General features: G+C 35.2%; 3 protein-coding genes, 4 non-coding genes and 2 pseudogenes across 10 annotated transcripts; 8 read left to right on the top strand and 1 right to left on the bottom strand.

The window, feature by feature from the left end:
* Positions 1-13,357: 13,357 nt before the first annotated feature.
* LOC113330253 (class V chitinase-like) lies at positions 13,358-15,870 on the bottom strand. The gene is made up of 3 exons (XM_026577120.1): positions 14,713-15,870; positions 13,907-13,919; positions 13,358-13,639 (listed from the first exon to the last, which is right to left on the bottom strand). Exons 1-3 carry the CDS (start codon positions 15,763-15,765, stop codon positions 13,617-13,619), a joined length of 1,089 nt encoding a protein of 362 aa, XP_026432905.1. The 5' UTR covers positions 15,766-15,870; the 3' UTR covers positions 13,358-13,616.
* Positions 15,871-31,771: 15,901 nt separating this feature from the next.
* LOC113329894 (protein ACCELERATED CELL DEATH 6-like) lies at positions 31,772-40,918 on the top strand. 4 transcript variants are annotated; one of them, XM_026576717.1, is made up of 7 exons: positions 31,772-32,042; positions 32,192-32,747; positions 32,859-33,011; positions 33,251-33,340; positions 33,888-33,935; positions 39,611-40,056; positions 40,170-40,918. In XM_026576717.1, exons 2-7 carry the CDS (start codon positions 32,192-32,194, stop codon positions 40,776-40,778), a joined length of 1,902 nt encoding a protein of 633 aa, XP_026432502.1. In that variant the 5' UTR covers positions 31,772-32,042; the 3' UTR covers positions 40,779-40,918. The 4 variants fall into 4 exon arrangements, with proteins under 4 accessions (XP_026432502.1, XP_026432503.1, XP_026432501.1 ...); XM_026576718.1 differs by having other exon boundaries at positions 32,189-32,747; positions 39,734-40,056; XM_026576716.1 differs by having other exon boundaries at positions 32,189-32,747.
* Positions 40,919-41,388: 470 nt separating this feature from the next.
* LOC113330066 lies at positions 41,389-42,003 on the top strand. The gene has a single exon (XM_026576930.1). It carries the CDS (start codon positions 41,389-41,391, stop codon positions 42,001-42,003), a length of 615 nt encoding a protein of 204 aa, XP_026432715.1.
* A 3,803-nt stretch (positions 42,004-45,806) lies between these two features.
* On the top strand, positions 45,807-48,303 carry LOC113329439 (annotated as a pseudogene).
* LOC113330262 lies at positions 46,166-46,254 on the top strand. Its single transcript, XR_003350137.1, has one exon. It is a non-coding gene; the product is annotated as a small nucleolar RNA SNORD24 (small nucleolar RNA).
* Positions 46,454-46,542, top strand: LOC113330268. The gene has a single exon (XR_003350143.1). It is a non-coding gene; the product is annotated as a small nucleolar RNA SNORD24 (small nucleolar RNA).
* A 16,442-nt stretch (positions 48,304-64,745) lies between the features above and the next one.
* Positions 64,746-67,246, top strand: LOC113330051 (annotated as a pseudogene).
* Positions 65,105-65,193, top strand: LOC113330261. The gene has a single exon (XR_003350136.1). It is a non-coding gene; the product is annotated as a small nucleolar RNA SNORD24 (small nucleolar RNA).
* On the top strand, positions 65,393-65,481 carry LOC113330267. Its single transcript, XR_003350142.1, has one exon. It is a non-coding gene; the product is annotated as a small nucleolar RNA SNORD24 (small nucleolar RNA).
* Positions 67,247-72,089: the final 4,843 nt, after the last annotated feature.

Raw genomic sequence — 72,089 nt, 5'->3', positions numbered from 1 at the left:
CAAAATACTTACATATATGTATATAACTAATAAAAAAGGCATTAGAAATACAAACTCCATTGATATTTTCACGTATCTCCATCATCTCATAGATATAGCTGTAGTTGTGAGAGAATATCTCCAGTTTTGCTAAAAAAATCTATTGGAGATAACTGGAGAGCTTCTGGAGTGTCTTTATTTTTATTATTAAGGACAATACTCATTATTGAAGCTAGGAAAATATGTTTTTACTAAAGATAAAGATTTTTATACAAGTTAGAATGAAGAAAATATTTTATTTCCTAATATAAATAAGTAACTTAAGTACTTTTTAATTTTATTAAATATTTTATTTTTGTCTTGGTAATTGAGTTGTCTCGTGTGGGTCGGACACGAGTGTCCGTCGTGTCCACACGGCGTAATTTTTTGTTTTTGAGTGTCCTTTTAACACAGCTATATTGGCTATACTTGCCAATGATTCAGGTCGACCATACGCCCTACAACCTATTCCAACATGATATTAACTATCACAAAGATTTTGAATTCATAGATTGCGCCGAAAATAGGCAGGTCAATCGGACTGCAATATGAAGAAAAAAAAACTAAACTTAAGTGATAACCAAACTCGTTTCGTGTATTACCTTATAGTACCATGATTCAATCCTACTTTTTATTAGCTTATGTTGCAGTTGTAACAATAAAACACTCAAAGAAAGATGTTAGAGGTAAAAAATTTTAAGGTAAATAAACACTTAAATGGACAGCACACAGAGGACAGAATCACGTGTTCAACACGCTGTCCTTAACACAATAGTTGACCGGTACGCCTCAAGAATGAGTGATGCCTATACCATGTGGTCAAGTTGTGTCCAGGATAAAACTGCCCGTTGTAAGTATTGTTAGCACTACAATACTTGCCCACTCTTACGAACCCAACAAGAAATGCGCACAGAATGAAATAAAGGACCACACAGGGGGAGAAGACGAAAAGAAGAGGATAGTAGCTCTTCTGGACACAAAATCGACTGAAGAACTCGAGGGGGTTTTATAGCAGAGAAGAGAGAGAAGTTTTCCAAAAAGATAAGTCTTGGTTGACCGACACCCACACCCAGCCCGGCCGGACGGCGGCGTGCGTACTTCGGTGCGAAGCACCGCGCGTGTGTGAAATGTGTGATTGTACCAACTAGCCCATTTCCTAAGTCCTCTCCCTCGCACAAAAGTGCTAATGACCCAAGGGCCACTCTAATATCAAAAAATTCAATACTTATGGAGAGGTATCATATTTAGTTTTCCCTATATAGGACTAAAGGTTCATTCACAAATAGTGAAAATGAGCTAGTGTCCTTAGTGACCAATAGATCCTGAGTTCCAATCCTACCAAGACCAAAAACCAAATTATTGTATAAACTCATTTTCTCTAACAATTCCCCACATGAATGAAATATCGATAAAGCATCAGAAAACGGAAAGCGAGAAATACCGCTTAGGAAAGAGGTGTCCATGAGGTCTTGAACCTTTTCTTAGTGAGAAATTGCCGGAACTACTTGATGGACAGTAAACGCGATGTCTTGGACTACCATCGTTTGGTGTAATCCGCGATAATAACCACACGTGATATCTCTCTAGGTGTTGTCGAGTTCATGCCGTTGTGTCCTTTTTGGCCCTGGACAAATCCCGTTTCTCCAAATGCTCTAGAGAATCATCTTTCTTCTCATAGGAAGCGACCCACTTCCACATTCAGATAGGTGAGTTCCATCAAGAGTGTTTACTGCTACACCCACTTCAATCTAAAATTGAAACTATAGAACTCATTAAGACTTAATATAAAGTCATCCTCACATGCAGTCACACTATCACGTCTACACCATAGGGAAGGGGCAGAGAATGAATTCTATGATAGTGTTTACCTTGACCCGCCACAAATTAGTTTCTCATTCAAAACCTTGATCTTGGGATCTCCAGTCAGCAAGGTTGAGTATCCTTCATGGAAAGTTTATTTAATGAGCCTAAGCCCCATCCCCTTAGATGCATTACTAACTATCTCCTTGGACAAACCTTTCGTCAAAGGGTCCGCGATATTCTCCTTGGACTTAACCCAATCAATGGAAATAACGCCTTTTGAGATTAGTTGTTTTAGGGTATCGTGTCTTCTCTTTATATGTATAGACTTCCCATTATAGTAGCTGTTTTTAGATTTAGCTATGGCAGCTTGATTATCACAATGTATAGATATAGCTGGCACAGGCCTATGCCAGAGAGGAATGTCTTCGAAAAAGCATCTTAGCCAAGCGTCCTCCTCTCCTGCTTTATCTAACGCAATAAACTCAGATTCCATAGTGGATCGAGCTATGCAGGTCTGTTTGGAACTCTTCCAAGAAACAGCCCCACATGCTAGAGTGAAAACATATCCACTCGTAGACTTAGACTCCTCTGAGTCTGATATCCAGTTTGCATCACAAAATCCCTCAAGAAGGGAAGGATACCTTTCATAATTCATCCCAGTGTTCCTTCCCTGGATTACAAGTATACCTACTTAACCTACTCACAGCATAAGCAATGTCTGGCCTAGTACAGTTCATCAAATACATCACACTTCCTATAACTCGTGAGTATTCAAGTTGTGATACTTGGTTGACCCACACCCACACCTGACCCGCCCGGACGGACGGCGACGGCGGCATGCGAAGCACCTCGCGTGTGTGAAATGTGTGATTGTACCAACTATCCCATTGCCTAAGTCCTCTCCCTCGCACAAAAGTACTAATGACCCAAGGGCCACTCTAATATCAAAAAATTCAATACTTATGGAAAGGTATCATCTTTAGTTTTCCCTATGTGGGACTAAAGGTTCATTCACAAATAGTGAAAATGAGCTAGTGTCCTTAGTGACCAATAGATTCTAAGTTCCAATCCTACCAAGACCAAAAACCAAATTATTGTATAAACTCATTTTCTCTAACAGCTTACAAACCAAAACTGTATCCACCACCGTCATCAACACCATTGTAATCAACAGAACCTTCAACCATGTGAAAATATTTTCTTTCTATGATTCAATCCTACTTGTTAGAATGAAGAAAATATTTTCTTTTGTGTATTACCTTATAGTCCTGTGATTCAATCCGATTTGTTAGAATGAAGAAAATATCTTTTTCCTAATATAAATTCAACAATATCAATATTGGTCAGAAATTAATAAAATAAACCTTTTTGAAGCTTCACACTCGATATCCATAATAGGACATCATGTACTCGAAACCTTAAGTTGTATAGTGATTAACTCTCACCTGCAAATTAAAATATTACTTGTTTAATTTCGTTAACTTTCATAATAGAATTTATTGCATGATAGAAACTAAGAAAACATAAAATCAAAATAGAACAGAGAATACCCCAAATCAAAATAAGCATATAAATAGGATTACTGAAGAATTTATCTATAATTATGGTTAATAGACTAATATTAGATCAACAAAAATAGGATTACAAAAACCTAATTGAGTTTTACCTTGTTCGGAAAAAATGTTCACTTAGATTTTTCCGAGAAATTCAGGAAGATGAGCTCGATTGATTTCGCCAAATGATTATGCAGAAGTTTTTCTGATGAACAGAGAGATGTAAAAGAGAATAGAGAGAGAAGGAGGAGAGAAGAGACGAAAGAAAAGAAAAAAATTGCGGCTATATGTTTTGTTTCTCTTTGTTTCCGAGAAAACTATTTTTCAGTTTTTTCTTTCGTTTTTTCAATTGAAAAATCGGTATTCACGATTACTTTAATGGAATTTGAGGAAAACTGGGATAGAGCAATTTCAAGGGGCAGTGACATTTATCCAAAGGTGGGTATTCTTACCGAGACATGTGACTTAAATGATTTAGTTTAAAAGTTTTGCCGCAAGTACCTGTTTCTATACCCTCAAATTGAGTTTTCCTTTTATTCCTGATAAAACTATACTGTCTACTCAAGTTAATTTTTCTTCCCAACTAAAAAACGATGAAAATCAGAATAGAACTTAACTTTTTGTTATACAGATAGAGGGATGCAAATTCGAGGCATCAATTTTTTTTAATTATTTTAGATGACCCTTTTCTCTACTATTATTCTTTTTATCACAGCAGCTAATAACTCCATGGGTGAAGCTCAAAACACCTGATGCACTAATATCTCTCGATTTCTTATAAATCGCAATTTTTAGTAAGAATAAAGGAATGATTATGTTTAAATCTGATTTATCAAAGTACATCCTGCTGATTTTGAATCTAGAAAAAATAGAGAACCAAAAGAAAAAGGACCCAAGAGGAGACATTAATGGAGGAGGCACTGCCTTTGTTCTTTTTTATTTTTCACCTAGCTCTCGACAGATGAGAAGAATACAAAAAATTTATATAAAAAGAATACATAAAAGGTAAAGTAAAAAGGTGGAACTGGTTTTGGGAAGTTTTTCCAACAAATCAGCGAAGTCGGAATGTGCATCCCGATTTTCAGAGATGTAAAAATATTGACTCTTTCAACTAAACTCTTTGTTTCTTGACAAAATGATGATAAAAATTGATAAAATGCTCATTCGCATTGTTTTTGTTTTCTCCCCGAATAGATTAGTTATATTTTTATCTTATTGGGACGACCGAAGGGAGGGAGTCCCTTTTATGGACACTTTTTGTAAAACAAAGTATACCGCATATGTGAAATTTGATAAAAAAAGATTATAAATGGATTGGTGGTAGTCTTTGGGACTTAAAAATCCATGCCTTTGAATTTAAAAAAAAAAAATCGTTGGAAAGATTTTAATGAGATCTTCATAATGAATACAAACAAAAATATCAAATTTAGAATTTTTACGAAAAATTCTGAGGTGTTTAACCTTTTATGCACAATTTTCGAAAATTGAATGCAAAGCCATTATGGTAAACTACTACAAAGGATGCATAACACATTATGCAACCATATTTTAGTTTATGCATCAGCTAACTTTCCATTGCAACTAATTAAACGATGAACTCTCTTCGTATTAGGAAAAGTGATACTTTCAGTTTAGGCTCAATTTTCAAAAATTGAATGCACGACAATTTTTCAAACCACCACAAAGGATACATAACACATTATGCAGCATATTTTGATTTATGCATCAACTAATTTTTTGTTTCAAGAAAAGTGATATTTTTACTCTGTTTCAGGAAAAATGTCACTTTCAGGAAAAGTGATACTTTCACTTTTTCAATTTGGCATATTTTTTGGAAAATTTTCTTTTTGCAAACGGAGGTACATGCCTAAAAATATCATTCCAACAAAAAAAAACAATGAAACACTGCTAATTGCGAAAATCAGAAAAAGTAATATTTTCGCATAAAAGTCTACATCGTTGATGTATAATGCGTTATACAATCAGCGGTATTTCGGTCGGCCTTCCCCATCGTAGAAGAGGTGTTCTAATATAGATTATTCGTGAATCTATTTTGTAACTGTTGGATTGTTTAATATAAACTCATGACCATCAAGAAAAAATAAAGTGAATATTATAACCTCAGGTTACCTAAATATATTCCATGGAGAATATATACTTTATCTTGGATTATTTGGTTTATCCAAAATAGAATTATCACAGGACTTTTAATTTACACTAGAAGTTAGAAACAAAAAACTAGAGGTTTAAACTTTAGGGAGAAAATTTATCCTCTTTAATTTCTCTTAATCTGCGTGAAAAACTCTAAAATATCATCTAACGTGGAACAAATGGAATAAAAACTAAGAAAATTATTGGTAATAAGTGGGAAGAAAAATAAAAAATAGATTCAGAAATGACTTGAAAAATAAAAAAAAGGTGATACTCCTACTACTATTCCTCCCACGTGCACTCAACTTCCGGTCAGAACCATTACTACTATATTGTCTAGAGGAATTTTTAATCCAAAACAACTTCCTCCTGAAATTGTTGCATGTACATCTATTTTTCTCAATTTACCAATTGCTCTTGAATTTATGCTTACATCTGAAGTGGAGGCTAAATCTTATAAGGAAGCTTCAAAGAATCCAAAATGGATTGTAGCAGTGAAAAAGGAGAACTCACCTCCCAAGGACAATGGAACATGGGTTTAAAACCATTTGTAGAGGGGATGAATGTTCTAGGAAGCAAGTGGTTTATAAAAAAAAATACAACTTTGATGGCACTGTGGAAAGGTACAAAGCTAGGTTGGTTGCACAAGGATATACTCAACAAGATAGTGTTGATTACTTAGTACCTTCAATCTTGTTCCTAAGACTACAAATATTAGGTGTATGTTGACCATTGCAGTCACACATGGCTGGGATATTAGGCAGTTGGATGTATACATTTCCTTCCTTCATGGGTTTCTCAAGAGAAGATGTTTGTATGACCCAGCCTAAAGGTCTTGTTGATGAAAAAATACCTGACTATGTATACCATCTTAAGAAATCTCTCTAACGCCTCAAACAAGGTCCTAGAGCTTGGTTTGAGAGATTTAGTCTCTTTCTACACAATCATGGATTTCATAAGTCAGTCAGTGATCACTCATTGTTCTCTTATACTTTTGGTGAACGAAAGATACTTCTTATGTTATATGTAAATGATATAATTCTCACTGGTTCTTCTCCAGCATTATTGGACTCTTTTATAGTTTTTTTGAGCAAGGAATTATCTATGAAGTAACTGGGTCCTATACATTATTTTCTTGACATTGAATGTTCCAAGTCTTCTACTTATATTCTTCTCACACCGAAGAAATATTCTCTACAATTGTTGGAATAGGATGATATGCTTACTTGTAGCTCTGCAAGTACTCTTGTTGCTGCAAGACCAATACTATCTTTATATAGTGGTGATCCTCCTGATGATGCTTAATTTTACAGAAGTCTAGTTGGGGGGAAACAATATCCCGCACTCACTACACTAGACTAGTGTTTTTCAGTCAACTATGTCTCTCAGTTTATGCATGCACCCACTAGTTCTCACCTAACAACTAGTGAAGAGGATTTTAAGATATGCCAAGGGTAACATTAGCTCTGGTGTTAATCTCTCTGCTAGACATTGTGAAATTCTTACAACATACTCTGATTCTGATTGTGAAGGATACCCTGACACTAGGAAATCCACTAGTTGTTACTGTATTTACATGGGAAATTCTCTTATTTTTGGTCCTCTAAAAAGCAGCCAACTATCTCTCATTCCAGTACTGAGGCAGAGTATAAGTCCTTAGAAGTCACTAGTGCATAGCTTCTTTGGATTTCATACTTACTTAAAGAATTGGGTGCTTCTCTATCTAGACCTGACACTCTCTACTACGATAATATTGGAGAAAACAAGTTAGCTGCAAATCTTGTTTTTTATGCGTGTACTAAGCATGTGGAGATTTACTATCACCGCATTAGGGAGCTAGTTGAAGATGGCTTTCTGAAGTTAGCTTACGTTCCATCTCAACATCAATTGGCAGATATGTTTACTTAAGGACTTGGAGTAGTTATGTTTCATTGGTGTATTCGCAAACTAATGCACTTTATCGAGACATTAACTTGAGCGGAAGTGTTAGATGATATAAGTGTAAACTTAGTGTTAGTTTTCTTGAAGTTGCTTTCATTTCTAGATAGGTTGGTGCCTGTTAAATCCTTGTTGTAAAGAAATCCTATTTACAATATGTCTATGCATAAATGGCCGATATCAGTCATTGAGGTTTGTGAAAGGATCATGCCAAATTTATTTGGCCTGGAATGGAGAGGTAAGAAAGTTTATTACTCGGAAACATAATAAAGTCTGTACTCCTTACGAGAAGGGATTTGGGATTAGCGAAGTTATGGGTTCGATATTTGGCTACTAAATATATAAAAGTATTTATGGGCAATGGAGTTTTAAATGATGTTATTCTACACTTTAGTATGGTCTAGATTGAAGTGGGCTTGGGAATATTCGAAAGAAGATGTGAGATGGATAGCTATGTTGTTTAAGGCGCTAGACTAGCGAGGTGAAGGATCCAAAAATTAGAGAATTTTTTTTTGTACGCATCTACTGGTGCGTTTTATTGCCCTTACACAACATAGATAAATAGTTGGGATGGTTCTCGGTTATCAGTATGGTTTGACACTAGGGTGGGAGTAGGTCCATTGATAAATATCATAGGTAATGACTGATATTGTAAAAGTTAGTGATCTGATATTTATGGATGGGTGGCATATTCCCATCGATTTAGGTCCTTTTCTAACACCATGTTCATTACCAGTAGTGGGTGGAGGCAATGATAAAATAGTTTGGTGTGGAAGTACTAATGGTCTTTTTTCTATAGCTGCGGTAGTGGAGAAAATCAGATCCGGAGAACCAATGGTGAGTTGGTCTTCAAAAAATTAGAAGAGTTGTATGCATCCGCGGTTAGCAAGCAATATTTGGGAGTTAAGGCAAGGAGTGTATGGAAATGATGAGAGTATGAAGAAAAATGGTTCCGAATTATCTCCAGGTGCTATGTTTGTGCGAAGGACCAAGACACAATGCCTCACTTGTTGCTCTGGTTTTGTCATTTTAGTGAGCTTATGTGGATTTGGTTGGGAGGTCTCTTTGGATTTTTAAATCCAAATTCTTTTGAAGGTGTTTTTACTTTTGCAAAACAGAAGAGTGCAATATTCAGGAAGTTTGGATTACAGCTGCATATGCAACCATGAGAGAGTTATGGTTCTTACGAAACAGAATTGTTTTTGATGGCCTCAAACCAAAAGTAAGTAGGATCAAGTCAAGGGTTAGAGGACGGAGCCAAGATTTTGGAGATGGGGTGCAAAAACATACTTTGGGTTGCAAGCAAAATTTTAGGAACTATAATTTTGGGCATACCAAAATCTTTCAAGGCATACTGAATGAAGACAAAAAAGGTTGTGAAATAGTAAAATCAGATAACCCCTTAACCCAAAAATTTTTTAATGGCAAATCTGCCCGTTACGTAGTAGTGTTAATAATCTTGATTAGTGATTAAATATTTAGTTTAGTGATTAAAATAATTTTCAGAATTATAAGAGTTGTTTAGATGAAAAATTTGAGGGAAAAAAATCAAAGTTTTGGTTTGGTTAAGAAGGAGAGAAAGAGAAGGAGAAAGTGAGAAAATTATAATTCTTGATTCAATGGAGGATGAGGAGGGTCATCATTCATCTAAAAAACCTAGGAAAATACATATCAACTACAACAATGATCCAGAAATGGCTGATTTCTTAGATTATGAGAATGATTTTACACCCACTCAAACTCAAGCTCAAACTCAAACACAAACTCAAGATGATGATTTTTATGAGCCAAATCCTGATGATGAAGACATTGATGAGGAACCCAATGCTTCTAATACACAGGTACACTTATATCCTATACTTAATCTCACTTTTATAGCTCTCAATTATCAAAAGTTAGGTTTTTTGAATCATGGTTCGGCGAAACAGGTTGAGGTTCGGCTCACATCTATGAGCCGAATCTACCAATTGATAAACGGTTCGGCTTACTGAATCTGTTTACTGCATGCGCCGAACTTATAATTTCCTATTCCAACCCTTTTGCTAGACACTAGTTCGGCTTATATGAAAGTTTCATAGTAAGCCGAACAACATCCTGAATAGCCCGAAATAGAATCATTACTAATTCGGCTTATATACCAAAATCGTATGTGCCGAACATAATTTTTTAATTTCTGGGTTGAAATATTGTTACTGGTTCGGCACATATGGAGAATATCGTATCAACCGAAACCTCTTATGTTCAAGGTTCGACACATAATATGGTTATCGTCTGAGCCGAACATGATTTTTTAATTTTTGGGTTAAAATATTGTTCGTGGTTCGGCACATATTGAGGATATCGTATAAGCCGAAACCTTTAAATGTTTATAGTTCGGCACATCATATGATTATCGAATGCGCCGAACCTTGTTATTATATTCCCTTTCTAGTGTTTAACCTTGTGATATTTTTTGTAGATCGTGCTTGGACCCATGGAAAATCAACCTGATCCAGTAGACATAAATCACGAGGATACCAAGGATCACTTCAAAAATGATTGGGTATGTAAGAACCTTTTGTTTACCTTAATGTTGTCGGAATATTCCAAAGTTTTTCTTACAAATTACTTGTTTTGGAATGAACGTAGATATGGAAAACTAAACCAGAAGTTATGGATTGGCTTGAGGAACAAGCGATGAAGATAAATTGTGTACTAGTTAAAGGATAACAAAGCCGATGGGATCGGTTTGAAATGATTTGTGAGCGTAGTGGAACCGGCGCTAGCAAGGTTAAAAAGGGTACTGTATATGTTGGGAAGACCAGGAGAAAGAATACGACGAAGACGAAGAAAAGAAATTGCCCTTTCAAGATCGTTTTCAACCTCAAGAATAAGTCCATGAACAAAGAAGATCAATATTGGATAATGAATAAAGATATGGATTGTCGTCATAACCACCCACGTCCCAAAGACCTTCATGGACATGCGAAAGTAGCGCGACTCAAACCCGACGAGATGCTAGAAGTGGATAAAATGACACGGGCACATTTGCCACCTTCTAGGATTCTTAGCAAATTGAAGGCGGACAACAAGAATAACAAGTCGATTATGCAAACTATCTACAATGCAAGACAAAAGATTAGAAGACTCAATTTGCAAGGTAGGATGGTGATGCAACAAGTAATTTGGTTAGGGGTGAAGAATAACTACGCTTTCCAAAAGAAGTTGGATGACTTCGGTCAAGTCACACACCTTTTCCTTGCCCACCCGGAATGCGCCCAATTGGCTTTATGCTTCCCACAAGTTATTATATTGGATTGCACGTATAAGACTAATAAATATGAGATGCCGTTGATGAACATTGTGGGGCATACTTCGACAAAGGCACCGTTCCCCGTGGCTTTTTGTTTCATGAAAAACGAGAAGAAAGAGAGTTACGTTTGGGGGTTAGAACAATTGAAGTTAATCTTCCGGGAGGGTGCTCTTCCTAAAGTGTTCGTTTCCGATCAAGATTCATTTTTTCGGGTTCCTAGGGTCCTTGTCCTTTGTTGATGATTGCATCCCACTTGTTGATGAGGTATTTTTTTTCTTCCACGGTCATTGGTGTTTTGCAACCAAGTTTGGCCTTCATTTTTTTCAACATCTCCCTACATGCGGAATTGGTCCTGACACAAGTATGAAAGTTATAAGAATATTTCGGCGCAAGTATGAATCATGTTTTGAAATTTTTATTAGCTTACACAGAGAGTGGATCGGCTCATACCACAAAACCATTATAAGCCGATCCTATATATTCGGCTCATAACCGATACAGTCGAATAATCCGAATCTATGATTATGAACTCAAACATGTATTTGGCGCAACATGATATCATATAAATAAGCCGATCCTATACACTTGTAAAATTTATGAAATTTTAACAATGATATTCGACGCAACCCTAATACTATCAAATAAGCCGAATCTAGACTTATGAATTGAAACATTTATTCGGGATAAAACTAATACAACCATACAAGCCGATCCTAAGCACATGCAAAATTCTGAAATTCAAACAACATTTATTCGGCACAAAACTAATACAAACATACAAGGCGATCCTAAGCACATGCAAAAATTCTGAAATTCAAACAACATTTATTCGGCACAAAACTAATACAACCATACAAGCCGATCCTAAGCACATGCAAAAATTCTGAAATTCAAACAACATTTATTCGGCACAAAACTAATACTACCATACAAGCCGATCCTACGCACATGCAAAAATTCTGAAATTCACAAAACATATTCGGCACAAAACTAACACCATCGAATAAGCCGATTCTAAATATAAGTCTATGTGTCACTAAGTTCGGCTCAAAACGGATTTCAGGTCTATGCCGAGCCGTTCATATGCACTTTCAGGGTTCAGTTCCAAGAACAGCTCGGCGCACATCTAACATTTATTTTACACCGAACCATACCCCATAACCGCCGCAGAACACATGATTTTGACGAATTAAATCGACCAAAACAATCAAAAACATCAAATATGAGATGGGTTTGTAGAACTAACCTTCTTATTCTCATTTCCGGAGTTGGTTCTTCTTCAATCTCTTCTTCCGGTTGATTTTGCGGTTGATTTTGAGTTTGTTCTTCACTCTCTAAATCTTCTTCTTCATCAATAGGTTGTTCAATCGATCGATTTGAACGAGATACTGCCTTACGACGACCCATTATTTAGATGAGTTTAATCGTCGATTAAAGTTTCACGAATCGACAATTAAATTTTCGCGATGAAAAAAAAAAAGAAAGGGAAGGATGAATGAGTTCGGCTGTGGAAAGAAAGAAGAAGAAGGTGAATGAAACTGATTTTAGGTGTAGTTGATTATAGGTTTTGTATTAGGGTTAGGGATAGATTAGTAGTAATTTAAAGGATTTAAGGGCATATAGGTAATTGAACTACCCCATAGGGTACCCCTTATAAGATCACCCAAGTTAGGACTACTGCTTTGTATGCCTAAGAAGATTTTGGTATGCCCAAAATCAGGGTTCAATTTTAGGGGTGCAAATAAACAAATTTAGGCTTGTATATATTAAAAAAAATCAGTTGGGCTTATATCAGGCTTTGGAGCCAGCTGGGCAGGGGGTGCAAAAGCACACCCTTGCAATGGGCTGGCTCCGCCCCTGGGTTAGACATGTAGTTTTTGAAGGTGGATACAGAATGAAGGGCTTAATGTGGAATCAAAACTATGATTTACAGATTTTGCAATATTTTAACATTTGCAACAGAACGGTGAAAGAATGTTATTGGCTTTCCACTAGTCCAGGCTACGAATTGTTCTCCTGTGAAGGGGCTTTGTTTGGAAATCCAGGAAGTGCAGAAATAGGAATTATTGGCAGAGTCAACCATATCAGGTCATTGGTACTATTTCCTGGGGGGTTGGGTTTTGCAACAAATTACACGACTGAAGTAATTGAATTTTGATGGCAATTGAATTGGCTGTTAGTATGTGCCTGTTTAAAATCATTATTAGATATGATTAAAGGACAGTAATTTGGGATTATAGAAATGTTTCTGTCCCTTTGGTGAATACAAGCAAGATGGAGAAAGGTTTGGTGCAAATGGTGGAAGTCAAAATACGAACACTGTTTTGGAGAGATTAACTTTTCCACGGATTCTCTTGCAAAAGCTGGGACTAGATTGAATGCAGGTGAAAAGAGAGTGGAGATGAGAAGGTATGATTCTTTATTTCATACATAGGTTTAGTTAATTGAGTAGTAATTGTTTTTCATTTTACTTCGGATTTTCTCGCTAACTTTGATAACTTTGCTGAGTCATCACCCAATGACTTTACCATAGTACCACAGTGATACCGGTAATTTTTTGAGTTTGTGAAATAATAATATTATTTGAATTAGCAGAGAGAAATCAAATTGGGATAAAATTGAGTAGAAATGTGGCAGACGGGAATGCCTTCGAGTCACCTTATATAAGGACTTCCTTCTGTCTTTCGGTAACATGAAGAAGACTTTATATTTCCGGGACATACGGCACATATACTAGAACATCGTTCAGAAATACAAATATACCAGATATCAAACAAAATCACAAGCACACACCTTATCAAAAGATTACATGGAAAAATAGATCTCGTATAGGACATCTTCAAACCCACGCATTTGCTTCCTTAATTCCTCCATGCGTTCCAAGCTGAATGTCAGACCATTTAATGTGTACAAGTTAAATCATGAGTTAGGGAAACAAAAAGTCTTAACAAGCAGTAAAATAAACTCCTCAAAGAGCGAAGTTTTTCTTTTTATACCTATCTTGGATTTTTTTTCCTGTCAGGGAAAAAACTTATTATGAACCAATGAAATGTGAAAGTGTAATTGAAAGTCTTTTAGTGCACCATCAAATAAGCATTACATCATGCTTCAGGATTATTTATTTTTTTTGAAAAACAAAAGGATATTATACCTGCCGTGAATAGGTGTTGGAATCTTGCAACAATTGAAGAAACGTCAGATGTATCAAACAATAATATAAAGAACAGTATCAAACAACTCTACCACGAACAAATTGATGAGGGCAGAATCACAGGTTCAACAAGCTGTCCTTAACACATTAGTTCGCGGGTATACTCTCTAGTAATGCTAAACCCCAACGTGCGAAGATGTGTCCAGGATAAGACTGCCCGATATAACTTGAGTTAGCACAACGCAAGTTACCCACTCTTGAACTCAGCAACAGGGATGGAAGCAAAACGCCGCACAAAATATAAGAAGAAGAAGAAGAAAAGTAGACCTAGAGATAGTCGCTGCTTGTGTGTTTTTTTAAAACAGAATTTCGAGTCATATTTATAGGATGAGAAACTTGCAAATTAAGTTAGGTTTTTTGTTTTCTTCAAAAACAAGTAAAACTCGTAAAAGGAATTTCCCACAAATAAAACTCTTAAAAAATAATTTTGGAATTAAATTCCTAAAGAAAAAATTCTCCAAAAAGTAAATCCGAATAGGAAAGGGACTTGGTGCATGGTATACGCGTATATCGCATGGGTCAAAATATGTATTTTTGCCCACCTGCTCCACCCACATTTTACAATTCATACATAAGTGTATGATTATATAGTGGAGCTCCTCTTTAGTTTTCCACAATGTGGGACTAAAGGTTCCACTTCATTCACCCAAAAATGAGTGAGTATCCTTAGACCCTTAGGTCATTAGATCAAACCATACCAAGACCATAAAATCTTTTTAATTAAAACTCATTTTCTCCAACAATAGGCTGTTACGAGAGTCTTGTCCAACAGCCCAGAAGAAATATCCACCCAGGTGGTGGTCCTTAGCATATTTTACCTTGGCCTCAATGGATTTCACACCATCGTATGAAATCCAATTGGTTCCAGAGTAAGAATAGCACGATACTGTTTCCTCGTCATATACCTCAGTTGCGTTACGGGTATCATTGAAAGTCACCACGTTGTGGTACAACATGTACCCTTTGTCGTATTTAGAATCTTCAGGACCTGTACCGACAGCAGGTGCACCGATACCATTATTATTTTTATCCTTCAACTTCCATGTCCGACCATAAACTGGGAGTCCCATAACCAATTTTTCTGGTGGCACACCCGCTTCTATCCATTTGTGAATTCCATAGCTAGTACTGTACGGACCACTGTTGCTGTAAAGTCCGGCAATTGAACCGGTATGATATATATCCCAATATCCAGCATAATCATAGCACATTAGGTTAACAAAGTCAACGTTAGATGCTATAGCTGTAGCAGGATATAGGGTGCATTTGGATGACATTAAACTCAAGTCAGGAGCAAAGAAAACAGATAAACTGATCCCAAGCTTTGTTTTTCCCGTTTGACGAGCTTCCTGATCAACTGTCCCTCGCAATTCAGCGAGGAGGGAGGCAAGATATTTCATTCCCGTTTCGCCATATGGGAACTCCCAACCCAGATTAACACCATCAAAACCATACTTACGAGCCACTTCAATAACGGACTGTATGAAGTATTCACGGTTCTTTGGTTTGCAAGCCATTGCAGAAAAAGCTTGATTCTTTGCTTCTTCATCAGTTGCACCTCCAATTGCTAGAAAAGCCTTCACGGAGCTGTTATTTGAATGGAGACGATTAGTGAAGTCGGACATCAATCCCTTATCCTCCGAAGTAATTTTTAGTGTGAAAAATGCGTTTGGATCAGGGTTGACAAATGCATAAAAGAGATGAGTGTAGTGAGATGTGGGTATGCTCGATGGAGGTCTTGAACTCGCATACCATGAAGGCCAAAAACCGCCTATGATCCCGTTACTACTACTAGACATGCTAGGCTTGATTTATATTCGATTAAGCTTAATGACCGAGATAGCTGAAGATGAAACGCAAAAGGAGATCCAGAACTCTTAAATTTGATCAGAGGTATATTTTTATAGAGACGTCTAATGTTTTGGTTCATACGACTGTAGCGCATAAATCTACCCCCACATAAAACCTGCAACTGGACATAATTAAACAAATAATAAGCTACAAAATCGGCCACTTGGAATAGATTAGTCGTAAGCAGAAATTAATATATTGCAACAGGGAGATTGCCATAACTTGGTAGACTAGAACAACCCAGAGATGGCCATATTGTATTTCTAAATTCCACTAGCCATTTTAAATTTGACTATATCGTACAGTGAAACTTTCAAAAATAAGTTTGGATGCATCTGAATTTTCAAAGGAAAATTATGTTACTGATAACAACAAAATGATCACCACAGTGACTAAGTAGGGTTAATACTGTTGCCTTGCTTATTCTCTTTTTTTATTTAATTCTACGGGAAAGGTCATTCAATTAGAATTGATAACTGCAGTGGGTAAATACGCTGGACGAGTTAGGCAAATACTTGTCTCATTACGCAAAGGAAGTGTCGGAAATCAAGGTTTTATATTCCGCAGTGGGAGACGACCTAAAAAACATAAGGGATGATATGCGTCCCTGAGCTAACACCGATGTATTCCAAAAAATATTTGGGACTAAAAAGTTTTAAGTGCAGGCTAATATTACCTTTCACTGCATATAATTAATTGCCTCCCCACCCAGAAAACCTGATCTATCGTGTTCACTGATTTTGTTAGCTTGGATATACAAAATGCACATACGTAGAGGGAGCCTCTTGAGAATGTCTCTGTGATTGTCAACTAGACATGTTACATAAAAAAAAACACATCATACATAGAGTGATTCTTTTCTCTTGTTTTGGAGTAGTTGAAAATGACATTAATGACATGTAGGTGTTTGTTTAACATCCTCTTGTTTCGTGACGGTAGCAAGTTCCCATCCCGTTCGTGATCCTTTTATACTAATTTTCTGTCAATTAAAGTACAAGCAAGCAAACCCAACTTGGGTACGTACCTTTTCGTATACACTAATAGGCATGGGAGGTTTCGTACGTAGAGTTGTTTCTTGTTTTGTTGTTCGAGCAAAATATGAAATCCTGCATTGGAGATTGCCGAGAAATATGGAATCCTGCATCACACGAGATTTACAATTATAGGATGCAGCGTCTATTTAATTTGTTATCACTATATTGCTCTCCCGAGCTGCTCCTCAAATCCACATTGCTTATACGTACTAGATGAAGCTGCCTAGTTTGGGGCTTTTGCCAATTATTTGGGGCATGTCAAATTCCTCTTCCACCTTTTACAAATTGATATGGGAAAATTAAGCGCAGATCGAAAAAAAATAATATTCTCATTGTCAGGTCCATAATTAATTTTGTCTACCATGACATCCATAATTATTTCCGTAAGATCCATAATTATATGAAATTATTAAAAATGTGTGCATGACGGATAATGCGTCTGCATGACGGGTTATGCATCAGGGGTATAATTGGCAACGCAACTTGGATATAACATATCTAAAAATCCGCGCCTTGGAATTTTACAAATTTTACATCGTTGGAAATATTTTTAAGAGAGCTACACAACGAGTACAAACAACAACATCAAATTTTTGTTTTTCATGAAAATATCAGAGGTGATCTTCATTTTAGGTAAAATTTCGAAAACTGAGTACATAACCATTATGTAGCCACCAAAAACGATGCATAACACATTATGCAGACGTATAACGAATTATGCAACCATTTTCTCGACTTCATAACAAATTATGCATCTATAACAGGTTTTATAACCATAGTGCATAATGCATACAAATAAGTTGATGCATAACGTGTTATGCAACCACTTTCCGAACTGCATAACAAGTTATGCAACAAATTTTTTAAATGCATAACAGGTTATGCAACCAATTTCACGACTGCATAACATGTTATGCATATATTATTGTAGGTGCATGACAAGTTATGCGGTCTTTTTTTATTTCTGGTTTCGATACTAACAAATAAGTTGATGCATAATGTGTTATCAACCACTTTCTGAACTGCATAACAAGTTATGCAACAAATTTTTTAAATGCATAACAAGTTATACATCAATTATCACGACTGCATAACATGTTATGCATATATTATTGTAGGTGCATAACAAGTTATGCAGTCTTTTTTTATTGCTGGTTTCGATACTAACAAATAAGTTGATGCATAACGTATTATGCAACCACTTTCTGAACTGCATAACAAGTTATGCAACAAATTTTTTAAATGCATAACAAGTTATGCAACAAATTTTTTAAATGCATAACAAGTTAAGCATCAATTTTCACGACTGCATAACATGTTATGCATTTATTATTGTAGGTGCATGACAAGTTATGTCACGATCCCTTACCAACCTCAGATTCCTCTCAAACACCAATTCTTAACAACAACAAACACAAATCTATCACCATCTTCATATTCGAGCAATTTCATCTCATTTTCAACCTTAGATTCCAAACCCTAACTTCATTGACAACAATAGCAACAGTAGCAGCTGTAATTCTCCTTCCTCTTGTGTTCTTGAACGTAGTAGATGTAAAACCCCCTTTCAATTCTCGAATCTCTATAACATTCCACTGATTTTATCACCCAATTTCAGAGAAAAGGAATTTTATAAACATGGACTCAGTCCTGTCACGATCCTTACCAACCTCAGATTCTTGTCAAACACCAATTCATAACAGCAGCAAACACAAACCTATCACCATCTTCAGATTCGAGCAATTTCATCTTAGTTTCAACGTTATATTCAAAACCATAACTTCATTAACAACAACAGCAACAATAGCAGCTGTAGTTCTCCTTCCTTTTGTGTTCTTGAACGTAACGGATGTAAAACCCCCTTTCAGTTCTCGAATCTCTATAACTTTTCACAGATTTTATCACCCAATTTCCGAGAAAAGGAATTGAAGATCAAGAAAAAAAAAAGAAAAAAGAACGAAACAGAGTTTTATAAACTATGAGTTTGAAAATAATTTTTCCGTAAAAAATGAGTGTGCGCCTTCAGATTTCTAGGCATGGGTTTCACAGTGGAGAAAATTTGAAAAATGGGTGTGATTGTAGTTTTCCCAATGGATATAGGGTGCCAAACTTAGTAAAAAAGACTAATTTAGTCCTAAATTAATTAATATTAATCCTTACCATATAAATACTAATCTTATAATTTTAAGTAAAAATATTAAAAATATAAAAACTAAATCAAAAAAAACTTTTTATTCTTATCTAATCTTTCCAAATTCATAAATCCTAATTAAAAGAAAAAAAAATGATCTTCTTCTCCAACGATCTCCGATCCAACCAAGAAAAAGTAAATCTCCATCAACCCGTCCGATGATTCGCATTTTTTCACTGATTTACATGTTGAAAACTTCGATTTTGAAAGATCAAAATCTCTGATTTTCTCAGAATCAGTTTATGTTGATATATCGTATCAACCGATTCTTGGTTTCGTTGTTCGGCCATGAAGAGCATGCAGAGTAATCGGTTTATAGGATGATTAGAATCAAACGATTTTGGGTTTGAAACCGGAAATGAAAAGACGTCACCAGAATCGGTTTATAATTGCATTAGCATAAACCAATTCTGGGTACTATTTACTTTTTTAACTCCGTGACCCCACAATCGGGCTTTAATTGCATGGTAATACACCGATTATGAAGTTGTCTCTTTAGATTCCATTTCACAATCGATTTTTACATATGTACCACATAAACCTATTCTTAGGGTTTGTAGTTAGAATCGAATTACATGTATTGTTTTATAAACTGATTTTGTGGTTTGATTTTTTTGTTGTAGATATGGACCTCAATTATCTGAACTTCTTTAACCGGCCCATGGAGAAAGAGGATGGTGCCAGAAAACCGGAGATAGTGGAAATGAGCATGTACAAGTTCATCTTTGGAAGAGAAACAAATTTGGAGCAGGCGTTCAAACTTTTGGACCAACTTTCAATGGAAGAATTGATTGAGGTCATCCGATTCGCCAGAAGGAGGAGGAATGAAATTGCAGCACGGAGGGCGGCGGATGCTGAGGATGATACCATGTGGGAAGAAATGTTCGTTGTTATTGCAGCTAGTGCTGCTGAAGATGCTGCTGCCTGTTGCAGTTGTCAATGCCGGTAGTGTTGGAACTGAAAATGACGTTGGTACTGGTGATCCTTGATGACATTATATTATCACAACTATTTAAGTTTGAATTATTATGTTTATGGTTTGGATAATTATATTTCTCGTATACATATATATGTTTTATGTTTGAAGTTTGGATGATTATGTTTTAAGTTTGGATATGTTTATGGTTTGGATTATTATGTTTGAAAAGGGAAGAACAAGTTTATGAAGGCTTCATATTATTTTTTGCAAAAATACAAGTACACAATCGGACTATATGACTGCACCTATAAACCGATTGTTAAGGCTCTACCACGAAATCGATTTATGTGGGTGTCAGTATAATCTGATTCTTAATGCCTCGTAAATGGCTGTTTTTCTGTATCTTTTTTCTAGTTAGAATCGGATTACATGTGAAAATATATAAACCGATTATAGTCGGTGGAAAGTTATATTTTTTGTTGATTTTTAGGCACAATCGGTTTATGTTTCCAAACATAAACACCGATTCTAATGGGTATAAAAGAATAATTGGATTTTGTGGACATTCGAGAAAACCGATGGTACCAAATTATTTCATTTTTTTTTGGGAAAAAAGTATTCGTGAAAGTCTTTCTCTATGTATACATACCTCATTCTTGGACTCAGTTTCTCCAAAATTGTTCATTGGCAATTACTTATTTCACAGCTTCACATATAAAAAATGGCATCGTTTGACTCTGGGGAAGATTTGGCAATCACCAAAGCGTGGTACCCCAAAAGTCGAGTTCAAGATCACTTCCCGTCCGAGACCTTTAGGGAGAAGATATATTAAAAATTTAGGCAAGAATACAGTAACCCGAACAGAAGAAGTATTCAACAAACCCATGATAGGCACCAAGTCATCATACATGCGATAGTTTTCTTTATAACTGTCCAAAAACAGATTTTGAACGCTAGCCACTTTAGCATGTCCCTTCGACAATTTGTAAGTATGTTTTTGGCTTATTCTACTTAATATACTTATATATGAGCTTGTGTCGTGTTTCTGTAGCATGAAGCCGTGAAAACGCGCTACTTGGAGAAAAATGGGGAAGCATTCACATTTGATGAAAGTTGTCACTTCATGGTATCCAAAGTTTCAGAGTACGACCCGGACTTTATGGGTGGGTGTATCGGACTCGGATTCCTCGGAAGAAGATTGATACTTTTAGGAGTTTTTGTGTAGGTTTTGTGGATAGATCTCTATGTAAACCCTCACGAGACTATAAATCGTCCACTAGGGTCACCTAGGGATTTAAAGGCTTGATGCTCGTGCTAAGTGCATCCGTGATTCATACGAATATGAGTAGATACGAAATGGATTAAAAAAAAATCTTATGGATATATGAGAAGTAAAAAATTCTGATTATGGAAATCGAATTTTATTCATGCATATTTCAACCGATTTTGTAAATCCTCTGTTAATTTCAGAAACACTAATCCAGAACCCTGAACGTAAAACAAATATGATTGGTGTTCTCGAAAAAGATAATAAAAAAGTTTCGGTTTTTTTTATAGATCAATTTATATTAATTGATCTCACTCTAACACAGCTAATTAATAATTGATATGATTAATTAATGCTAATTAATCAAGAACGGAGTAGATTTTTATTTTTTGTTAGGCCTCAAATTAGTCAGGTAAACGAAGATGGATTTCTTTATTTTATGTCGCGTTGCTCGGTCAAATGGATTTTATCGAGATCATCTAACTCGTTGAGATCTTGTCGAGATCATCAAATGGACAAATAATTAACACATTTGTCCCTTCTTCCAACCTTACTGTCCACATTAGTTTTCTTTTTCAATTGACATTATCTCGACATGAGAGTATTATCTTGGATAAAGCGAGAACAATTACGTGGGCTGGATTCGATGGATTTTTTTTTATCTCGATGCATCTTCCTTCCTTATCCATCTGATGATGCCTCTACGTGGATAAGCTTTAGTATATCTTCACAAATATCTACATTTGGGCCGTCAGATAAAGGCAAAACAAATAAATATATAGAAGATTCTCCTTTATAATATTATAGATACTAGTTTTATATCTATTTATGTACCCATGGCTTCTACATATAGAACACCTATTTGAATAACAAAAATGATGTGAATACAAGGTGATCTGTTATAAGACTTCGAGTCTTTTGACCGCAGATATGGTTTTGATTGTGGTGTAATTACCAACTAGTCTATCTTTATTATAAGTACAAGTCGCGCGCGTCGGGCTCTCTGACCCCCTGAGTATTGTAGGGGCAATTTCGATATCCATGTTAGAATTGATATTTTTGTCCTGGAAGCTCTCTGTAACAGCTTCTTATTGGCAACATTGGACTTATATATAAGTGTCCATATTCAGGAAGGTTTCGAAGTCCCAAATCCACTGCATATCGTGACTGTTTCACGTTGTAGCTTTCGTCACAAATTTAGTAACACGTATAAGATTTTCTAATATAAGGCTCGTTAGCGTAGCCGCATGGTCGCCAGATTTGGAGGACAGGTGTTTTGTATCTTTACACGTCTCTAAACCTTCTGTATCCCATGTGCATACCAAATTTTTCTTTACATCCAACGGCACAAACTTCTTGGTAATCCTAGATCGGGTCAAAATTGACGCCTCATTTGGGTGGTCCCGTCTATGCTTTTTTAAATCTATTATTATAATAATTTCTTTTTGGTAATTATAAAAGGAACGGCCGGGAGTTTAGTAACATGGTGAACACTCACACCTTTTCAAATAGGGAAAAAACGATTTAGTTCAAAATCTCGTCCAAAAGTACTGTTTAGTCAAGCCCGAGTCGACTAGGTACAGATTAGTCAAAAACAATACAAATATATTAATATCCTTCGCACAGTTTTTGTAATTCACACGTGCTGCGACTTAAAACCGTTATTCTTTTCAATATCCGAATAAAAACTGGGGAAAAAATAAAAAAAAGATCATTTAACCAAGAGAAAAAGAAACAGAAATTAGTGATGATTCAAATCAAAACCCTGGCTATGAATGAACATCGCAGCAGCAGTAACATCATGATGAAGAAGAGGCAACAATAAAACAGTCCAGAATCATCATCTAAATTGAAATCAATGATCGAAAACAAATCAAGAACTTCAAAGAGAACAAAATGACAACAAGCATTAGATTCATCATTTAATTAGATAGCAAAAGATCCAAAACCATCCTTATAAAAAAAGAAATCGACGATTGAAGAGAAATCAAGACATTCAAAGAAGAAAAAAAAAACAACAAAAAGAAGATTCAACATCTATTCAAGTAACAAAAGGTAAGATCATATTTTACTTTCGTATATTGGATTCTTATGTGTGTACGAGTGCTATTTTGTTAGATTTGTTGTGATGGTATAAAAATTTACACATTGACGTGTTGTTTTCAGGGATGTATGACCTGTTATGTGTGTATGAATGCTATTTTGATTAGATTTATTATGATTGTGTAAAGATTTGTACACCGCATGTTGTTTCAGGGAATGTATGGTTTGTTATGCGTGTACGTATGTTATTTTTGTTTGACTTTTTGTGATAGCGTGTAGATCTGTACACCGAAGTGTTGTTTAAGGGATGTATGGACTATTCTGTGTGTATGAATATCGTTTTTGTTAGACTTATTGTGATAGTGTAAAGTTTTGTACACCGCAATACTGTTTCAGGGATGTATGGATTGTTTTGTGGGCATGAATGTTGGTAGTGTACATATTTGTTGTGGTAGTGTACAAATTTATACACCATAATGTTATTTCAGGGGTCTATGGACTGTTATGTGGGCATGAATATTTTGTTATTAGATTTATTGTAGTTGTGTACATATTTATACACCTTAATTTTATTTCAGGGGTGTATGGACTGATATGTGGCATGAATATTGTTTTTGTTAGAGTTTTTTTAGTTGTGTCAAATTTGTACAACAACACATGCTATTTCAGGGGTGTATGAACTGTTATGTGAGCGTAAATTTTATTTTACTTAGATAGTTGTGGTTGCGTACATATTTTTACACATGTATGATATCTCATGGATGTATGACTTCTTCGGTGAGCATGAATGTTATTTTTGTTAGATTTTTTATGATAGTGTACAGATCTATACACCGTCATGCTTTTTCAGGGATGTATGACCTGTTAAATGTCTATGAATGTTGTTTTTGTTAGATCTTTCGTGATAGTGTACAGATTTGTACACTGGCGTTCTGTTTCAGGGATGTATGGACTATTTTGTTTGCATGCATGTTGTTTTTGTTAGTTTTGTTGTGGTAGTGTACATATTTGTATACAAGAATGCTATTTTGGGGGTGTATGAACTGTTACGTGGACATGGTTGTTATTTTTGTTAGATTTTTTTTAGTTGTGTACATATTTGTACAACAACATGCCATTTAGGGGTATATTTACTGTTATGTGAGTACGAATTGTATTTTACTTAAATTAGTTGTGATTGTATATAAATGTGTACACATGCATGACATCTCAAGGATATATGGGTTATTTCGTGGGCGTGCATGTTGTTTTTGTTAGATTTCTTCAAGAGGGTACATACTTGTACGTCGTTGTATCATGTTATGGGCATATGTTTTGTTTTGTGGTTTTGAATGTTGGAGTTTTGTGATTTTTGTACGTGTGTACATACTTGTACACTGCTGTATCATGTCATGAAAATATATGTCATGTTTTATGTGAGCATTTATGTTGGATTTGTTAAATTTTTGTAGGTGTGTACATACTTGTACACTGATGTATCATCGCATGGGAGTATGACCTGTTTTGTGGTTTTGAATGTTAGATTATGTCATTTCTATATGTGTGTACATACATCTACACTGATGTATCATGCCATGGACATATGACCTATCTTATGTGAGCATGAATATTGGATTTATAAGATTTCTATAGGTGTGTACATACTTCCACTCTAGTATGTTATGTCTGTTTTGTGGATGTGGGTGTCACGGGTTCTATAATTTGAAGTATGGATGTCATGGTATACATACTATGTCATACTAGTAAACTGGTAAGCTATCTCATGGATATATGGCATGTATCATAGTTTTTGAAGTTGGATTTTTTTTATTTTTGTATGCGTGTACATACTTTTTGGATATGGTAGCATCAGAACCTGCATAAACCTGTCGGTGGTCCTGCCAAACTGTAGAATATCGCAGAAGATAAATAATACCAAGGTTGGCGTGTGAGTAGGAGAGAAACAACTTAGACTTTTGACAACTTAAGTTGTTTGTAACTTTCTTAGACTTTTGACAACTATGTTTCTTAACTTTCTTAAACAAGTATTATTACTAGTAAAACCTTGAATTAATCTTATTATTAGTGTGAATATTGATGTTTTAAATGTAGATTTTTCTCAGATTTACATGGTATATTATAGGTAATTTTTTATTTAATGTGTACATATGGTGTACATGATGGTGCACATCTACTGACAGGTTAGAAAATTAAAGTGTACATGAATATGTACTAACATGTTAGAAGATTATTCATACCTGGAGAAATAAAAACACATGTAATAAAGTAAAAAATCAAACTTAATTCATAAAATAAATGAGATGGTAACATTCATTGTAACGATATACATGAAGAAAAAAAGTATAAAGTCGTAAGCAAAAAGGGTAGTAAATCATCAAGGAAGGTGCAAGTAAAGCACTCAGTACACACCATAGGTCTTCTTCACTTCTCTCTAGCAATTTTAATGCATTGATTTCTTCGTCTTCCAAATGGAAACCTAGATATGTGATTAATGATTCTATCTATAAGAGCTTTTACCTGTCTCTAGACATCAACATGATAATCTTCAACCTGGAAAATAATACATAAGCACTGATGAAATGATCTGGAAAAAACAAAACAACATAATGTTGTGGAACTATGCGTAGATTCAAAAACAATAAACATATGTATAAATATGTATACATTAAGAAAAAGCATGTGTAAAACTATGTAAACTTAGTTACAGAACTATGCACTTCTTCAAAACGATCAACCTGTGCACATCCATACCCATAGAAATGATATACATAAATGAGACAGGACAACGTGGACAATTTTATACACATACAAATTGAATCGTGTGCCTAAGCAACAATATCACTACCCATATTGAATAAAATCATTTTGAACTTATTAGTCCCTAAATTCAATACATATAAAATCAAATAACACCTAATGAATCTGATATATGACATATCATCAACTCGAATATAATCTACATCATTAATAGGGTTAACTATGCTCAAAATAAGGTTTCAAGTTCAATTGCAAAGGTAAAGAAACTTACTCTAGTGACATCCACCATTTATAAATAGAATACTCAAGAGGTAATCATCTCTTCGTCGTATTCACATACAAAAAACTTCATTCACTGCGACCAAATGATTCATGCACCCTAGTAATACAGTCCATAAAGTCAGAAATATGTACAACTATATACACCCAAAAATATGATCCAGAAAATCTTAAAGTCAAAAATAAACTTCAAAATAATCATTACAGAGCATACAAGCGTACAAATATGTACACCTCTATGGAAATGTAACAAACTCTAGCATACATACTCACAGAACATGCAATCAATTCATCACAGAGCATACTAGTATACAAACATGTACACTTCTACAAAATCTAACTAACCAAACATCTACACCCACAAAACAGACCATAAAATTATGAGAGAGCTTAATGGTGTACGACTATGTACACACCTATAAAAATCCAACATCCATACCCCTAAATCATGACATATAATAATGACACAACACAATGGTGTACAACTATGTACACATCTTCAAAAATGCAACTAATCCAACATCCATACCCACAAAACATAACATAAAATCATGAGAGAGCATACTAGCGTATAAGTATGTACACATCTAAAGAAAAACAACAAAAATATAACATTAATTCAAAAAAAACAACCCATGCATTCATCACACATAAACTTTTAATATATAAATGTGTATGCATCTCCCAAGATATGGATGAATACTCACCACGATTCAAAAATAGCATACACCACTTTCTCGGATGTATAGTTGATACATAATATATTACAAAAACCATAAATCAAAAACATATACTGTGTACATTAAAGTGCATGAACATGCTATGCAAACTTAAACAAAATTTTGTGTGCAAACATTTACACCTCTACAGAAAACTAACAAATGCTAGCATCATACCCACTGAACATGCCATGCATTCATCAAAGAGCATCCTAGTGTATAAAGCATGTACACTCTACAAAAACCTAAGAAAATATAACATCCATACCCATATGACACACCATATATTCATCACTGAGCATTTTAGTGTACAAAATGTACACATCTACATAAAAATACCAAAATCTAGCATATATACGAGCAAAACAGGTCATGCATCCATCGCAGAGCGTACTAGGGCACAAAGTATGTAAATATATTTACATGAAGATAACAAAATAGATAATGGTTCAAATAAAACAACCCATGCATTTATCTTAGAAAAATTTATCGTACAAATGTGTACACATCTACCAAATAGGGTGGAATGCTCACCATGATTTGAGATAGCATACACAATCTTCCAAGACATGGTTAATACACTGCATTTTGTAAAAACATATATCAAAACCACATGCAAAAGATCTCAAAAGTAGCATTCTTAGGTTTAATCAACACACAAATGATAAATAAAAAAAACCAATAAGATAGATCCGAGTCACAATTAAAAGATCTCAAAATCGAATCCACTAAGACAGAGATTTAACATCAAATAGATCTGAATAATCACAATAAATCGAAATATATATAGTGTACGTAAAGTACACATTCTGTACAGTCAAAAAATGAAAGAAATCAACTATTCTATCAGTTAATAACAATGAATAACTTTAAACTCAATTATAAAACATCCAAAGAGTTCAATTATTCGAAAGAAGAAATCGAAAATAAAAAATCAAAGACCAAATTAAGATTGAATCGATTTCTTATCATACATCAAAAAAACAATCAAAACCATAAGAGTTTCAAGAAAATCAAATCCTAACAAATAACAAAATCAAAAACAAAAATTAAAAGACAAATCGATTTCATATTATGGATTTAAAAAAAATTAGAAAAATTGGATTAAAATCCAGGAAACAAATAAAAACGAAAAATGGCAGTGAAATCTGAGATCTCAAACCTGGGATCGAAATATGATGATGATTGAATCCAAGAAATCTCTCTCGTATCTCTTTGAATCTGTCCTAATTTGAAATCTTGGATCTAAAACTAAAAATTCTCATTCATATCTCTATATCCTTTGAAGAAAGGGTAATTAAGGTATTGGAAAATTCTGAATCGTTGGGTGTTTGGAATAACTCGTCCAAGATTTGTACTAAGTGGTAATTCACGGGGTATATTTGGACTAAAGCGTCTTGGATTTTGGAGGGGTGGACTAGAGCGTCCAAATCCCACTAGAAATGGGATTAGACGTTAATTTCTACTATTGAATAATAATATCAAGCCTATAAAAAAGAGAACCACCCATTTTATTGTTGACATTGTGACATATTAAGCAATTTTACAATCTCTTTAAAAAAAACAAAAATGTTGTCTCCAAGTTCACCAAGAGTAGAGAAGAAAATGACAGTGAAATCTGCGATCTCAAACCTAAGATCGAAATATGATGATGATTGAATCCAAGAAATCTCTATCGTATCTCTCTGAATCTCTCCTAATTTTAAATATTATATCTAAAACTAAAAATTCTCATTCATATCTCTGTATCCTTTGAAGAAAGGGTAATTAAGGTATTGGAAAATTTTGAATCGTTGGGTGTTTGGACTAACTCGTACCTGAGGGATAAGAACCGATGAAGTCGACTCGGGCCACCAACCCGATGTCAGTGTACGAACCCAAGGTGCCGAGACAATATCGTAATCGCCGTCCTTACCTGCAAACAGTTTGTTTTTTATTTAATATTACCCTTCCGTATGGTTAAAAAAAATTAATGTCCAAGAATGTCCAAAGTGTCCAAAAAATAAAAAAAAATTACAAAATATTAACAAACCCTAAATAGTTCTCTAAGAAAAATTACAAAAATAAATAAAATTCTGAAAATAAAATTAAAAATTGTCTTCGTTTCCGTTCTTTTCGCTTTGTCTTTTGTTTTGATTCCCAAGGTCTTTCGTCTCAAATTTCTTTTGATTTAAAACATGCAGTACATAGACAAATACCAAAGAAACGTAAAAAAGAATAAAAATAAAATAAAATAAAACTAAACACAAAAACAAAACCTAAAAAAAATATCAAACCCTAAATCTAAAAACAAGTCCGCGTCGGCGACGCCAAAAATTGATGTATTTTTTTCAAGTTGTTGTAAAGTGGTAAATAAAATATCATTCATACTCGTACTTGTGAAGAATAATTTTTAGACTAAATTTAGAAAACTAGAAAAATCAAAATAATGTTTTGGTCAAGATTATGAAAACTACTGAGACTCAGGATTCCACCAAATTCCATTCAAATAATAATTCCAATCAATTATAGCTCATATATTAAAAATATGGATTCTTATTCTTTGCCAAAAGTAAATTTTTGAAAAGAAATGACCGTAAACCACAAGCATGATGTATCAAAAATACATAGATCAAGCATACATCATCAAACGAATCATACCCATTCAATAAAAATCATAAACCAATTAAAAACTAATGCAAATAGTCATAAAAGAATTATTAAAATTACCACATGCGTGAAATACGGCTTCCTCCTTCATCCTAGTGTTCGGGTTTAGCTCATCATGTTAATCACTTTCTCAAAATACATGTTTGTTGCTCAAACGTAGATTAAAAGGATGAGAAGGTGTAAAACAACGAGTTTTGTAACGTATATAATTGTTATAGAAACTAATGCTTCAGAGAACACTAACAGAACTGTTGCGAACTCTATATATTTGTTGGAAACATTGTTACAAAAGGTATTGGATTTGAAATAATAGGTAACGGGTTGTTCTGTGAACATTGCGATAGGTCTTTCACAACTTTGTTATTCTTCCGCGACGTTGTTCTCCGTTCTGCGACGTTGTTCTTCGACACCAGCAGAAACAGCAGCAGCAGCAGAGCTTGTAAATCTCTGATTCTCGCCTCCTCTGCCTTCTCATCCCCAAACTCTCGACACCCCTTCTATATGACCTAACCAAACTATTTATATCAAAAAGACCGATTAAATCTCTCCAAAATCTCTTCCTTTCTCTTCACGGCAAAGTTGCGACAATTTCTTGTTTTAGAATTTCTACGCGTTTCTGAGCCTTCCTTTTGATTCTAAACTTTTCCTTAGATAGATACAAATATTTGGGAAGGTTTATAGAACTTTAATCTCTCTAAAACAGGTCACACATGTGACATTCCATATTTTTCTGTTGTGATAAAAATCCATCGATTGAGCCCATTTTAATCGAGTTTAACACCCATTGTAGATTCCTAGACCATAAGAAGTCTATACTATGAAAATCGGAGGTTTAGTCGACCTCAAACTCCTCCAAATCACGCCCACCAAAACTGCAAGTAAAAGGGACATTTTTTTCCCGCCAGAATTATAATTTGAATGTGAAGGGGAAAGGTTACCCCTTATCCAAACTACTGGAGTCCGCATAACACTCGTCCCTTGGGTGCCTTTAGTAATTCTTCTTGGATGTTTTCAACACTTTTTCGGGGTTCGGGGTATTTGTGGGGTGCCTCTGGGGTGTCTCCAACATACTTTTGGGTGCTTCTAGTACGTTATTTAGGGAGGTTCAAATGCCACATTTTGAGCCAATTTCACCGCAAAAGCTTATTTCTCCAAAAACACCTACAAAGAGATAAAATACCAAAATAAGTACAAAAATGGGTACTAACAATATACACAATAGAGATGAAAATAGACACATAAATACGTCTATCAATAAGAAATAGAAACCAATGGATTATTATTGAATAAAATCATATTTAATGGTTAAGGTTTGTTGTAAATCTATGATCCTATCGTTCTTTTTGAATAGGCGAAAAATATCATACCAGATTGGTTCAAAATGATTTAGAATGCCATTTTTGCTTTTACATATCTCATAAATTCAACGGATAGAAAACCAGTGTTAATTGGCATTTATATCAATTGTATCGAATAAAATTTGTTACACGATTACAAAGTGAACAAAAAAATAAATAATAATGTCATGTAATACGTATGATATAAAAAATAAATACAATATACTTACCTCAGACCAAGGTGAACTTACACCCAAAAAAAATAGTATACGTACAATTATGATTTATCTACTTCAAAATTTATATTTGATCATAATACCAATCAATCCACAGATAATTAACACCGAAAGCTGCACTTTATGGAGAAAAAAGTTGTTGGATAGATAATTTAAATCCATTTTATCGATAGTACTTAATCAGTTATGATAATCGGTAGATCAAATATGAACAAGGACAAAGAATGGGACATGAGATGAAGGAGTAGGTGTGGTGTTAATCCGCATAATGTTTATTTACAATTTTATTTTTGTTCTTTTTGGTAAGAGCAACATTGTCAACATACCTTTCAAAAAAAAAAAAAACATGACAATGTCAATATATCCATCCAAAACAAGGAAAAAGAGAAGAAAAAGAGGACAACCAATTGTTAATTGTCCAGTTGCATTGTTCTTCGCATTCCACCCACGTGAATCAAGTCAAAATCTTACTGCCAAGTGCCAACTCTTCTGAGTTTTTTAATTATTGTTCAATCAACAGAGAAGTTGAGGATTCCAAAGAGCTCCATCACACACCTCATTCATTATTTTCATGTCCGTTTCTGTTCACTTGACTTTCCAAGTAGATGTGATTATGGAAGAGTTAGTTTCTAAAACCCTAAAACCAAATCCATACGTTGTGGTATTCTTTTCCGCCGAAAAACCCATGCATATATAAAATATTTGGACTTCATTACTAATCCAGAAAAGCTAACTACTCAGACACTGAGCGTCCACGATCGGTTCCTATTGCGGTTGCTACTTCCGCTTGTCAGGTAACTCTGCCGATAAATCATCTGGAACTGTGGCAAATGGATCCAAAGATCTACTGTACTGATATATTAATTTGTGTTAAGTTAAATAAATCATTGCTATGTCTTTTTGTATCTTTTGATTTAATGGTAATGGGATATGTATGCAGCAGATGAGCCGTTCACCGGGAAATCAAAATAGAAATGAAAGGCCAAACTCCAAGGCCCCAGAGACGGCGGAGCTCCAGCGACACCTACCATTGTACAGAGCTGCAAAGAAAGGTGATTGGCAAAAGGCTAACAATCATATTGTCAATAACAGGGACGCAGTGACTGCCCGGATTACGATCTCCAATGATACGGCTTTGCATATAGCTGCAGCCCAAGGACACGTCAAGTTTGTGAAGGAACTCGTGAACCTCATGACATGTAAGCAGCTTGAATTAGAAAACTCTGATGGTGAAACAGCACTTCAAGGTGCCGTGCTTGCTGGAAACATTGAATCTGTGAAAGCAATGGTGGAAAAGAACCCAAAATTAACACTTTTACCTGATAGATACCAGTACATTCCTCTGTTAAATGCTGCTAATTATGCTCCACCGAAGGAACAAAAGAAGGATATTGTCGAGTATTTGTACACCATCACGAGTGATAATGATGACGAGGAGATCTTCTCGGGTGATTCCGGTCGTCAAATCATATGTAGCGTAATTGGAGCTGGTTTCCATGGTTAGTAGACAATCATCATAAACCGAATCAATTAACAAAATTTTATACAAGTGTTAAGTATTCACATATATATAATTAAACAAATGCTCGTACTGTTTGTTTAATTTGTAGATATTGCCAAAGATATGATCGAGAAGTATGAAGATTTGGCTATTCAAAACGATAGTAGGAGAATGAATCCTTGTGCATTAGATATGATGGCAGCAAGCAAAGCATTTCTAAGAAGAGATGAACTGCAATTTTGGGATCGTCTCATCTACTCATGTCCGTTAATTTGATTTTCCGTATTAACATTATTTCTTTGCTATGCTCTGCTATGCCATTCACCCACTATGGACTTCGTTAAGTTAATCCTCGTTAGATTAGTAACTTTACTAAACTAATAAATCTCAGATCCCATTGGCTTGTTAAGTTAAATTTTAACTCGATGGATTAATAATTTCATTAGAATGTTTTTCAATTGCAAGTTAATTTATCAGGATTTTATTGTACAATTATGTCAGTGCATTTTCCTTCTGCTACGCCTGGCATCAGCTTCAAAGGAGATGCGGAGAACCCTCCGGAGAGTTCGAGCTTTCCCTATTCAACAAGAGGTACGTGGTGCAATGCACACACCAAAAAGCTAATATATATATATATATATATATATACATATACATGTTCAATTATACAAAGGCAATTAGGATTAGTGGAGCGATATTTTTCCTCCGATTTAACCCTGCCTTTACATTTTCATTTTTATGGAGCAAAAAGTTACTATTGTGAAGGCATAGCATGCTTGATTTTATTTCTTATTGTTTGGTCTCACTTTACCCCTTTCTCTATTCCGAGAAAGGTTTAAATCACGGAAATAATTCCCGAAAGAATGAATTACCGAGTGAGATCCACTTTATTCATTCCCTATCTCGAGTCATTAAAATCTGACAATTCATTCTCCTCACGGGATTTTCCCGGTGAAATTGTGCGTCAACGCAGTAGAAACGTTGTTTCTGCTCTCACTTTGGGAACAAATTTGACTCTTTTGCTCCACTATTTCACTTTGAAGTAGACATCCCATACGACTTGCTATTAAAGCAGTTGCTCAATAAGGTAACATATAAAATGTTGTTCTAAAGTTTCTCTCTGTTATCTTAATTCCAGTGTGCGGATGGATAAGTGAAGAAATCCGGAAACTCGCTAAACAAGTAGGTAATAAATAATTATGTGCATTTTACCCCTGGTTGAAATTATAAGGGCTTTTTTTACTTTGGACTTATTATAGTGATAACCACCATGTCAAGAGATCCCTGGAAAATTGTTGACTGGTCAGTCCATTAGATATCCATGTATATTAGTACTATATATGGGTATATTTGGGACACAGAGCCGATTCTGTGTATTTTCCGTCCCTGTGCGAACTTAATCACAGGGCTTTTTTTATGGTCAAACTTTTTTTCTCCCGCGATAAATTCGTACTAACGATGAGAAACATGAAATTAAAACGATTAATAATATATATATATATGCATAAACATAAACATAGCTTTGCATTTTATGCACACATCAAAAAGAGCATAAAAAGGGCATAAAAAGTATTGTTGACTAGTTTTTCTAGTATTTACCATTCATGTAAATGATTTCGGTTCCCCTAGCTTTGAATTAGTTAACCAATATATTTCCACCTGAAAGATATAAAAAGCTGTTAGCAAAAGAAAAATACAAATTAAGAAGATTAATATAAAATTTGAGTATAACATACATATATATACAATTCGAAAAAACATCAATGAAAGTTTTGTCGTCTTGAATTCACTGCTGCAAAATCACTAATCAAGGAATCAATGTCAATACCATCAAGAAGACTATGCTCAATCGATATCATAGCCAACCCATTGAGTCTTTCTTGGGTCATGGTAGTACGCAAAAACGACTTCAGTATGTTAAGCTTTGAGAAGCTTCTTTCCGCCGATGCCACTGTAACAAGAAGTTCGTATCTCAAGAACTTGAAACCTAACAGCCTTCACACTCACAATATGACTTTCCCATCTTCTATCCGACAATGGTTTGACGGTATAACCTTTCACATGTTGCTTGAAAATATCCCATCGTCTTGTAGAAGCATAAAAGATTTATAAATTTGTTTCAATGTTTCAAAAAAAATATGGAGCTACCTTACAAGAACGTGCCATATCATGAAGTGCTAAATTTAAACAATGAGCCCCACAAGGTGTATACATTGCTCTTGGATTCGTATCTAGCAACTTCTTTTGTACACCATTTTTGCACCCACTCATATTAGCCCCATTATCATATCCTTGACCATGAATGTTGTTAATGTCAAGATCAAGATCTTCTAAAACACTTTTCAAAACATCAAATAACCCTTGTGCAGTTCTGTCAACTACTCTTAAGAATCCCATAAAGTATTCTTGGAATTTTATTGGACTTTCACTAGTATCTACACACTGAATAATCAAAGACATTTGTTCTTGATGACTCGCATCCGGAGTACAATCAAGCAATACAGAAAAATATTTGGCATCCTTAATTTTTTGAATGATGTCACTTCTGATTTTCGAAGATAGTAAGTCAATTAATTCATTTTGGATATTAGAACCAAGATAGTTGTACTGAATTTCATTATTCTGAATTCTTCTCATATGTTCTTTCATAGTCGGATCCCAGACGGCAATCATTTCAACCAAACCTAGAAAATTTCCATTACTATTTTCATAAACTTTTTCATTTGTTCCTCGGAAAGTCAAGTTATGTATGCTAAGATATTTAACAATAGAAATAATTCTTTTCAGTACTTGCTTCCAATGTTCTTTATTTTCAGTAATCAGATGTTGAAGATGCTTATCAATTGTATCATTTATCCCTATTCTTTCACGTAGTTCAAGCCAAGCGGTCATGTTCACATTCTGTTCTTTACTATTCTCATGCTTGCTTAACATTTTAGTAATATGACCCCAATCGTTGTACCCTTCATCGGATAAACCACATACACGAGACCCATTTTTAAACAACTTACAACAGAAACAAAATGCTTTATCTAATTCTTTTGAATATACAAGCCATTTTCTATCATGTTCTCACCATTAGGCAAAGTTCTAATGTAATAAGATGAAGCAAAGTATCTACCTTGCTTACCCTTAGGACCTTTCTTTATACGTGGGTATCTAAAATGACCCTTTTCCACCAAAATATCTCTAGAGATTGTGTCGAGATTACCCCAATTTCTAGGATCATATATATTGACATGTAATTGAGGCGAGGAAAGTGGAGGTTCCAGTTCCACCTCCATAACTTCAACATTGTCACTACCCCTATCATAAACCTCTTCATTTTCATTTATAACTATGTTAGGAACTTCTTGGGGTACATTCTCGGTCACATTAGAATCATTTATTATTTCACTATGGTCCAAATGAGGAACAACATTTTCAGTTGAATATGGAACTATTATAGGTGGATACTTAACAACAAATCCATCTAAAGCTCCTCTCTGTGACTCCTTAAAGGCTAGCACTTTATCCTTTTTAATATCTTAGTATGACCAGGAGTTTCTTTTCTTAAACCCTTAACAACCAGATTTGATAATTGAAACAACTGAAAGTAATGAATGTTGATTTGTTATTACCGGATTATTGTCAATAGATTATCCGTAAGAAAATCAGAACAAGGCATGAGCTGTGAGCAGTGAGCAACAATCCCAACTCTCTAAGAGTCTAAGTAACATATGGCACCTCAGCTTGCTGTAAACAAAAGAGAAAAGATATTTACAAGTTAGAAAATTCAACCGACTAGCGAGTACAACAAGAGTACAAGACTCACAAATTCACAATAAGGCTAACCAAAATTCAAATATGCAACAACAAAACCATTGTAGTTCTTGATCAGTAATCACAAATAAGAAATAGAAATTTTATTTTATTTTATTAGACAAAAATCAAAACCCTAGATTATAAAGTTAACCCAAAATAGATTAGTTTCCTTATATTTAGACACGATGATTTGCTCTCTTGTTCCCAAATTAGTAAAATCACGATCAGACTTAAGGTATACAATGAGAAAATTGGGAGATTTTCTCTCTTGTTTTTCTGAAACGGAGACGAGAATTAGAACGAAGAGGAGAGATAGGCGTGAAAAACTGATTTTCTATTTAGTTTGCCATAGGTGGGGGCATCCGATTTCTTAATAATGGGCCTTAGTCTAAGCAGGGACCTGTGTGATCGCACCACACCTACCCATAATTGCTCCCGTAAAATAGCCCGAAAACAGTGGATTATTTATGGAAGGCCTCTAAGGTGGGGTCGGGGAAATTATCTGATGCGAGATTTTTGTCAGGATTGCTAGTCAGTAAATCTAGCATTTTTGTGTAAATTTTTATATACAGACCCAAGATACTAGCATATAAAACCTAATTACATACATAAGAATAGTTATTTAAAAATGTTTAATGATATTTTTATGGATTTGTGATAAAGTAGACATATTTTTCATATTACATTGAAAAAGTAACCTCGTCATTCAAAAATTTGTTGAAGTGTCATTTTTTTATCGTTGTATTCAAGAAAAGGTAAACGTCAGTTAGCCTTTTTAATGCTTAGGTGGCAATGTAAAAAAGTCTAAAAAGTCCTTCCTACTGAGTAGAGCTGAATCTACTTGAATTGGCGATTTGAAATGCCGAGTCCAGTCAAGACCATTTGCATGGTCATGTACAAAATCGCGCCATGATGGAATAACATTACCCCATCCTGCAATTTTGCAGTGCATAACTTCCTAGCTGAGCTCCACTTGCAGCTTCATCCAATTCATGACACATGCTCATACCATTACCATGATATATTCACCTGCAACTCCCAGATCAGATTAATCTCAATTCCTAAATCAATCCCCATTCAACCACCTTTCCATGTACACACACATTCATTCATAACCCCCAAACTTCAACCAACACAAATATTCTATGTCTCAGATGAACACCACTTCACTTCATTGCAGATCCTTGTTCTTGTCCTCAACTACAACCGAGCATCACTAGCTATCAGCTCCATCTAACTGCATCACTGCATTTGTTCCTGTAAATCAGTCCATACTCCATACACAACCAGCTTCATAGAACAACTCATGCTACAAATTATTCTCAGTTCAGCTCAAGAAACAAAACCATCTGCAACTTCTCTATATTGCATCCTGCAAACTCAACCCATTAACATCACAATTTCTCAACACCTGCATCTTCACTAACATTCAACCATTCTCAATCAGATTCAGCTCAAACACCACCAGGATAAACCACAAATATTTTTGTTGCCATCATCACCTGCAAATCATCCATAACATTCATCTGCAATTCATTTAAGTTCTCAGCACCGCCACTAAACACCTAAAACTGAAGTCGCAACAACTGCATCCTGAGATTAAAAGATTCACATCTTCTTGTTCACAGATATTTCATCCTCAGTTCAGTTGAACCCACCAGAGAATCAATACTCATCTCTTATTGTTTCCTTACCTAACATATATCTAAATCATATTCTTCAATACATGTCTAACCATTCCAACGTAGACCCATATTAAATAATCAACAACAACAGTAACACCTCCACTTCTTTCTTGTTCCTAAAATCGACCTAGATTCTTCTTCTAAGAACCCTAAATCATCATCAGTTGCTCAAAATTCATTCACCATCAGCACAATCATCACAACCCCATGAATTTCTGCTCAACTCAACTCAAACCCTAACTCTGTATTTCTCCATGTTCTTCTCTTCCTTCCAAGCCTTTCAAATAATCAAACCTATCAATTACTTGACCAAAAAAACTCAATTTCTCCCCTCTCTAAACTTACATTCAAATCCACTTATTCTTCTTCCGTAATTCGATTAGCAACACCCTTTTCTCTGTCGAACTTTGAGAATTCAGGAACCAAAAAACCCTTTTCTTCTTTGCTATCAAACTTCAACTGATGAATACCCACCGAACCCTAAACTGTTAAACCCTTAATTTTTCCTTCTCATCCAACTCAGACCACCAACAAAAGCTCTTGATTTCAACATCATCAACATCTTTATCCAATTTCAGACACATTAAATACGTGCAGCCTTCTTCTCTCACATGTACGCGGAGAAAATAATGAAAAGAGAAAACTATACTCTAGATTTAGGGTTATGTAGGAGGTAACTGGAAATAGGCAATTAAATCGCCAATTTTTTCCTTTTATAGAAACAGAAGAGAAGAAAGAAGACTGTCGGCTGAGGCATGAAACAAGATGAGATTCACTTTCTCTCACTAGATTTAGGTTTAAAGTAGGGGCCTATGGTAATTTGACTAGTTTTTTTGACTTGCTAAATGACTATTGACTCAATATATGGACCCAAGACGTGAAAGTAAACTGTAAGGGCATTTTAACAAGGTTTAAAAAAAACAGGGACATTTTTCTAATGGGTATCTAAAAAAGGGAGTACTTTGTCAAAATCCCCTTTTTCTTAATTTTTTTTCTTTGGGTAAGTCCAAAAAAGTTGAAAGAAAGAAACACATTTTTTAACAAAAAAAAAGAGTAAGTAAATTGAAAAAAAATTCTGAACTTTTTTAGTGCATTAATTTTAATTAAAAGTAAAAATAAATTATTTAACAGTTCTTAACAGATTGGACAGTGAACCGTTTAACCAGGACAAATATATCATCGGACATTTTTGAGTTCTCAAAAATAAAATAACCCAAACTTACATGGTTGAAACAAAAAGTCCAAGACAAGCTTAATTAGAAATTAGGACTACTACATACTGTATATGTGATCTCCTTGCCGGATAAGGGATTAAGTAATGCGAGGTGGTAATTTATGATTTTTGGTTTGCTTTTTTATTTCATATTTCCAGTTCCAGGAATCAAAATACACAACAAAAAATTGATGCACGATAACGCTGTAGCATTAACGAAGTGCATTATTACAAAAATGAAGTCTTTAAAGAATAGCTCAGAGATTGAAGAATATTTCACAGAAACAGGGGTCTTGGACGTGGCTACCAAGTTAGGGGCAGTTGAAGTTGTGATGGAGTGCTTACAAAGCTTTCCTGGTCTACATTGGGTTAAAATGGGGGAAGATGAAAGAGATATGTTTTACAGTGCAGTTTGTGCACGACAAGAAAAGATTTTCAATCTCGTATATCAAATCCATGGGTTCAAAAAGAAGTTGGCTGCCTCACTGGACAAACAAGGGAGTACGATCTTGCATATGGTTGCCTGGACACAAAGTGAATCTCCATTTGTAAGCTCAGTCTATTGTGTCGCTCTTAGGTTGCAGCGGGATCTTCAATGGTTTCAGGTACTTCCGAGGCTCAATAACTAATTATTCAAATCTATCCATGGAATATGTAAAGAATGACATTGACACCATTAGCAATGATCATTAGTGCAACCTTGTCTATATATGTGTAGGAGGTGGAAAGTCTTCTTCCACCAGCACACAAGATAATAAGAAACAGCGATAAAAAGACTGCTCAAGAATTATTTAAAGAAGAGCACACACCATTATTTGCTGAAGGAGAGAAATGGATAAAAGATACAGCTCAGTCATGCGCGTTGGTATCCGTACTCATAGCTACAGTTGCTTTTGCTGCAGCTTTTACAGTTCCTGGGGGCTATTATGGTGGCGACGATAAAGATAACAAAGGAAACCCAATTTTCTTATACAAGAAGTCATTCATAGTGTTTGCCGTAACAAATGCATTGGCTCTTTTCTCTTCAACCTCGTCACTTCTTAGTTTTGTGGCTCTCCTGACATCCCAATATGATCATGCTGATTTCCTGGAATCTTTGCCGAAAAAGTTGATGCTTGGTCTTCTAACTCTCTTCATCTCTATAATCTTTATGATGGTGGCTTTTTGTGCAACACTTTTTATTGTACTTGGACCTAGACTCCCTTGGCTACCCGTTCTTCTATCTTCTGTTGCTGGTGTTCCCATATTTTTGTTTTTACGGTCGCATATCTTATTGTTTGTCACTATGTTTCGCCGTACGTATGGTCCTAGCATCTTTGATACATGAAGCCAGCACACCGTCATACATTGTTCTTCTGGGTTTCATTTCATTTCTTGTATTCGTTGGGGTTTGATTTGATTTGTCCTGCTCTTCCTATTGTTTGTAATTTTATTTTACTGTCTTACAAATAAATTAGCTGGCAATTCCCTATCTTTGTAACTAATTTGAAAGCATTCCCTTACACCATAAACGGCATAGTTACTTTAATTATTATCAACTTAATTCTACCTCCAACCTCCTTTGATTTTATCCCTAATATTGCCTTACTACCAAAGCGAGTAACCAACCAGCACTGAAAGAACGAAAGGAAATTTATGATAATCCAAAACAGGCACAATAGATGATAAGCCATAGGCCCTTTGTAAAGAATTCGACTTTAATGGCCTGAGGTCCAAAATTTGTACTTGCTTGGTAGCCCCAAGCAAGTATGTAACTCTACCAAACTCTAAGATCTAAGCACCCACTTTTCAGTTTAGCGTAACAGCCTTCCTTTAAATAGTCGTTCTCCTTGAGAGAGAGAACCTCTAGATTAGGGTTCCAAATTCACAATCGATTTTTCTTACTATTTAAATACTGTCTCTTCTGTGCAAAAGAAGATCCTATTCAAATTATAATCATGGCGGAGACTCTTCCTAAAGATATCTTGGAAAACATATTTTCTCGCTTACCCATCGAATCCACCTTGCAGTGCGAACGAGTATGCAAAACTTGGAGAAGGATTGTCGGTAAAAGTGTAGGTATCGTTTTCACGTTTAAAAAAACTATACCATCTAGTACTAAGGATCTTGTAACACAGCTCTACTATGGAGATCCTCGATGCGAAACTAGGATAGAAAAATATTATTTTGAGAATACACTTACACCATTAGTCCCTGCGCTAGCGGATCCCTATGGCATGGTTGGTTCATGCAATGGTTTAGTTTGCTTTAAAGCGGAAGATCCAAATTATTCTAAAGATGGTCGTGCATTTGGTCTTGCCTTCATATGTAATAATCCCATAACTGGAGAAGCTGTTTATATTCCTGGATTGGGGAACCGTGAGGTAAGTTTACACCCTCCAATAGGTGAATTCGGTTACGTTGGATCAACTAATGAGTACAAGGTTGTTCGAATCTATTTCAAGGCATCATGTGTTCAGGTATTTACTCTTGGGAGTCACCTTGGATGGAGATACAAAGAAGAACGTGTCCCTCGCTACTGGTTCTTCTCATCCCAGGAGTCAGGTATCTAATGGAGCCCTTCATTGGATCAATGTGAACGGTTGTGTCAAGATGATTTTAGCTTTCGGTTTGGCCGATGAGGCTGGACCGTCAAATGTCCTCCTTATTTTCGTAGTGTGAGAGTTGAGTTTTAGAATAGGTTACGGTTAGAATATAGAAGAGAAGAGACAAGAATAAGTTTGAAAGAATATTTTTATTCCTTGAATTCGTGTATTACATTACATGACGGCTATCTGTTCATATACACAAGATCATAGAGTTCTAAACTTGTAATACAAATATTCCCTAGTTTCCTGAGTTTCCTATGATACAACAAACTCTATGTATAACAAACTTTGTACGTAACGATTCCTTGATTATTACGTTGGCTCAATACCCTCCTGCAAGCATAGTGGGTCATCATGAACTATGAACTTGGATCTTAATGAAGCAAAACGATCCTTAGGAAGTGGTTTTGTAAATATATATATGTTATCTGATCTTTAGAAGAAATTAATCGAATATCAAGTTGTTTAGAAGCAACTGGATCACGAACAAGGTGATAATCAATTTCTATATGCTTAGTCCGAACATGAAAAACTAGATTAACAGTAATATAGGTTGCACCAAGATTGTCACACCATAATACAGGTGAAGATGTAGTAGAGATTTAAAGATCTGAAATAAGAGATCGAATCCACATAATTTCAGCAATAACAATAGCAAGACCTCGATACTCAGCTTCAGTGCTAGAACGAGCTACTGTTTTTTTGTTTACGAGCACTCCAAGACACAACATTACCACCCAAATAAATACAATAGCCACTGGTGGAACATCGAGTATCTAAAGAACCAGCCCAATCCGAGTCTGTGTAGGCAGTGAAAGACAATTGCATAGTATTTTCTGCCTTGAGAAGAATTCCATACGTAGAAGTATGCTCGAGATATCGTAAAATACGCTTAACTAATACCCAATGAAATTCTGTTGGAGCATGCATGAGTTGACAGGATTTATTCACGGCATAAGCTAAATCTGGACGAGTGAAGGTTAAGTATTGTAAGGCACATAGAATATTTTTATAATCTGTAGCATCTTTTAACAATATACTACGATCAAATGACCTGTATCCGGTAGTACTAATAGGAGTTTGGATTTGTTTGCCTCCAAACATTTTAGCTCGAATAAGAAGATCATGAGCATATGTTTTTTTGTGTAAGAAACATACCAGAAGAATTGTGAGTTGCCTCAATCCCAAGAAAATAAGATATAAGACCAAGATCCTTAATAGCAAACTCCTTGTGTAGAGATGTTCGAATAAATTCCAAACTTGTAGTATTTGAGCCAATGAGAATAATATCATCAACATAAATGATAGACACAATTTTCTGTCTAAATTGTCTCGACTCTATATTTTGTTAGGGCTCATTTTTTTACTTATTATGGTATTTTACATGTGTGTAGGTATTTTTGGCCAATAAACATTTTTGGAAAAATCTGCTAGAAAAGTTGTTAAAGGCACCTGGAGAAAAGCGATTTTGGCACCCGCATTTTGGATATGGGCCACCACTAGGGCACCCCTAAGGCACATGCTTTTTGCACCCCTTACTTCTGGTTAGGGGGCACCCTTCTTCATGATTTGAATTCAGAAAAAGGAGGGAAAAACTTGACAGATACGTTAGAATTTTGGGCGATTCCTGAGGAGATTTAAAGGCTTAGTTTTGATTGGATAGACTTCCTAGTGCATAACGGGGTTTGTAGGATTGATTGGACCGGACAAATTGGGATGGATAAGCCGGAAGAAGAAAAACGGAGGATGAATATCACGGGATACTCTGATTTAGTAGTAGAAGAATTTTAGCCGGATATAACTTGTGCTATGGATTCGTTTAAGCCTGTTTCAGTAAAACATGATTTCTAAGTCCTTTAGATTCCAAAATAAAGGAATAAAATCATCGAGTGGCTAAAACAGGGAGGTGAAATTTATCACGGGATTTTGGTTGAATATATGTGAACTATCACATGGAGATAAGGGAAGAAAGCTTGTTGATTTGAGAGTATCCTAAAGAGAGTCTGGGACGTTCGATTTGGTTTGGAGAGTCACAGAAGACGCGTAAAGAAGATTTGGCAGAGAGGAAATCCCGAGACTTAAGGTATAAGTAGAAAAGAAGATTCGACGATTTCATTGGGATTTAGGGTTGTTGTTGTATATATAGGTTGTTGGGTGTCGTAGGATAAATGCCCTTTGCGTCTCCTAAGTTGACGATTCAGGCATCTTTCTTACTGGATCTCATTGTTGTTATGCGAAAGGTATCTCTGGACATAAATTACGAATTTAACATTCGACTTGGCCGACGAAGAGTGTTGGTCCATCCCATCCAATCCCCTTCTTTTAATCATAGTAATAGAGATAATAATAAACCAGGCTAGAGAGAGAATATGTAACAATAAACTAGGGTTTCTTCGTTCTAATTGGGTTCTTGCTGTTTTATCTGAGAAAAAAATCAAAAAAATAAATAAATATCACGGGAAAAACACTTATAGGACATTTGGATATACACCTGGAGTCTGGAGAAGTTACTTTTCAACTATCGGAATTCCAAATTCAAAATGCGACAGTATTTCAAAATTACTTTTAGAAGCAAAAACGTGACTTTTGGGATTGATTTTTGCATTTAGAGAATTTGAAATACTTTTATTTATGGTATCTAAGCGTACTCTTAATAGGGGGTTGCCAATTGGCAATTAGCATCCATGCTGGAAACGCAGGCATGTTGCCGTTGTTTTGGCATGCATTCTCTATGAACCATGTTTTAGGACATATCTAAAAATTTTAGCGCATACCAAATAAAGACAAAAATAGGTTATTAGATAATAATCTTAAAAGCCCCTTATCCATATATTTTGCTTAATGCCAAAACTACCCATCTTTTATTGTTAAATTTTTTTAAAATTTAATTTTTTAAAAAATTTTAAAATAAAAAATAAATATTTTCAAATATTTTTTTTCTAATTTCTTAAATTTTAATTTTTAATTTTTTTTTATTCACAGCACACTAGGTTCGGCTGAAAATTTATTGGCCGAACCAGGTGTTATAAAAATATACCTATGTTCGACTGAAAAATTATTAGCCGAATGTCACTTTGTAACTATCGAACTTAGGTTCGACTAATTCGAGCAAAAAATATGACAGCCGAACTTAGTGTTGTTCTTCATAAAGCGAAGTTCGCCTATCATTTTTGTGTTTAATTATCAACCGAACTGTTCATAAACACCTTCAGGATGAAAAAAGAGAGCAGATCGGCTAATAATTTGTTTCAATTATCAGCTGAACTTAATTCTGCAACTACCAAAAATTTCCATTTTTTTAAACTTAATTTATCAGTCAAATTTAGAAGAAATAAGACATGGATTTGTGAGAAATTCTTTTGTCGTACATTTGGTTGGTATAGGGAAGAAAGATGGGAGAAAAAAATCAAAACTTTTTTTTCTTTTAATTTTCTTAGATAAAAGACTAAAAAAAGAAAAAAAAACACTACAAAAGAATTAAATAAAAAATAAAGTTTAAAATTTTAAAAATCAAAATAAAAAAAATTTAAATGATAAAATAAATAATAAATTAATAAATTTATTGAGGGTAGCCAAATAATTTACCCATCCTTAAATACCATTATCACCACACCCTGGTTAGGATAATCATTTTGTATGCCCTAAAATTTTCCTGGACGTTGGTGGCCCAAGTCCACTGGACAGTTTTCCTCCAAACACTACGATCTAAACACTCACTTATCTGTTAAGGGCACCAGTCTGCCTTTATATACTCGCTTTCCTCGAGAGAAATCGGAACCCTAAATAGAGATTAACTTTTTCCTTCTACAACCTCCGCCTCCGCAGCCATGGTAAGTCCTTCAAATCTCATCTCACTCTATTTAAGTTTTGATCTTAACTCTTACTTGTTCTGATATTGTAATCGTTCTTCTTATCTTTGTTCTGATGATTAAAGTTATATTCTGATTAGATCTTTACTGAATTTGCTGAGATTTTTCATTTTCTGATGTTATGTTTAGATTTATTGAAAACCCAGACTGGATTTGGGTTTTTAGTTAGATTCAAACAAAGGGTTTTGCTCGATTTAGGATTTTGCTTTACGTTTTTGTTCAATTTGTAGATTTGTGGTTAGGGTTTTACGTGAAAAAGCCAGTGATGTAAGGATAATATTTGCTACTCTTGATGGGGGTGAAAAACCTTTCTGATGATTATTTATCCACCAAGATCTCTGAGGCTTCTTCACATGTTTCATATCATCCCTAATTTTTGTATGATTTAATGATTTTTTGTTTTGTTCTGTTTTGGTTAGAACTGATTTCTAAGTTGATTTGCAGTTTTGATGATTACGTTATCTGTGTTGTATGGTTAGAGATTTAGGATTGTTAGTTGAATTGTTAATTGTTGTTTAGATGTTGTTTAGGTTATGGTTTGCTGAAGCCAGTGATGTAAGGATAATATTTGCTACTCTTGATGGGGGTTATAACCCCCTCTGATGATTATTTATCCACCAAGATCTTTGAGGCTCCAAACTTTATTTTGTGATTCAATTTTTTGTTTTATTTTTTTAATGGTGATTGCATTGAGATTATGAGATTAAATTTCCTGATTGCGAAAAGAAAGTTTTGATTTGCTTAAGAAGGCATAATTCTACTTTTATGTTTCCGTCTAAAAACCTTAAGAAGTTGGTGACTTTAGTGCCTCCAATACCATCAATGAGTATTCACTTGCCATATTGGTCTTTTCTGAAATCATTTCCTTCTGAGCAACCTGCAACTTTCAAAGGTGATAGCGTTTGAAGAAAAATGAGTATTCTCAATCTTAGAAACCTGCAACATATCCATTTTTCTGCGAACAGCATCATAGTTGAAGGTTTGATCAATCAAAGAGCACTGAAGTCACCAACCTGTTAAGGTTCAAAATGTTTTGTGAATACTTGTTGATGGTATTTAAGAAGGCATGATCAGCATTGATAGTATTGGTCTTAGCAAACAAAAGAGAAATATCAGGTTTTTGTAGTTTTGGTTGTAATGTTTTTGGATTTGTATGGTTATTGCTGTTAGTATGGTCTAGTGCATTCCTTGTTATTTATATTTCCCTGATTTTGTTAAAAAAATTCCAATATGATTTATTTGTTTGTATATTGATGCCCTTCAGATGTTTATTGTGGATGCAGACTAAGCGTACAAAGAGAATCGTTGGCAAATACGGTAAGCATTTGCTGGCAGAATGCTTATTAATTTTGCTTCTTGGCCCTCTTCAATTCAAGAAGTCTTGTTTATGTCCTGTTTAGCTGAGCATAGAGCATTGGACCTTGGTGGTGCTCCTGTGAAATAAGGGTCAGCTTTTTTCTGAAAAATTGTACTGAAATGTTAAATTCGTTTATCGAGCTTACCTTATATCTAGTATGAATATGATTATTTTGTGGTTGAACTCATTTAGACTGGTGATGCTTGTAGAATGTCATAGAACTTGACAAAAGGCTTTCTCTAGGAATATATTCAATTTTTTATTATAATTTACATAAGCAGAAGTACACTATGATTTGGTATTTCCTTTTGATCAACATTAGTTTGTTTATTTCAGGAACAAGATATGGTGCCAGTCTGCGAAAGCAGATCAAGAAGATGGAAATCAGTCAGCATTCCAAGTACTTCTGTGAATCTGTGGAAAGGTTTGTTGTTTTGTCTTTCTTACACCAGGTTCAGTGTATCTTTGTTATGTTTTGTTTTTCCTTCTATAATCGAGTTAGTAATCAATTCCTTTCCTTTTGCAGTATGCCGTGAAGAGGAAGGCCGTTGGAATTTGGGGATGCAAAGACTGTGGCAAAGTGAAAGCTGGTGGTGCCTACACATTGAAGTAAGACTCGCTCTCATGCTCACTTTCCATTCTATATCTGTATACTACATGCAACATAAAAAGCTAACCATTGATTGTTGTTTTATCTGTTGTGTTTCTGTATTACAGCACCGCTAGTGCAGTCACCGTGAGAAGTACCATCCGAAGGTTGAGGGAACAGACAGAAAGTTAGAGCTTCTTTTTCTTCTTGAAGAAGAGTAGCTGTTTATCTATCTATACAATACAAGGTTTCTTATTTTGTTTTAATATTAGTAGCTTGAAATGGTTATCCTGCATTTCGCAATTTAGATGTTTATCTCTTTCTAGAAGTAGTCATGTTTAAATTGCTGAAGAAGATGGCATATGGCTACTCTTATGAGATTTTGAACACTTGTGTCAGCTTTTCTGCATATATTGGAACCTCTTGCACGCTTTAAGATCTCTTTTTAACCTGTTATCTTGGTTGAAGTTTTGTTTTGGCACATGTTTCCCTGCCCTTGGTCTCTGAGACTCATCTAGGTTAGGCTAGCAAGCAGCAGTTCACCACTTGAATGTTATGTGACTCGCCAGTTCAGATATTTCATCGGAAGTCTATTGGATGCAGATTTTTGAATGTTTGCCTTTTTATCCCTTTGTGATATCACATTGGAGACTCCTAGTACTACCTTTATGATATCGCAGTCTGTCCCTAAACAGTATGATCTGCGAAATCATTTTATGCTGTTGGTTTTGAACATTTTTTGCATCTTTCTGACTGCAAAATCCGACGACTTTGCATACTTTTATGATGTCCATTTCACACATTTTCGTTTTGCACTCTGGGATGTCGTGTCTGAGTCAAGTCATTTAGCGATTACCGATGATTGTGAATTCCATTTTCAGAGATTAGACCGACCTGATTCCTGAAGGCTATTGTTGGGTCTCTTATTGCTTGATACCCCATTTGACTAATCCAATGACTCCAATCCTATCCCTTTGGTCTGTGAATTGGTACAGACATAAATAAAAGAAGCATACGTGTACTCCATGACTCAGAATTTTTCCCTTTGGTCCCCAAATAATAATATCTAAAACCATACGCAAACTTCGAATCGAATCCTTCTTTATAAAGAGACAACCGCAAAACGATCACAAATCATCATCAACCAAAATTTACATCATAAAAATCAGCTACAAAACAAATTAACAAAAACTAGTTCACCCAGTTTGCGCATCTTTCATTTAGTCTTTATCTTCTAGTTCTAGTTGGTAGTTCAAGTATATATGGGTAATTTTGGATGTGTAGAATGTGGAACAAGAAGAAATCCATGCCGGTGCAGGGTTTTTGGACCAACACTCGGCTGTGTGGCGTTTCTGGTGACAGCAGTTGTATGTTGGCCAGTTGGAGCGGTGATATGGATCTGCAGCCGCGCCAAGGGACGTCGTATCATGGGTAAACCTGCTGCTGTCGTTTATCCAAAGGTTTCTAATTGCCTCCCTATCTAATCAACGATTTGAGAGATTCATGTTTTATGAAACATCGGCTGTGCAGTGTAATAATCAATATTTTCTTAATAAATTTTTGTGTTGATAGAAAACAAAATCCATTTCTGCTCTTTTTGTTTTTTCTAATTCAAATTTGTTGAATAATTAAGTTAAGGCTGATTTACGGTTTATGGTTAATTGTATTTCAATTCATGTAGGAATAAACACACTTATAATTTTATAAGAATAATTTTTTATAAGTAACTTTACGGGATGCAATCCAATCCGATTGGATCAACAAAGGGGACTCATACTTTGATATAACCAGTATTGACAACGTTGTGAAAAATCTAGTATATTTACACTTCCAACTATGTTCAGTAATTAAATCCTCCGTACCATTTAAGTTTTGATAATCAAACACCACAGTTTACTCCAACACCTTAACTATTTCTCGATTTTTTTGATAACTCCGGGTAAACTCAGATCGTGATTCATATGCCTCTGTTTCAAAAGTCCAACATGTATGTATAGTTTTAGAGTGACCGAGTGAGTACAAGAAAATAAAAAATATCACCTGCGTAAAGCATCACGGAGATTACGCTGCAGTTTGCAAATGAAGTTCCTGTGACTGCTCATACCAATCACGTCGACAGATATAAACTTGTCTCTTAGTTTCTGGCTTTTGAATCCAATGATATATATAACAAACGAGTCGGGTTATCCTATGAGTTAAACATCAGAAAAATGAAAAAACAGACATTTTGATATCTAATTCGGATCAATTTGTACATAGTACTACTTCTCAAGTTCGAACATAGCGAGCCTTATTAGAGAGTTAATAGCATGGAAATTAGCACAAATGTCACTACAAAAGATCTATAGGAATATGTGTTCTGCAGGAGGAAAGTGTTTTTTCTGGCGGATAGTCATTCAATATTGTGTGACAAAGATATGCGTACAGCCTGTTAAGATTGAGAAAAATGGAGACGTGATATCACCTTTCCGAGATCTCTTCCTTTTAAGAGAAGCCAGTAAATGGAAAGGATCGTCTAAGCTTTTCACACCAAATAGATGAAAATCACCAACACCAGCAAAGGGCACCTAACAAGTCAGTTTGCACATTGGTGGAAAAACATTCAAGTAAAATTCATGGTAGAAGAAGTGAAAACAACATGTACTGATATATCATATACACAGAAGAACGTGGACAAGCTCGTATAGAACAAACAGAACTAATCACTGTTTAGGACTCTTAGAACATCTCCTTTGTTTTTCCACGTAGGCGAAGTCACGAAAAACTTCATCAGAACCAGGTTTGAAGTCAGAAGATACATGCATAACGCGTCAGTATTATCTTTAGCCGAAGTGGGCTTCCAAATAGTTGAAAATCAACACAACAAAGTAGTGAATGAGACCATAAAAAGGAAGAAGGCTGTTTTTGGGCATACCTATTTCTTTCTAGGCATGCCCAATGAAAATCAAAGGGGATGTCAAATAACAAAATTAGAAAACCCCTTAACCAAATTTTTTTCATAATGACAAATCCGCCCTTAATGTATTAGTGTTAATAATCTTGATTAGTGATTAAAATTTTTGTTTAGTGATTAAGATAATTTTCAGAATTAAGGTTGATATGTGTAGATGAAAAATTTTGGGGGAAAAAAAAATTTATTGAGAAGGAGAGAAGGAGAAGGACTGAAGGAGAGAAAGAGTAGGAGAAAGTGAGAAATTTTATTTGTTGATTCAATGGAGGATGAGGAGGGTCATTATTCATCTAAAAAACCTATGAAAATACACATCAACTACAACAATGATTCCCGAATGAGTAATTGAGAAAAAACTAGAACTTTTTGTGATTATAGAACGAAGTTCGACTGATTAGCGAGATGAATTATGAGCCGAACTGTTCATTGTTCTTCTTCTGAAAGTGCTTATGAACGGTTCGGCTGATAACAGTATTGACTTATAAGCCGAACTGTTCACAAACACTTTCAGAACGAAGAACAATGAAAAGTTCGGCTGATAACGAAGACAAATTATCAGCCGAACCATATATTTTTCCAAGTTCGGATCATATTCAAACAATCATATGAGCCGAACATGTTTCTAATTTTATAAAAAACACTTAGGTTTATACACATTTAGGGGTCCAACTACCAAGTTCCAAATTCCACCCATTAAAATCAAGTAGATTTTATCTTCATCTTCATGAGAATGAAAATACGAAGAACACAAAAAGAATGAGGTCATTCCGACATCGGATGAAGAAGTTATGGTCAAAACAAGATCGAAAGAATTGAGTCTACAGAGGGAAGTTCGGCTGATAACTCATCAACACGAGTCAGCCGAACCTAAAACCTAAAAATCAATATTTTCGAAGTGTTTAAGAGTATATAGGTCATTGCATACCCATTAGACACCTCTTATCAGGATACCCTAGATAGTGAAACTACTTTGTATGCGGTGAAAGAAAATGGTATGCCTAAAAACATGTTTCAAAAGGAAACATAAACCCAAAAGTCAAAACACTGGCCCAAAAATGTTTTATTCAATTTTTTTTTATCAGTTAATAAAAAAAGATTCATTAAAGAAGAGGTACTTAAGGGTACCTCAACCCAATAAAATGTAACCAATACAAAAAGAAAAAAGTAGACCGAATTAGGAATCCATAGTCTAAAGAAGAGGATAAAGAAGAAAGAGCCAAGAAGGATTATAAAAATATCCACTAAAATTTCAAATCCAACTCAAAATGGCCGATTGAAATATGAGTTTCATAAAGGTATGACCATGTTAACCGTTAAACCCAACATTTTAGTGTTTGACTCCACAGAAAAATAATATTCAAACTTAATTATTGGATGGCTAAATACAATAAGTTGTATGTAGCATATCATTCTCATGAATGGGTATAGACATGCTGCGATTCAGAATCAGTGCCATGTTTTAAAGTTTCAACCGAGTCATAGGAGTGTTTTTCACTATAAACCAATTTATTATGACAAAATTGGTTAAAAAGACCAAAACAAATAATTTCTGGGTAAAAAAAACATGTAAGATTTGATACTGTTTAAATAGATAAAATTTCAAAAATAGATAGGATGTAAACAGTAAGATTTGATCCAAGGGTCCCAAACCCACGGGTACTGTAGCAACACATGAAGTGAATGCCAGTTCATCTCGTGGACGTGTGAAAGGTCGTTGGCATAAACCCAAGCGTCACATTAACATGAACCAAAAAGGGTAAAAACAAGAACCTTTCTCAAGATAAGGGGAAGAGAAAAGGTTCACAAAACAAGCCCAAGAAAAATAAAGAGACTAGTAGTTTCCGCTGTGGCATGAAAGGACATTGGTCCCACGCCTGTCGTACTACCAAGCATCTGATTGATCTGTACCAGGCATCTCTTAAGGTAAAGGAAATAATGTCGAAATGAATTTTGCTAATTTTGAGAATGGGGAGACTACCCATTTCAACATCTCAGATTTCCTTCTCCAGGAGAACTACAATGAATCTTAAACATATGGATTCGCAACCCATTTTTATTTCCAGTAGGATTTCCCATTTCCCTAAAAATAATTTCACTATTGTTAGAAGTGATTATTGTTAGTTAGTAATTTTTTCCTGCAATGGCGTGTTCAATTATGTTGTTTTACAATAGTTGTTTAGTTGAACTTTTCTTTCATGTAGTTTTGCTTCCTAATGAATATATGTTTAATTTTGAGGTATCCCTTAATTTATCTTATTAATTTATTTTCTTGAAGATATGGATATTGCTAAAGGCTTGAGCACTTTGAATGCGAGTGATAAGGTTATGTGTTTTGTAGATAGTGCAACGACACATACAATTCTATGAGATAAGAGATTTTTTTCAAGTCTAAAACTATCCAATGCTAATGTTAGTACCGTTTCGGGAATATGAAAAATAACTTACGGCTCCGGAAGAGCTGTTATATTATTATCTAATGGTACAAAATTAAATATCCAAGATGCCTTATATTCTAGCAAATCCACTAGAAATTTGTTTATTTTTAAATATATTCGTCAAAATGGATATCATATTGAGACTATTAGCGAAGATAATATTGAATATCTTTGTATAACTTCTATTGTCTTAGGCAAGAAATGTGTGTTAGAAAAGCTTCCGGCATTTGCCTCTGGATTATACCACACTAGTATAATAGAAACACAACTTGCAATATCTGATCCAAAGATTTTTAAATTTTGGAATGACCGTATTGGTCCTCCAGGATCTACGATGATGCGTCTGGTTATTGAAAACTCACACGGTCATTATTTAATGAATCAAAAAATTCTTACGCCTCATGATTTTCCTTGCGATGCATGCTCTCAAGGAAAATTAATAATTAGACCATCTCCAACAAAGGTTGGTAATGAGGCACCTAATTTCTTACAAAGAATTCAAGGATATATGTGGACCTATCCATCCTCCTTGTGGAACATTTAGATACTTTATGGTCCTAATCGATGCATCAATCTGATGGTCTGATGTTTCCCTACTTTCAAGTCGTACAATAGCTTTTGCAAGGCTACGTGCTCAAATCATATGGTTAAGAGCACAATTTCCAGATCACCCACTAAGGAATATTCTCTCTCAGAATTTGAGTGCACTCTAACGTGATCACTGGAGGTTTGGTTTTTAGGGGTTTCCCTCGAAGAAAACTCATCTTGTTACGTAAGAACGTACAATATGGTAGCCATAGCCATGTTTGTCTTCCGCAAATTGTTACCAGATATTTAGTGATCGAATGATAGTTGTTGTTTATCAATCTCTCGGTCAGAAATCCAAGGATTTCACAATTTCTAGCCGGAGTAGTAAAGGAAGATTGGGTTTGAAGATTCGGTCCAAGTTGTATTTATCTTCTTGTTTTATTGTTAATTTGTTGCTCAAGTATTATTATTTTTTATTTTTAATTTTTTTCAACTTAAAAATCAAGAAGAGAAAAAAAATGTTTTCTCAACCCGCAAAAATAATCTGATATATTTGTTTGACTATTTTTTGAGCAAAAAAGTGTTGGAACATTTTTACTATTATTATTATTTTAAGTATATATATATATATATATATATATTTGTATTTGTGGTACGTGAATAAAAAAAATGCTAATATTTTTCATGTTCTCACACTACGTCGAACCTCTCAAAATTGGAATTTGTTGCTCTTAAGTTTGTCGGGGGAGAGAACTACTTGTCATTGATTCTTGATGCTAAGATCCATCTCAATGCTATGAATTTGGGAAACACTATCGTTGAAGGAAAACGACGAATATCGGGAGGATCGTTTAAAAGTCATGATTTTCCTTCGTCGTCATCTTGACAGGGCATTGAAATCCCAATAATTGACAGTGGAAGATCCATTCTATTGTTGTCTGATTTTGAAAGATCGCTATGACCATCAAAAAACCGTCACACTCCCTCGAACTCGACATGAGTGGATGAATTTGCGTTTGCAAGATTTAAGACGGTTAGTGAGTATAAACTCTAAAACTTTTTCGCTTTGTTCCCGTTTAAGATTATGCGGAGAAATAGTAAGTGAATATGATCTTTTGGAAAAGACTATTCAACTTTCATGCTTCAAATGTTCTCCTGCAACAACAATATCGTGAGCGGAGATTTAAAAATACTCACAGTTAATTTCTTGTCTTCTTGTGCCGGAGCAAAAACAATGAATTATTGATGAAAAATCACCAGTCCTAACCCACTGGTACTGTAGCAATACCTGAAGTGAATGTTAGTTCATCTCGTGGACGTGGAAAGGGTCATTGGCATGGACCCAAGCGTCAGATTAACAAGAAAAAGGATGGTCATAATGCCAAAAAAGGTACAACAAGAACCTTTCTCAAGATAATGGGAAGGGAAAAGGTTCACAAAACAAGCCCAAGGAAAACAAAGAGACTAGTTGTTTCCGCTGTGGCATGCATGGACATTGGTCCCACGCCTATCGTACGGCCAAGCATCTGGTTGATTTGTACCAGGCATCTCTTAAGGTAAAAGGAAATAATGTCAAAATGAATTTTGCTAATTTTGAGAATTGGGAGACTACCCACTTCGACATTTCAGATTTCCTTCTCCAGGAAAAACCACAATGAATCTTAAACATATGGATTAGCAAACCATTTTTATTTCCAGTAGGATTTCCTATTTCCCTAAAACAATTTCACTATTGTTAGCAGTGATTATTGTTAGTTTAGTATTTTTTTTCCTGCAATGGCGTGTTTAATATTTTGTTTTACAATAGTTGTTTAGTTGAACTTGTTTTCATGTAGTTTTGCTTCCTAATGAATATATGTTTAATTTTGAGGTATCCCTAATTTATCTTGTAATTAATTTTTTGAAACATATGGATATTGCTAGAATTGAGCACTTGAATGCGAGTGATAAGGTTTATGTGTCTTGTAGACAGTGTAACGACACGTACAAATTCTCCGAGATAAGAGATTTTCCTCAAGTCTAAAACTAGCCAATGCTAATGTTAGTACCATTTCGGGAATATGAAAAATAATTTACGGTTTCGGAAGAGCTGTATATTATTATCTAATGGTACAAAAATTAAATATCCAAGATGCCTTATATTCTAGCAATCCACTAGAAATTTGCTTAGTTTTAAAGATATTCGTCAAAATGGATATCATATTGAGACTATTAGATATTGAATATCTTTGTATAACTTGTATTGTATCAGGCAAGAAATGTGTGTTAGAAAAGCTTCCGGCATTTGCCTCTGGATTATACCACACTAGTATAATAGAAACACAACTTGCAATATCTGATCCAAAGATTTTTAATTTTGGAATGACCGTATTGGTCCTCCAGGATCTACGATGATGCGTCTGGTTATTGAAAACTCACACGGTCATTATTTAATGAATCAAAAATTCTTACGCCTCATGATTTTCCTTGTGATGCATGTTCTCAAGGAAAATTAATAATTAGACCATCTCCAACAAAGGTTGGTAATGAGGCACCTAATTTCTTACAAAGAATTCAAGGAGATATATGTGGACCTATCCATCCTCCTTGTGGAACATTTAGATACTTTATGGTCCTAATCGATGCATCAATCTGATGGTCTGATGTTTCCCTACTTTCAAGTCGTACATAGCCGGAAGTAAAGGAAAGATTGGGTTTGAAGATTCGGTCCAAGTTTGTATTTATCTTCTTGTTTTTTAAAGAGTTTACACAAATAAAAACACTGTTTATCCAAGTTCACATATTTTCACTCGTTTGATAATTGAAAACACTTAACAGTGAAGTCTAATTGTTGGTTTTTTTAAGAAGATCAAACATCTATTTAATTACCAGAGAAAATGGTGCGTCAGCATAATATGAAAATGGTACTCTTTACGTGATGATGAAACTCTAAAAATTGCTCATCTACATCAAACAAGAACTTCATGATATAACAGAATCACGGAAGGCTCAACGTGCTTATGATCAATCCATGGTTGAATTTAGAAGACAAGGATGTCGTTGTTTAACTGAGTTCTTTGATATATATTCGAAGAGAAAAGTGAGATAACCCGCACTAATTCAAGAATCCTTCTTCATTTGATATTGAAGATGTCTTTCCCATTTTTGAAAAGCAACTTGAAGAATCTATACCTAAAATACGTGATGCTGTGGATAACAAAGATTGCAAGAATTTTCATGACTCTTCCAAAAAGTTGTAGAAAAGAATGGAATTGGGAAGAAAAAATATGATACACATGGTTTATGTTATGGTTCCATTCATTTGGACGAAGGACACCAGTTTGGAGCAATACAAATAGGAACGACATCATCTAATTGGTGCATTTTCCCTTTCAATATTGCAATCTTGGAGCAGTCAACAGCCATCAACATACAAATGATCTTTCTATATTTATGGAAGTGATCAATTCTCGAAGAAAAATCTACAGTAGGGTACACAATTTCTGAAGTTACAACCTGAGGACGAGGGTTGAATTTAGGAGGGAAGGAATGTTATATATCTGATGTTATATGTACATGTGTTGGAACTATGTATGTTATCTTGAATATATTTGTCTAGAGAGATTCTCTCGCGGAGTTTGATTGCACTCTAACGTGATCACCCGAGGTTTTAGGAGTTCCCCTCGAAGAAAAATCATCTTGTTACGTAAGCACGTAACACCATCATCCACGTACATAATCCTTTCCATTGAGTCATTGACGTGTTGTTTCCAGCACATTTTCTTTTTCCGGTCATTTTTTGCTTGTACATGCTACCGGACTGCTGTAATCTGCTGAAAAATTAGCATAGTGTCGCTAGTATAATGCAGTAAATCTTTGTATCGTTGTAATTAATCTATGTTTCAAACTTATAGGAAGCTTGAATGAATTTTAATACTCATATCCCCATAATGTATTCAGCGTCGACTCGGGATGATTCAAAATTGTTGTTATGTTTCAAAGTGAGAAATGAATCACTCGTATCTGGAATTTTTGCACCGTAAACCAAATAGTTTTATTGTGGAAATTATTGGATAATGTTTACATACAAGCTTAAAACTGACTCAAACGGTAATCTAGAGAATATATCAAATGTGATTTCCTGAGGAAGATGGTTCAGAGGATGCTCTTCCATATCTTTGCCTCCTCTATGAAAGATTGCGGTCTCGTCTGTCCAAGATCATAACTCGTTATCCAGGTCTCTTTGTAGGTACCCCTTTATCACCCAAAACCCTAGCAACCTACTGTCTCATCCACATATTCAAAACTTTCTTTGTGCGACCCAAACCAAATTTTCCCAATGACTCGTTATGCGGCCAATGATCCATCATGTACCATAAATTTGACCCATCTACCACAAACCCAGAACCAGCCCCAGAATTTCTGTCACCAAGGATGCTCTTCCATCTCTTAAGGGTTTTTCGTGGAAGGATGATGCAGGGCATACTACAATTCCAGAAGATTCCGCTTAGAGGTTTGGCTTCCATGGTTTCCTAGTTTCAGTCTTTCTTATTTTTAGGATTCTTTTAGATTTCCTTTTAGTTTTCTGTTTCCTAGTTTAGTTATTCTTCAAGCCTATATAAAGGCTAGATTAAGTCTTGTAGGAGCTATCTATTACTCAATCAAATTATTAAACACAAAACTTATCTTTCTCTTCTTGCTTGAATTCACTTATCTTCTTGCTTATAGCAATCTAGTATTGCTTTCTTTTACCTTGTTCCACATTAGTTGGTATCACCCGCTTAGTTTTAGGTTTTTCATCCTATCACTTGATCCTTTACTTCGCTTCCGCAACACCTTTTCATTCCTTTTAAGTACACAAAAAAAAAACAAAAAAAAACAAAAAATATGACTGCTCAACCAGTTACTCTAGCAGCAATCGAAGCTCTCATCAAATCTCATACCGAGATTTTGGAAAAAAACATTACTGAAACTCTTGAAAAATCCATGGAGGAAAAATAAGGGTTAAGAGATAACAAGCTTGAAGCAATGCAGAATCAGCTTTTCAAAATATAGATTTGGATATGTCTGAGCTTGTAGACTTAGAAGACAAAACTAAAAACGATCCACTTCAGTTTTTGCAGAATGGTGCAGTACCTAAAGATGTATTGCGTACTTTAAACATTAAGAAACCGTATGAAGGGTCTCCTACACTCGACAGTGATGATGAAGATGAACGTGAGAATGATGTAGAGAAGAATTGGATTGAAGAACGACGTTTAAAAACTAGTCACAACCTTTACAGTTCTTTACCCGAATATAAGCTAAAAGATGATATTCCCAACTTCTCTGGAAATTTTCGTATTGAAGAACTAACTGATTGGTTCTTTGAGGTAGAAGCTTTTTTTGAATTTATCGAAGTCCCTGAAGATTCTAAGGTCAAACTTGTGACTTACAAGCTCAAAGGAGGAGCTGCAGCCTGGTGGGATAAGATCTGTGATGATCGAAGAAACGCTAACAAACCGAAAATACGTACTTGGACACGTATGAAAACTTTGATAAGGGATAAGTTCTTACCTAGAGACTTTATGCAGCAACTTTTCATCAAATTGCAGAACATTCAACAGGGGGCACGCACTGTTGAAGAATATTTTGTCCGATTTTTATAATTTGGTGGCACGAAATCAACTCAAAGAATCTGAAGAACAGTTAGTTGCAAGATTCATTGAGGGGATGAATAGATTAATACAAAATGGTATGACTCATTCAGTTTTTACTATGGTCGAAGCGGTGCAGCAAGCTATTAAGATAGAAAATCTCCTTCTTCGTTCTTCTAGGACTTATCCATCCAGACAAGGGCGTTATCAAAATAATTCCAGGGGTACCAATTCATCTCAAAACTTTTCTCCAGATACTGTTTTGACTATTCCCAGGCCTCCTTATGATGATGTTAGCCATTCACATCGACAACCTAGCCATATTGTGCCTTGTACTCCACCTCTGGCTACACCTATCTTAGCCAATCCAGTTGATCTTCAGCCGGGTCAGCAGTCTCACTCTCTGCAACCAACACCTCCTACTACAGGGAATCGGTTTCATAACAGGCAACAACAACTTCCACCACAACAGAGAACTACTAATACTTATGCAAAATTTCGTGGAGATAAGTGCAATAAATGCCAGCAATCGGGGCACACGTCTAGTGATTGTCGGAAATTCAATGCTTTGATTGGTGAACCTCAGTTCATTAATGACGTCACTGGTGCGCTTAATGAGTTCGAAGATGAAGACTCACCTGGTGATGTCGATGAGTTTGTTGGGATGATTCGTCCATTATTTCTTATTCAACAATGCAAGTCTCAGAGACACAATATCTTTAAATCCAGATGTTATATTGGGGGTAAAATCTGCAAGATGACAATTGATAGTGGAAGTGTGGATAATTATATTGCTGATCACATAGTTAAGAATCTTGAACTACCAGTAACTTCTCATCCAGAATCTTACACTGTAGGATGGGTTAATGCCTCTAGCACACAGAAGATTACTCTTCAGTGTTTTGTGTCATTCTCTTTTGAGGGTTATGAAGACACAGTTCTATGTGATGTCATTAATATGACGGAAACCCATCTTCTTCTTGGCAGACCTTGGCAATACGATCTTCACGCGGTTCACAATGTATTCGAGAATACTTACACTTTTGTTCATAATGGGAAAACCAAGGTTCTTAGTCCATCCAATTCCACTTCAAACTCTTGTGCGCAGACTGATGCTGTCGTAGCCACTGTTATTCGTTCTTTGCACCCACAACATTCTTTACATTCCCATGAAGATTCTAAGCCTATGATTGAGTTGCCTGCAAAGGTGAAGCCCTTATTATTTCAATATAATGTTTTATTTCCAGATGAACTACCAACTGCATTACCTCATTTACGGAATATTCAACACTGCATCGATTTTATTCCTGGAGCCTCTTTACCAAACCAAGCACACTATCGCTTGAGTCCTGCTGAGCATGAGATATTACAGGGATAGGTAAATGATTTTCTTACAAAGGGTTTGATACGACCTAGCAACAGTCCTTGTGCCAGTCCTGCCTTCTTGGTTAGTAAAAAAGACAATGGATGGAGGATGTGTATCGATTGCAGAGCATTAGATCGCATCACCATTCCTTATAGATTTCCGATCCCGCGTATTGATGATATGATTGATTTACTGTCGGGCTCTATTATTTTTACTAAATTGGATTTACGCAGTGGTTACCACAAAATACGCATTCGAGGTGGAGATGAGTGGAAAACAGCATTCAAGACACGTGAAGGTTTATATGAATGGCTGGTCATGCCATTTGGGTTATCTATTGCACCTAGTACTTTTATGAGACTTATGAATCAGGTTCTCCAACCCTTTCTCAGTAAATTTGTTATTGTCTATTTTGATGACATACTAATTTTTAGTCGCAGTGAGCCAGAACACCTCCAACATCTTTCACAAGTGTTTCAAGTTCTTGCTGACAACTCTTTATATGTTAATTTGAAGAAGTGTAACTTCATGGCTTCTTCAGTAACATTTTTGGGATATGTGATTTCTACTGATGGTATTCATGTCGATCCTTCTAAAGTTCAAGCAATTGAAGATTGGCCAGTTCCTACTTCTATTCGTGATGTTCGTAGTTTTCATGGTTTGGCTTCTTTCTATCGAAGATTTGTGAAGAACTTTAGCTCTATTTCTGCACCTTTCACTGACTGTATCAAGAAGGAGAAGTTTGAGTGGACGGAAGCAATGGATAAAAGCTTTATTCTTCTTAAAGAAAAGCTTTGTACGACACCAATTCTTGCACTTCCGAATTTCAACAAGCCTTTTGAAATAGATTGTGATGCCTCTGTTGTTGGTATTGGTGCAGTATTATCACAGGAGGGTCATCCAATTGCATATTACAGTGAGAAGAATTCAGATGCACAAAAGAAATGGTATACATATGAATTAGAGTTATTGGCTCTTGTTCAATCTCTTAAGCAGTGGCATACTTATCTTATACATAGGGAATTTTTTGTCAACACTGACAACCATGCTTTGAAGTTTTTGAATACTTCTGCTAAAGTTAACAGAATGCATGATTGATGGCTTTCCACACTCAACAAATACACTTTCTCCGTGAGACATAAAAGTGGAAAATTGAATCAAGTTGCTGATGCCTTAAGTAGAAGAAGTCATTTATTAACAACAATTCGTAATGAGAGTTATGCATTTGACTATATCAAAGACATTTATCCAGAAGATGAAGATTTTGGCAAACTATGGGATCAATGCATTTCTCAAACTCATGGGGTTGATGATTTTCTTATACAAGAAGGTTTTCTTTTTAAAGGGAATCGATTATGTATTCCTCAAGGGTCTTTACGTTTACATCTTATGCGAGAATTACATGGCAGTGGTCTTGGTGGTCATTTTGGGAGAGATAAAACCATTGCCCTGATTGAAGAAAGATATTTTTGGCCATCTTTGAAACGTGATGTACAAAAGTTCGTACAAAAATGCATGGTCTGTCAGAGAGCAAAGTGTACAATTCAAAATACCGGGTTGTATACTCCTTTACCAGTTCCTGATGCACCTTGGGTTGATATAAGTATGGATTTTATACTTGGTTTACCTCGTACTGCTAGAGGTAATGATTCTGTTATGGTCGTAGTTTATCGTTACTCTAAAATGGCTCACTTCGTAGCTTGTAAGAAATCAACTGACGCTTCTAATGTTGCTTCTTTGTTCTTTAAATAAGTAGTAAGATTGCATGGGGTTCCAAAGTCTATCACTTCTGACAGAGATACAAAATTTGTGAGTTATTTCTGGAAAAGTTTATGGATGCGCTTAGGCACAGTTTTACAATTCAGCACAACTTCACATCCGCAAACTGATGGACAAACTGAGGTTGTTAATAGATCACTGGGGAATTTGAATAGAGCTAAGTGCATGGATAATAGTAAGCAGTGGGATGTGTTATTGCCACATGTGGAATTCGCTTTCAACACTTCTGTGAATCGTTCTACTGGGAAAACTCCATTTGAGATTGTGTACTCTAAAGTACCTAATCATACTCTTGATTTGGTAGCCTTACCCACCACACAGAGTACAAACACTGCAGCGGACTCTTTTGTAGACAAAGCAACTGAATTACATAATGAAGTAAAATCTAAACTGGAGAAGTCCAATTCTAAATATAAAGAGGATGCTGATAAACAAAATAGGTTTAAAACCTTCAAGGAAGGGGAGCTCGTGATGATACATCTAAGAAAAGAGAGATTTCCAGTGGGTACTTATAACAAAACCAAGATGAAGAAATATGGTTCTTTCAAGGTTTTAAAGAAGATCAATGATAATGATTATGTTATTGATCTACCAAATGATTGGAATATCTCCAACACATTTAATGTTCAAGAGATTTTTACGTTTCATGGTGACAATGAACTTATGGTTTGTTTGGACAACTCGAGGACGAGCTTTACTCTAGAAGGGGGGACTGATGCAGGGCATACTACAATTCAAGAAGATTCCGCTTAGAGGTTTGCCTTCCATGGTTTCCTAGTTTCAGTCTTTCTTATTTTAAGGATTCTTTTAGATTTCCTTTTAGTTTTCTGTTTCCTAGTTTAGTTATTCTTCAAGCCTATATAAAGGCTAGATTAAGTCTTGTAAGAGCTATTTATTACTCAATCAAATTATTAAACACAAAACTTATCTTTCTCTTCTTGCTTAAATTCACTTATCTTCTTGCTTATAGCAATCTAGTATTGCTTTCTTTTACCTTGTTCCACATTAAAGGATATACAACTTGTTTCTCCAGAGATCAGGGAGGAATACCAAATCCATTCCCGTTGCAGTACTCTGACAATGCTGATATCCTGTAAATACCTCGGCATTGTGTTCTCCTAGTGCTTTAAGTGAAACAAAGCTGTTGATGTGTGTCCACGTTAATGGTACCAGAGTAGTCCAGTTGCGAATCTTCTCTTTGTAAAAATCTTGTTCTAATCTATATCGGTCAATACCGTCTTTGAACTCTCTACTCCAACACCAAGACTTGTAATTTGTGGCGTAACTGCTGCTATCATTCTCGCCGTCTTTAACCTTCATTAAAAACCACAAGCCATTGAAAATATATTCATCAACAAGACACAAACACCCACTCATAACACAAAGCTTATAAGTCCCCTTAAATGTTTTCGGTGGGGGAGGGAGCAAGTGGAATTTTTCGTCTTCCAAATCAAAAGCCACAATCTCCCTTGAATCCTCACGGGACCAATAAAGAGCTCCATTTACGCAAACACTGTTGGATTCATTACATGCAGATAGTAAACCATAATCGATTTCTCCAACACGTCTCCAGCCTCTGCCACTTCCAAGCGTATATACCTCGATACGTCCCAAGCATGGCCATTTATTTACATAGTAAGAAATTCGAACGACCTTGTAGTCGTTAGTTACAGGGTGGTATCCAAAACCATGCACAACATAAAAACCTCCATTGGTTTTGTTTAATCCGGGAAGCTTCAAGTATTCTCTGGTAATGGGATTACAGATGTAAAAAATGGGATTACAAAAGTAAAACTCTTCTTTACTACTGGTAGATGCGCTGTTGGTGGTGGAATGGTCTATCCAAACGCCACGGCAACATTCTGTCTCGACCGCTAAACAAATCAATCCATTGCACGAACCAACAAATCCAATTCCAAATCCATACACGTCTGGGAATGGAAGATTGATCCTCCTTATGCGGTAACTTGGACGCTTGTAATTATCATATAATTGGATTTCATGGTAATCTATACAGTAGAGATATTGTCCGTGAAGGCCAAGGAAACTCAGGGACGTCACAGAATGAGAAAAAGCATCAGAATTGTATGCCCTAAAATTTTCCTGGACGTTGGTGGCCCAAGTCCACTGGACAGTTTTCCTCCAAACACTACGATCTAAACACTCACTTATCTGTTAAGGGCACCAGTCTGCCTTTATATACTCGCTTTCCTCGAGAGAAATCGGAACCCTAAATAGAGATTAACTTTTTCCTTCTACAACCTCCGCCTCCGCAGCCATGGTAAGTCCTTCAAATCTCATCTCACTCTATTTAAGTTTTGATCTTAACTCTTACTTGTTCTGATATTGTAATCGTTCTTCTTATCTTTGTTCTGATGATTAAAGTTATATTCTGATTAGATCTTTACTGAATTTGCTGAGATTTTTCATTTTCTGATGTTATGTTTAGATTTATTGAAAACCCAGACTGGATTTGGGTTTTTAGTTAGATTCAAACAAAGGGTTTTGCTCGATTTAGGATTTTGCTTTACGTTTTTGTTCAATTTGTAGATTTGTGGTTAGGGTTTTACGTGAAAAAGCCAGTGATGTAAGGATAATATTTGCTACTCTTGATGGGGGTGAAAAACCTTTCTGATGATTATTTATCCACCAAGATCTCTGAGGCTTCTTCACATGTTTCATATCATCCCTAATTTTTGTATGATTTAATGATTTTTTGTTTTGTTCTGTTTTGGTTAGAACTGATTTCTAAGTTGATTTGCAGTTTTGATGATTACGTTATCTGTGTTGTATGGTTAGAGATTTAGGATTGTTAGTTGAATTGTTAATTGTTGTTTAGATGTTGTTTAGGTTATGGTTTGCTGAAGCCAGTGATGTAAGGATAATATTTGCTACTCTTGATGGGGGTTATAACCCCCTCTGATGATTATTTATCCACCAAGATCTTTGAGGCTCCAAACTTTATTTTGTGATTCAATTTTTTGTTTTATTTTTTTAATGGTGATTGCATTGAGATTATGAGATTAAATTTCCTGATTGCGAAAAGAAAGTTTTGATTTGCTTAAGAAGGCATAATAATTCTACTTTTATGTTTCCGTCTAAAAACCTTAAGAAGTTGGTGACTTTAGTGCCTCCAATACCATCAATGAGTATTCACTTGCCATATTGGTCTTTTCTGAAATCATTTCCTTCTGAGCAACCTGCAACTTTCAAAGGTGATAGCGTTTGAAGAAAAATGAGTATTCTCAATCTTAGAAACCTGCAACATATCCATTTTTCTGCGAACAGCATCATAGTTGAAGGTTTGATCAATCAAAGAGCACTGAAGTCACCAACCTGTTAAGGTTCAAAATGTTTTGTGAATACTTGTTGATGGTATTTAAGAAGGCATGATCAGCATTGATAGTATTGGTCTTAGCAAACAAAAGAGAAATATCAGGTTTTTGTAGTTTTGGTTGTAATGTTTTTGGATTTGTATGGTTATTGCTGTTAGTATGGTCTAGTGCATTCCTTGTTATTTATATTTCCCTGATTTTGTTAAAAAAATTCCAATATGATTTATTTGTTTGTATATTGATGCCCTTCAGATGTTTATTGTGGATGCAGACTAAGCGTACAAAGAGAATCGTTGGCAAATACGGTAAGCATTTGCTGGCAGAATGCTTATTAATTTTGCTTCTTGGCCCTCTTCAATTCAAGAAGTCTTGTTTATGTCCTGTTTAGCTGAGCATAGAGCATTGGACCTTGGTGGTGCTCCTGTGAAATAAGGGTCAGCTTTTTTCTGAAAAATTGTACTGAAATGTTAAATTCGTTTATCGAGCTTACCTTATATCTAGTATGAATATGATTATTTTGTGGTTGAACTCATTTAGACTGGTGATGCTTGTAGAATGTCATAGAACTTGACAAAAGGCTTTCTCTAGGAATATATTCAATTTTTTATTATAATTTACATAAGCAGAAGTACACTATGATTTGGTATTTCCTTTTGATCAACATTAGTTTGTTTATTTCAGGAACAAGATATGGTGCCAGTCTGCGAAAGCAGATCAAGAAGATGGAAATCAGTCAGCATTCCAAGTACTTCTGTGAATCTGTGGAAAGGTTTGTTGTTTTGTCTTTCTTACACCAGGTTCAGTGTATCTTTGTTATGTTTTGTTTTTCCTTCTATAATCGAGTTAGTAATCAATTCCTTTCCTTTTGCAGTATGCCGTGAAGAGGAAGGCCGTTGGAATTTGGGGATGCAAAGACTGTGGCAAAGTGAAAGCTGGTGGTGCCTACACATTGAAGTAAGACTCGCTCTCATGCTCACTTTCCATTCTATATCTGTATACTACATGCAACATAAAAAGCTAACCATCTGATTGTTGTTTTATCTGTTGTGTTTCTGTATTACAGCACCGCTAGTGCAGTCACCGTGAGAAGTACCATCCGAAGGTTGAGGGAACAGACAGAAAGTTAGAGCTTCTTTTTCTTCTTGAAGAAGAGTAGCTGTTTATCTATCTATACAATACAAGGTTTCTTATTTTGTTTTAATATTAGTAGCTTGAAATGGTTATCCTGCATTTCGCAATTTAGATGTTTATCTCTTTCTAGAAGTAGTCATGTTTAAATTGCTGAAGAAGATGGCATATGGCTACTCTTATGAGATTTTGAACACTTGTGTCAGCTTTTCTGCATATATTGGAACCTCTTGCACGCTTTAAGATCTCTTTTTAACCTGTTATCTTGGTTGAAGTTTTGTTTTGGCACATGTTTCCCTGCCCTTGGTCTCTGAGACTCATCTAGGTTAGGCTAGCAAGCAGCAGTTCACCACTTGAATGTTATGTGACTCGCCAGTTCAGATATTTCATCGGAAGTCTATTGGATGCAGATTTTTGAATGTTTGCCTTTTTATCCCTTTGTGATATCACATTGGAGACTCCTAGTACTACCTTTATGATATCGCAGTCTGTCCCTAAACAGTATGATCTGCGAAATCATTTTATGCTGTTGGTTTTGAACATTTTTTTGCATCTTTCTGACTGCAAAATCCGACGACTTTGCATACTTTTATGATGTCCATTTCACACATTTTCGTTTTGCACTCTGGGATGTCGTGTCTGAGTCAAGTCATTTAGCGATTACCGATGATTGTGAATTCCATTTTCAGAGATTAGACCGACCTGATTCCTGAAGGCTATTGTTGGGTCTCTTATTGCTTGATACCCCATTTGACTAATCCAATGACTCCAATCCTATCCCTTTGGTCTGTGAATTGGTACAGACATAAATAAAAGAAGCATACGTGTACTCCATGACTCAGAATTTTTCCCTTTGGTCCCCAAATAATAATATCTAAAACCATACGCAAACTTCGAATCGAATCCTTCTTTATAAAGAGACAACCGCAAAACGATCACAAATCATCATCAACCAAAATTTACATCATAAAAATCAGCTACAAAACAAATTAACAAAAACTAGTTCACCCAGTTTGCGCATCTTTCATTTAGTCTTTATCTTCTAGTTCTAGTTGGTAGTTCAAGTATATATATGGGTAATTTTGGATGTGTAGAATGTGGAACAAGAAGAAATCCATGCCGGTGCAGGGTTTTTGGACCAACACTCGGCTGTGTGGCGTTTCTGGTGACAGCAGTTGTATGTTGGCCAGTTGGAGCGGTGATATGGATCTGCAGCCGCGCCAAGGGACGTCGTATCATGGGTAAACCTGCTGCTGTCGTTTATCCAAAGGTTTCTAATTGCCTCCCTATCTAATCAACGATTTGAGAGATTCATGTTTTATGAAACATCGGCTGTGCAGTGTAATAATCAATATTTTCTTAATAAATTTTTGTGTTGATAGAAAACAAAATCCATTTCTGCTCTTTTTGTTTTTTCTAATTCAAATTTGTTGAATAATTAAGTTAAGGCTGATTTACGGTTTATGGTTAATTGTATTTCAATTCATGTAGGAATAAACACACTTATAATTTTATAAGAATAATTTTTTATAAGTAACTTTACGGGATGCAATCCAATCCGATTGGATCAACAAAGGGGACTCATACTTTGATATAACCAGTATTGACAACGTTGTGAAAAATCTAGTATATTTACACTTCCAACTATGTTCAGTAATTAAATCCTCCGTACCATTTAAGTTTTGATAATCAAACACCACAGTTTACTCCAACACCTTAACTATTTCTCGATTTTTTTGATAACTCCGGGTAAACTCAGATCGTGATTCATATGCCTCTGTTTCAAAAGTCCAACATGTATGTATAGTTTTAGAGTGACCGAGTGAGTACAAGAAAATAAAAAATATCACCTGCGTAAAGCATCACGGAGATTACGCTGCAGTTTGCAAATGAAGTTCCTGTGACTGCTCATACCAATCACGTCGACAGATATAAACTTGTCTCTTAGTTTCTGGCTTTTGAATCCAATGATATATATAACAAACGAGTCGGGTTATCCTATGAGTTAAACATCAGAAAAATGAAAAAACAGACATTTTGATATCTAATTCGGATCAATTTGTACATAGTACTACTTCTCAAGTTCGAACATAGCGAGCCTTATTAGAGAGTTAATAGCATGGAAATTAGCACAAATGTCACTACAAAAGATCTATAGGAATATGTGTTCTGCAGGAGGAAAGTGATTTTTTCTGGCGGATAGTCATTCAATATTGTGTGACAAAGATATGCGTACAGCCTGTTAAGATTGAGAAAAATGGAGACGTGATATCACCTTTCCGAGATCTCTTCCTTTTAAGAGAAGCCAGTAAATGGAAAGGATCGTCTAAGCTTTTCACACCAAATAGATGAAAATCACCAACACCAGCAAAGGGCACCTAACAAGTCAGTTTGCACATTGGTGGAAAAACATTCAAGTAAAATTCATGGTAGAAGAAGTGAAAACAACATGTACTGATATATCATATACACAGAAGAACGTGGACAAGCTCGTATAGAACAAACAGAACTAATCACTGTTTAGGACTCTTAGAACATCTCCTTTGTTTTTCCACGTAGGCGAAGTCACGAAAAACTTCATCAGAACCAGGTTTGAAGTCAGAAGATACATGCATAACGCGTCAGTATTATCTTTAGCCGAAGTGGGCTTCCAAATAGTTGAAAATCAACACAACAAAGTAGTGAATGAGACCATAAAAAGGAAGAAGGCTGTTTTTGGGCATACCTATTTCTTTCTAGGCATGCCCAATGAAAATCAAAGGGGATGTCAAATAACAAAATTAGAAAACCCCTTAACCAAATTTTTTTCATAATGACAAATCCGCCCTTAATGTATTAGTGTTAATAATCTTGATTAGTGATTAAAATTTTTGTTTAGTGATTAAGATAATTTTCAGAATTAAGGTTGATATGTGTAGATGAAAAATTTTGGGGGAAAAAAAAATTTATTGAGAAGGAGAGAAGGAGAAGGACTGAAGGAGAGAAAGAGTAGGAGAAAGTGAGAAATTTTATTTGTTGATTCAATGGAGGATGAGGAGGGTCATTATTCATCTAAAAAACCTATGAAAATACACATCAACTACAACAATGATTCCCGAATGAGTAATTGAGAAAAAACTAGAACTTTTTGTGATTATAGAACGAAGTTCGACTGATTAGCGAGATGAATTATGAGCCGAACTGTTCATTGTTCTTCTTCTGAAAGTGCTTATGAACGGTTCGGCTGATAACAGTATTGACTTATAAGCCGAACTGTTCACAAACACTTTCAGAACGAAGAACAATGAAAAGTTCGGCTGATAACGAAGACAAATTATCAGCCGAACCATATATTTTTCCAAGTTCGGATCATATTCAAACAATCATATGAGCCGAACATGTTTCTAATTTTATAAAAAACACTTAGGTTTATACACATTTAGGGGTCCAACTACCAAGTTCCAAATTCCACCCATTAAAATCAAGTAGATTTTATCTTCATCTTCATGAGAATGAAAATACGAAGATAACACAAAAAGAATGAGGTCATTCCGACATCGGATGAAGAAGTTATGGTCAAAACAAGATCGAAAGAATTGAGTCTACAGAGGGAAGTTCGGCTGATAACTCATCAACACGAGTCAGCCGAACCTAAAACCTAAAAATCAATATTTTCGAAGTGTTTAAGAGTATATAGGTCATTGCATACCCATTAGACACCTCTTATCAGGATACCCTAGATAGTGAAACTACTTTGTATGCGGTGAAAGAAAATGGTATGCCTAAAAACATGTTTCAAAAGGAAACATAAACCCAAAAGTCAAAACACTGGCCCAAAAATGTTTTATTCAATTTTTTTTTATCAGTTAATAAAAAAAGATTCATTAAAGAAGAGGTACTTAAGGGTACCTCAACCCAATAAAATGTAACCAATACAAAAAGAAAAAAGTAGACCGAATTAGGAATCCATAGTCTAAAGAAGAGGATAAAGAAGAAAGAGCCAAGAAGGATTATAAAAATATCCACTAAAATTTCAAATCCAACTCAAAATGGCCGATTGAAATATGAGTTTCATAAAGGTATGACCATGTTAACCGTTAAACCCAACATTTTAGTGTTTGACTCCACAGAAAAATAATATTCAAACTTAATTATTGGATGGCTAAATACAATAAGTTGTATGTAGCATATCATTCTCATGAATGGGTATAGACATGCTGCGATTCAGAATCAGTGCCATGTTTTAAAGTTTCAACCGAGTCATAGGAGTGTTTTTCACTATAAACCAATTTATTATGACAAAATTGGTTAAAAAGACCAAAACAAATAATTTCTGGGTAAAAAAAACATGTAAGATTTGATACTGTTTAAATAGATAAAATTTCAAAAATAGATAGGATGTAAACAGTAAGATTTGATCCAAGGGTCCCAAACCCACGGGTACTGTAGCAACACATGAAGTGAATGCCAGTTCATCTCGTGGACGTGTGAAAGGTCGTTGGCATAAACCCAAGCGTCACATTAACATGAACCAAAAAGGGTAAAAACAAGAACCTTTCTCAAGATAAGGGGAAGAGAAAAGGTTCACAAAACAAGCCCAAGAAAAATAAAGAGACTAGTAGTTTCCGCTGTGGCATGAAAGGACATTGGTCCCACGCCTGTCGTACTACCAAGCATCTGATTGATCTGTACCAGGCATCTCTTAAGGTAAAAGGAAATAATGTCGAAATGAATTTTGCTAATTTTGAGAATGGGGAGACTACCCATTTCAACATCTCAGATTTCCTTCTCCAGGAGAACTACAATGAATCTTAAACATATGGATTCGCAACCCATTTTTATTTCCAGTAGGATTTCCCATTTCCCTAAAAATAATTTCACTATTGTTAGAAGTGATTATTGTTAGTTAGTAATTTTTTCCTGCAATGGCGTGTTCAATTATGTTGTTTTACAATAGTTGTTTAGTTGAACTTTTCTTTCATGTAGTTTTGCTTCCTAATGAATATATGTTTAATTTTGAGGTATCCCTTAATTTATCTTATTAATTTATTTTCTTGAAGATATGGATATTGCTAAAGGCTTGAGCACTTTGAATGCGAGTGATAAGGTTATGTGTTTTG

The sequence above is a fragment of the Papaver somniferum genome, unplaced genomic scaffold (assembly GCF_003573695.1).
Source record: "Papaver somniferum cultivar HN1 unplaced genomic scaffold, ASM357369v1 unplaced-scaffold_117, whole genome shotgun sequence".
In the NCBI taxonomy this organism is placed as follows: domain Eukaryota; kingdom Viridiplantae; phylum Streptophyta; class Magnoliopsida; order Ranunculales; family Papaveraceae; genus Papaver; species Papaver somniferum.
Note: the sequence above shows the minus strand (reverse complement) of the source record. Positions and strands in the feature narration are given on the sequence as shown.

Excerpts from the sequence above, each read along its gene's own strand:
- LOC113330253 (XM_026577120.1), bottom strand. The coding sequence starts at position 15,765 with ATGTCTAGTAGTAGTAACGGGATCATAGGCGGTTTTTGGCCTTCATGG.
- LOC113330066 (XM_026576930.1), top strand. The coding sequence starts at position 41,389 with ATGGCGGAGACTCTTCCTAAAGATATCTTGGAAAACATATTTTCTCGC.
- LOC113329894 (XM_026576717.1), top strand. The coding sequence starts at position 32,192 with ATGAGCCGTTCACCGGGAAATCAAAATAGAAATGAAAGGCCAAACTCC. Across the intron at positions 33,341-33,887 it reads CTTTCCCTATTCAACAAGAG|TGTGCGGATGGATAAGTGAA; the intron begins GTACGTGGTGCA and ends TCTTAATTCCAG. Across the intron at positions 40,057-40,169 it reads GGGATCTTCAATGGTTTCAG|GAGGTGGAAAGTCTTCTTCC; the intron begins GTACTTCCGAGG and ends ATATATGTGTAG.